The sequence below is a fragment of the Pelobates fuscus genome, chromosome 13 (genome assembly GCF_036172605.1).
Source record: "Pelobates fuscus isolate aPelFus1 chromosome 13, aPelFus1.pri, whole genome shotgun sequence".
NCBI lineage: Eukaryota > Metazoa > Chordata > Amphibia > Anura > Pelobatidae > Pelobates > Pelobates fuscus.
In genome coordinates, this window is record NC_086329.1 from 39,757,265 (window position 1) to 39,829,353 (window position 72,089).

Consider the following 72,089-nt stretch of genomic DNA (forward strand, 5'->3'; position numbering starts at 1 on the left):
GTTGGTTCTCAGGTCGGAATCTGGGTGAAAAGCTAGAACGAACACAGTACTCCGAACAGATGGATGCAATCAGCAGCAAAGACCTGTCATTTACAAAACGCACATTTCCTGTTTTTGTTCAACATATACCCTTTGGAAAATGATTGCTTTTTAAAAAAAAAAAAAAAAAAATTCTCTCACTTTGTAATTAGAGAAGATACCAGCATTTTTTTTTTTTTTTTAACAACGTTTACATGTGTTGCACAATCCCCACTGAACAACAGTTTGCGCCATTTAGAAGAAAAAAAAAAATGTATGTTGTGTTAGACCATTTTAATATGCAGAAACATAATAAATAAAACGAGCAACTTGTTTCTTGAAACCCCAATTGAGGATGCAGGCTGAGGGCGGATTGTTTTGCAGAAGCATTAAGTATTACACCAGAGGCATGATGGACATTCTCTGTTTAGGTCCAAGGTCCTTTGTGGTTCCTAGTTCTTTAGATAAGCAGATCCAGGTATTTACGCAGAGTTGAGTAATTCCAAGTCTGGAACTTTGAAAGAGCTAATAACTGGGAGAGCAGGTAAGTGACAGAGGGTCACTAACCTTTACCGCTTGCAATGACTCAGTCATGTGACCCTACGCACAGTGAAATACTCCTGGGTTTAAGATACCTCCTTTTCTCTTTGGGAACATCTACTGATCTTCATCTCTGCCAGTTGGATGTACCTAATCACATTAGTATCTAGAGAAAAAAAAAAGACAGAAAAAGTTGAGACGACAACATAAACTGTGCTAAAATGAAAACGATAAAGATGTCACATTAACAGTGGAATTTGGTAGAGTAAGATGCTAATCCAGATAGTTACGCAGTCCCTTAACATCTAAATGTACAAAGTTCACAAAAACCCACAATGTACTCCACCATCCAACTAATATTTACAAAATACATAAAGAAATGTTAATGTGGATCCTCCCTCGTCTCTACACCTGGAAATTTAGCTTTTGGATTTTTGACAGGTAGAATATAGATGTTAAAAGACAAAAATGGAGCTCTGAATTAAAGTAATTCTCCAATCACTGTTATATGGAAATAAGGGGTTAGACAGAGTAATTATATGAATGGGATGATAGAAAAACAACAAACAAATAAAATGTAAAGAAAATATCAAAACGCTAAGAACAATATTCTGTTAAAAATTTTATGTAAATTACATAATATGTAAAATCACCCCCTTAAATATATTCTCTATGCAGATTGCCAAATGCAAAGGACAGAGTTGACAAAAATAAATGACAAAACTTAGATGGAGGCGACCAGTTACTAGATAGGAGTTGGTGTCTACATTTAATTTGAATTCAAATTTTTCACACCTTCCAAAACAAACCTGTTTAAAAAAAAAAAAAAAAAAGGTGATAAGTATACCCCTACCTCAATAAATAAATAAATATTCACAATCAAACAAAACCGTATACGGTTGCTGGGCTTGTATAATTTACTACGTGAAAAAACAGTCAAGTAGACTGCTGTCCGCATTCTTGGAGTTTGAGGGCATAGCAGACATAAGGGACTGATCAAACAGTGATTACAACATCATAGGAAGTACATTGAATATTACGCTTCAAATAAAACAAACCAAAAATCTGGACCAAGAGATATCCAGCGATTTAATTTTGAGCAGCATTACCTACAATCAAGGCCTCCATCAAGGTATGAACACCCATACTCTGATCAGGGGCCCTGTTGAGCTACACAGCCCATTAATGTTAAGTAATCCTGTTGGGGAGAAGTATCACCCTAAAACCAGACTTCCTTTACCAGCTGGAACAGGTTTTATTGAGTTAAAGGGTCACACTAGGCATCATAATCACTATAGTGCACTGTATGACGTCAGTATGGAGTCAGGGTAATGAACTCTTAAAACGTGTGGGGCTTCTCAGAGCCTCCCCTTTAACATGGAAGATAAGGAGATACATTGCACTCCTTAATTCGTCAACAAACTGTCTCCACTCATAAAAAACATATACAAAATAAGCATGCTTTTAAACGCTACAATACTTCATCAGCTCAACTATGACAAGCCTGCGTAACTCAAGAGGTTCAAAAAGTTAAAAGAAATTTGTTCCAGCATTCTGATTACTGCTCGAGGGTCACATTCCTGTATCTGTCTCCACATGCACAATAAGGTGTAACTATATTATAGATAGCCAGCTGCATACTTTGGTGAGGAGATCATCCTGGACAAGCGTATTTAACCAATTACTTGTGGAACTAATGAAAATACAGTCCAGTGATACTTTGAGAGCGTGTGCTGGTTACCAAAGAGGGCAGTTGAGAATTCCGCAGCATATACTAGTTGGGTGTACTTCAGTTTCTGCATTGTACACAATACTGTAATGGCAATAGGCATTTGTAACGAGGTCAGGCTCATTGATGGACAAGTTGTGGGAGATGTCTAAAACTAAAAGTGGTTTTGTTATCAGCCCTATGGAAACAGATTACCTCTGGTCAATGCAGATAAATTTTTTTTAAGAGGATGAGGAGGGAAGGCTGAGATTTGATTCTAATATTAGAAGTGTGAGATTGTCCAAATGGGTGCAATTGATGGGTTCAAAGCTATCTTGTTGACATCCCTACAGCACAGAAAGTGCTGGCAGGATGGCGAAGACAGCACGAGATTGGAGAAGTAAAAATATATCGCATTATGAAGCGAATATTCTCACACTGGTGTTGTAGCCAACAAACGTTTTTAGAAATGACATGTGAAAGGTAAGGTAAGCTCTGAGTCGTTAACTTGGGAGGTGGTAAACCATTCTGACGGAACGGCCACTTTGAACTGCAACTCCTATTAGGCTTACACAATAAAAAAAAAAGTATACAAAAGGAGCTCAAGGAGTTGCAGTTTGCAGCGAATACATTACCAATATTAAAGGGACACTATAGTCACCTGAACAACTTCAGCTTAATGAGGTTGTTTAGGTGAGTGCTACAGCTACCCGGAGCCTTTTTCTTGTAAGCACTGTATTTTCTGAGAAAATGCAGTGTTTACATTGGAAGCTTGGAACACCTCTTGTTGCAGTCAATCAGACGGCCACCAGAGGGACTTCCGAGTTCAGAGGCCCTAAAAAGGCCTCTCGTCCGATGCATTCTGGGTGAATGCATCAGACGGGCTATCAGCACACAAAGCACTGTGAACGCTGCTGTGGGCGTGGCTTCAGCTGACAGCTGAAGCAAGCCCGAACCCACAGGGATGCTGTCTGGCCACAATAGTGGTTGAAGGGGGGGGGGAACCTACTCTCCTCCCCCCCCCGGCCCCCACCCCTGAGCGGTGGGTGGGGGCCCTAAAAATAAGGGGGGCACATACTGCCCCCCCGGCCCCCACCCCTGTGCGGCGGGTGGGGGCCCTAAAATTATCAATAAGGGGGGACCTATTGTCCCCCCCCTGGCCCCCACCCCTGTGCGGTGGGTGGGGGCCTTAAAATAAAAAATAAGGGGGGGACATACTGCCCCCCCCGGCCCCCACCCCTGTGCGGCGGGTGGGGGCCCTAAAATTCACAATAAGGGGGGGCCTACTGCCCCCTCCCCGGCCCCCACCCCTGAGCGGTGGGTGGGGGCCCTAAAATTCACAATAGGGGGGGGACCTACTGCCCCCCCCCGGCCCCCACCCCTGAGCGGTGGGTGGGGGCCCTAAAATTATCAATGGGGGGGACCTATTGTCCCCCCCCGGCCCCCACCCCTGAGCGGTGGGTGGGGGCCCTAAATACAAAGGGGGTGGGGACCCTAGTTAACCCTCTCCCCCCCCCCCCCAAAAAAAACAACTTATCTCCCTACCTACCCCCCTCACCCTAAAAATAATGAGGGGGGACCCTTTAACTAAAAACCTGTAAAGAAAAAAAAAATAAGATAAAAACAACTTACCATTCGATGTTTTCTTTCTTCTAAAATCTTCTTTCTTCAACCCCAAAAAAGGCCAAATAAAAATCCATAATAACCGACGCAATAAAAAAAAAAAAAAAAAAACCCGAGCGCAAAAAAAATAATCCATCTTCACCCATGGAGGGCTCCGCGCAGACTGAGCTCCGCAGGGCGGGGGAAGGCTTATAAAGCCTTGCCCCGCCCTGCAATTAGGCTAAGAACACTCTGATTGGTGGGTTTAAGCCAATCAGAGTGCTCTGTCATTTTACAAGCGTGGGAAAATTCCAAAGAACTTTCCCACGCTTGTAATATGACAAAGAGCACTTTGATTGGATGGCTTGAAATCCATCCAATCACAGTGCTCTGTGTCATTTTACAAGCGTGGGAAAATTCCAAAGAACTTTCCCACGCTTGTAAAATGACAAAGAGCACTGTGATTGGATGGCTTGAAATCCATCCAATCACATTGCTCTGTGTCATTTTACAAGCGTGGGAAAATTCCAAAGAACTTTCCCACGCTTGTAAAATGACAAAGAGCACTGTGATTGGATGGCTTGAAATCCATCCAATCACATTGCTCTGTGTCATTTTACAAGCGTGGGAAAATTCCAAAGAACTTTCCCACGCTTGTAAAATGACAAAGAGCACTCTGATTGGCTTAAACCCACCAATCAGAGTGTTCTTAGCCTAATTGCAGGGCGGGGCAAGGCTTTATAAGCCTTCCCCCGCCCTGCGGAGCTCAGTCTGCGCGGAGCCCTCCATGGGTGAAGATGGATTATTTTTTTTGCGCTCGGGTTTTTTTTTGTTTTTTTTTATTGCGTCGGTTATTATGGATTTTTATTTGGCTTTTTTTGGGGCTGAAGAAAGAAGATTTTAGAAGAAAGAAAACATCGAATGGTAAGTTGTTTTTATCTTATTTTTTTTTTCTTTACAGGTTTTTAGTTAAAGGGTCCCCCTCATTATTTTTAGGGTGAGGGGGGTAGGTAGGGAGATAAGTTTTTTTTTTCGGGGGGCGGGGGGGAGAGGGTTAACTAGGGTCCCCACCCCCTTTGTATTTAGGGCCCCCACCCACCGCTCAGGGGTGGGGGCCGGGGGGGGACAGTAGGTCCCCTCCCTATTGTGAATTTTAGGGCCCCCACCCACCGCACAGGGGTGGGGGCCGGGGGGGGGGGACAGTAGGCCCCCCCCCTTATTGTGAATTTTAGGGCCCCCACCCGCCGCACAGGGGTGGGGGCCGGGGGGGGGACAGTAGGTCCCCTCCCTATTGTGAATTTTAGGGCCCCCACCCACCGCTCAGGGGTGGGGGCCGGGGGGAGACAGTAGGTCCCCCCCTTATTTTTTATTTTAGGGCCCCCACCCGCCGCACAGGGGTGGGGGCCGGGGGGGGGGGACAGTAGGTCCCCCCCTATTGTGAATTTTAGGGCCCCCACCCACCGCTCAGGGGTGGGGGCCGGGGGGGGGGGGGGGGACAGTAGGTCCCCCCCTATTGTGAATTTTAGGGCCCCCACCCACCGCTCAGGGGTGGGGGCCGGGGGGGGGGACAGTAGGTCCCCCCCTTATTTTTTATTTTAGGGCCCCCACCCGCCGCACAGGGGTGGGGGCCGGGGGGGGGGACAGTAGGTCCCCCCCCTATTGTGAATTTTAGGGCCCCCACCCACCGCTCAGGGGTGGGGGCCGGGGGGGACAGTAGGTCCCCCCCTTATTTATTTTAGGGCCCCCACCCGCCGCACAGGGGTGGGGGCCGGGGGGGGGGGGGACAGTAGGTCCCCCCCGTATTGTGAATTTTAGGGCCCCCACCCACCGCTCAGGGGTGGGGGCCGGGGGGGGGACAGTAGGTCCCCCCCTTATTTTTTATTTTAGGGCCCCCACCCGCCGCACAGGGGTGGGGGCCGGGGGGGGGGGGGGGGGGACAGTAGGTCCCCCCCTATTGTGAATTTTAGGGCCCCCACCCACCGCTCAGGGGTGGGGGCCGGGGGGGGGGGGACAGTAGGTCCCCCCCTATTGTGAATTTTAGGGCCCCCACCCACCGCTCAGGGGTGGGGGCCGGGGGGGGGACAGTAGGTCCCCCCCTTATTTTTTATTTTAGGGCCCCCACCCGCCGCACAGGGGTGGGGGCCGGGGGGGGGGGGACAGTAGGTCCCCCCCCTATTGTGAATTTTAGGGCCCCCACCCACCGCTCAGGGGTGGGGGCCGGGGGGGGACAGTAGGTCCCCCCTTATTGATATAGTTTTAGAAAGCGAGCTGAGCTGTCAGTCAGACAGCTCAGCTCGCGAACGCGCATTCCGCGCACATGCGCGGTAAAGCGCTCTGGTTCTTCATAGGGCGGCTGTCAATGCCGCTCTATGAAGAACGCGATTGGTGCAGCGCGAAGCCGCGCATGCGCACCACATCGCCCTGACGCTTCTCTCAGAGAAGCGTCCTATTGGGCCCCGCGATTTCGTCATTTTGACGAAAAAGGGGGCGCGGCCTGGCTGGGAGCTCGGCGCTGGAACGGAGGTAAGTTTTTAATATAAAAACACCTCGAATTTTTTTTTAATTAAATGTAAGTTCATATAAAAGCAAGAAGGAAGGCTGGGGGACCTGTCTTTCTTGCTTTTATATGTAGACTATAGAGTCCTTTAAACGACCTCCGTACATAAGGCAAGTATTATTTGAGACTATTGGAGAGATCAGAAATACAAAAGCTCCCAACATTTCAAATGGACAAATACATTTCTCCAAATACAAATATTTTAGGTGACTTATGAACATTTTATGTAACTTAAATGTAATTTAGAACAACGTGTCTTCGTTACACAATTTGATTTCTAAGCACATTTATTGTAGTTTAAAAAGACACATCACTGTGAGTATTATTGATGTGGAGATCTGTTATACACGCAGATGTACCAACAATATAAAGGGCTCATAGAAAAGAGGGGTATTAGGATAGAAAAGAGGGACAGAGAGATTTGGGCCCAAAACAGGGACTCTCCCTCATAAATAGGGACACTTGAGAGGTATGCAAAAGGGATGGTAAACTGGATCATATTTTTATTTTAATATTTTTTATGTTTGTAGGAGAGGAGATTCACCAGTAACAGTGAGACTTCCAGTTGGCGTTTTAAAAGCTCATTTAATTTATCTTAAAAATTAATACTTTTCGAAATGTTTTAGTAGTTTTCTTAACATCCAAGCACAATAGTTTAACGAAATGAGAAGAAGTTTAACCCCTTAAGGACCAAACTTCTGGAATAAAAGGGAATCATGACATGTCACACGTCATGTGTCCTTAAGGGGTTAAGAAGCTATGAGTTATCAAGAACACTTTCTTCTTCTATAGTTCAAAAACAGGTACTTTCTTATTATGAGTTATCTACAGACAAATGACTACCACTGAAATCATTTTATGATTTTTTTTTATGCAACAATGCTGTTATTGTACCTGTTGGCTGTCTGCTCTTGGCTTCCTTCAAGTAATACAGAGCTTTGTCATAGTCTCCCAGGTGGTAAAAGGCCACTCCAGATCTGTAAAGGGCTTTAAAATTCTCGCCTTCCTTATTAAGCACCTTCAAGCAATAATCTTTCACCCGTTCATAATTCACCAACTCTGCTTGTAGAAGACATGCTGCGGGGGGAAAAAGATGAACGATCATTGACAAAAAATAAAATAAAAAATATGTAGGTTTTACAAGGATTAAAACACTTTAGTTCGAAATGTTTATGTCTAATCTAAAATATGCTGTCAAATCAATTAATTGTAACAAATGTATATGTCACATTCCAACGATGTTTGCAAAATATGAAAATTCTATACTGGCATAATTATAACAATTCCTTATTTACACGGCATACGTTTTTGTAAGGGACTTCTCATCCATACTGGAAAACTGACCCATCTGAAGCATGATTTTTTTTTTTTTTGCAAGTATTGTCAAATACAGACAAATAACCTGAACATGTAAACAAACACAAACGCAAAATAAATATATTTTTTGGAACTTGCTGAATCAATGTGACTCATATTCCTCTGAAGATTTTGATTATGTTATATCATAAAAACATGTTTTTCTTTTGTACAATAAACACCGTAATTATATATATTTGGGGGGGGGAGGGGGAATTATATTTTCTCTACAACCTTTTTTTTCCCCATTTTACCTGAAGAGCACTTATGCAAATTCATGATTATTTTGGACATTCTTACGACATATGGTTTTATTCTGTTATAATTTTTTTCCCTGCCTATACTATAATTTAAAGCAGGGATGGGGAACCGTCGGCCCTCTAGATGTTGTGGAATACATCTCCCTTGATGCTTTGCCAGCGTTATGGTTGTAACAGCATTATGAGTTATGTAGTCCAAAAAATCTGGAGGGTTAAAGGTTCCCCATCCCTAATTTAAAGGACCACCCTAGGCACCATAGCCATTACAGTTCAATTTAGTGGTTATGGTGACAACATGCCGCTGGTGAGTCTCCCAGTTATATGTTGAACCATTCTTAAAAGAAATTGTTACAAACCAAGTGTTTGTATGTTCCTCTCCGTCTAGATTGCTAATCCGAAAGGAACACCATATTAGTTTGAATGGCATTCATTGGCACATGTCAGCTGATGTGCTCAGCCAATAGGTTCCATGCAAATATTGTCAGAAGAAGTGATATTGGTAATGTGGAACTCTAACTTTGCAATAACGATATTGACATCCTGGGGCAGGGTTGTGGGCACCTGGGGGACCTGCAAATTGTGTCAATCTGTTCAAAACCATTTGACATACCCAGGGGATGGCACCACGATCATGCTTACACTATAAACACCACCGAGGGCTTTAGTAGTTATGGTGCTTAGAGTGTCCTAAGTGTCTATTTTATAAAATTTTACATAAAAAATAAATTAATCAGCACACACAAAATCCCTAACGAGACCGGCTGTCATACAGACTGAATTAAAACATACAACTTGATATATGATCTCTCCATCTATGCAGGCTGACAGTTAGGATAGCGAAAGTCTTTATAGTCTCTCTTACGAAAGTAGATTTCTGGAAGATTCCGACCACGTGTCAAGTGTAATGCACATAGAACAATCAGCGACTGTGCTGCAACGGGACAGGAACGTTTTATACCCCTATAACGTTTTATAAAATTCCAATTTAAACCCACTTAGCACATTTAGTGCCGAACAATTAAAGATACAACAACCATTTAACCAAGTCAAGCCAAGACATTGCACTAAACTAATATACCCAAGTATCATTCTTCAAACAAAAAGTGTCCACCTATATATTTGTGGAGATCAGAAGTGCTTTTCATGTTATTATTTAAAAGTTACCGGTCAACCCCCAAACAACTAATGTGCTTTTGAAACAGCATGAAATTTCATCTATACATTGTGTTTGCAGATTTACTAGAAAATGTACACTGGTCAGCCACAACCTCGGAATGTGTCCTGTAGTATCTAGCACCAGGGCATTAGTGCATTGTCCTGCTGAAAGAGGTCACTGCCATCAGGAATCACCATTGCCATGAAGGGGTTTATGTGATCAGCAACAATCTCTAGGTAGGTGGTACATGTTAAAGTAACATCCACATTAATGCCAGGACCCAAGGTTTCCTAGCAGAACATTGACCAGAGCATAACACTGCCTCTGCCGGCCGGCCTGCCTTCTTCACATAGTGCATCCTTCTGCCATCTCTTCCCCAGGTAAACAACACATATGGCCATCCACCTGATCTAAAAGAAAACGTAATTACTCAGACCAAGCAACCTTCTTCCATTTCTCCATGGTCAAGTTCTGATGCTCATGCCTCCACTGAAGACACTTTTGGTGCTTGACAAGGGTTATCACTGGCACTCTGACCGGTATGTGGCTACAAAGCCGCAAACACAGCAAACTGTGATGCACTGTGTGATCTGACACCTTCCTATAATGGCCAGCATTAAGTTTTTCAGCAATTTGACCTAAAGTAACTTTTCTGTGTGATCAGACCAGACCGGTTACACTTTGCTCACTGGTTGTCCATCCTTGCACCAGTTTTGGTAGGTGCTAACTAGTGCATACCGGGAACACCCCACATGACGTGCCAATTTTGAGATGCTCTGACCCAGTTGTCAATCCATCACTATTTTTACCCTTTTCAAAGTCCCTCGGATATTTTTGCTTGCCCATTTTTCCTGCTTCCAAGACATGAAAGTCAAGAAATTACGGTTCACTTGCTGCCTAATATATCCCACCCCTTGACAGGTGCCATTGCCACTATATTATTAATGTTATTCACTTCGCCTGTCAGTTGTTTTAATGTTGTGGCTGATTAGTATGTATATATTAGGAAAAACACCAATTTAAAATGGATCTTTCTCCAACTTCAGTCAAATCTTCTGCAATTTTACTGACAAGGGAGGGCAGAAAATATTACCCCAAGCAAGGCAAGGCAAGGCAAGTCAAAGAAGACAAGAGAAGCAGCCGAGGAAGGACCAGAGGTGTTACACAAAGAGTTTAACCCACAAAAGGTCTGTAGATGGCAACTAAGGAACAGAAGTGAGGTGAGTTTATCGCGATATTTTACATTGACTTATTGGATGACAAAGTGAGTTAATTTTTACATAAAAAGGTTCATTTTAAACAGATTCTCCATTCATCTAAAGTACTGAGGGTGCTTAAGTGCTTTATATGTTAAATGTATGTCCCCTCTATCTTATTTATAAAAGTTCTGATTTCAAGAGAAATATTCACTTTCATAAATATCCTTTATAACACATCATTGGTTTCAGTGCTTCTCTAAGACATGCAAGCCCATCTTACTGGCTCTCAAAACGCCAACCTGATTGCAAAGCCAAAGTCCTTCAATAACAAAACATGGATGAGAACTGCATAAAAATGAGCATAAAAAGAGAAACTGTGTGAAATTATGTGTAACATTAAAAGCCACCTTTCTAATCTTGTCCACTCAGACCATGTCCACCTGCCCTCCAAACTGATTGACCATTGGTCCTACCTTCTATAGCCCACCATCAGCTTCTATTGTTCCCACTACCCACTCCACAGACACACCAGGAGGTGGAATATTTTTATTACAGTGGTACCTTGATGGAGCCACTCTCTCTAGGACTCTAGATTATCCAGAGATCTCTCAACCAATTAAAAGTTCGGGATCTGACATAATGGAGGATAGAGAACAAAGCAAGGACACTTATCTTAGCGAGTTCATAAAGGGATTATGATTAGCAAAAACATAGATAAAATACATGACTTTAGAATATAAAATATTCCCACAATATATTTCTTTACATGGTCATTCCAGAATAATTAATTATTACATTGATCTTCAAAATATTTTCCACTTTCCTAGGACATATTCAAAACCATAATGCATACAAAAGTTACATGCATTAAAGTTAAACAAGGGTAGGTCACTAGAAGAGTCACTGCTGGTTTTAAGGTTCCTAACAAATTCAGCCTTGGGAAGTATATGCTAAATATTTAACACTGCAGTAATGGGATATAAAAAAAAAATGATGTGCTCAAATTTTATAGCAGGTCAAAGTGTAAATGACTAATAAAGCCATTTCTAGCTTTTCATCTGATTTCCGAGGACATATTTGAATATTAATACAGGACAGGTCACAATTACTTACTACTGGTGTTTGGGAGGGGGGGGAGGAAATATTAAATCGGTTGTAATGTAGGATTCTCATCACAAAATCTTCCATTAGATCGGGAATTAACATTTAGATTACTAGAAGTCTATAAAACTTCTCAATCATTTACAATAACGTGACTCCTTATTCCATATGGAGTATCATTAGTGACAAATGTCATAAACTCTTCAAAGTAAGCCAGTGCTGAACAATCCCATGTTAATTTCTTAAGTGGCACACACAGGGAGCCAGAGCAGAGGCCGAAAAAAATAAATCAGTCACTGGGCCCTTTAATAATAATTTTGTATCCAATATAGAGCACATATATGAAATGCATTGTGAGTATAAGTATATATATATATATATATATATATATATATCAAAGCACGATCACTTTAATTGTTTCGTTTTTTTTATTGTGTTTTAAATCACATTATATATATATATATATATATATATAGTTAAAAACCCCTTCAGTGACTTACCTGAATCCAGCGCCAATATCCCTCAGCGCTGGGTCAGGCTCCGCCCACGCTCCTCTCCAGCCGTCAGCCGGTGGGGGAGACCCAATGCGCATGCGCGGCAATGGCCGCACGCACGTTAGCCCTCCCCATAGGAAAGCGTTATTCAATGCTTTCCAATGGGGATTCCGGCGACGCTGGAGGTCCTCATGCATAGCGTGAGGATGTCCAGTGCCGTTTAAAACACTTTTCGTAGAACACGGAAGTCCCTCTAGTGGCTGTCTGATAGACAGCCACTAGAGGAGGACTTAACCCTGCAAGGTAAATATTGCAGTTTATAAATACTGCAATAATTACACTTGCAGGGTTAAGGGTGGTGGGAGTTGGAACCCAGACCGCTCCAATAGGCAGAAGTGGTCTGGGTGCCTGGATTGTCCCTTTAATTTGCTTCCCACATTGGAATTAGTGTAGGACCCAATGATATTGGGGTACTGTGGGGGTAGTGGTGGACTTAACACGATATGGCCATATGGTGGTACTGAATCCGCATATTTGTTTGCAGAGATAGGGGATTTTAGTAGCGTTATAACATTTATAACTGTATTTTTATGTGTGCACGGTTTCTCAATCTCTTTTTGAAAATTTTGCAGAGACTCCAGCACTTGGGACCCTGCAGCAAACCATTACAGTTCTAATGGTACACTTAATTCAAGCTAAAGTAAAAAAAATAAAAATAATAATAAAATAAAAAAAATTAAGTTCGACGTCCATGTGATATATTCTGTTTTCAATATGTTCTACAACTCTGGTATACAATGTCAGATTTGGAGAAATGAGCTGACTCAGCTAGAGTTCCAACTTGGCTATTTTAACCTGAATTATACAATTTGGTTTTTAATTCATCACAAGTCTATTTAGTGAATAAAGTCTGTTCCGAGAGCTCTTAATTCCAAGCTGCTTTGTAAAACACTCTGGAATTTAAGGTTGCAAAATAGGATAACTGGCATTACTTGGTAGATTAGACACTGCCGCAGGATTCTAACTACGTTATCCTATTTGCTGTATGAGAGAAGTGGACAGTGACTGATGAAGCGGGAGAGGACGTGACGGGTTCTTGTGCTTGCAGAGCTCTCCAAGGTCCTAGGAACAGAGAGTTGTGAAGGCCAAAAGTTAGACCCCTTGGATCTTATTTGCAAATCGTTTTCTCTCATTAATGATAATTATTTGATGCACAGTTATTTTTTTTTAGCTCAAATCTACACTGCACCATTACTAAATAGCCACAACTCTGTGCAAGTGTAATCTTTACGACACGCTACAAAACATAGCTATTATAGCTTAAAGGAACACTAAAGGCACCCAAATCACTTCATCTTAATGAAGGAGTCTGGGTGCAGTGACCTGTATTTTAACCTCTCAATGTAAAACACTGAAGATTTGTAAACAGCAGTGTTTACATTACAATGTTCAATACAACTCTAGTGGTGGTCTTCTTAGCCAATTGAGACGCTTTCCCCTCCAGAATGGAGTTAAACTCGGTTCTCCAATCAAGTGTTGCTCATAGAGAGCTTTTGATTGGAGGAGTGGAGTGTTTTGTATCTTGTTCCCAATGCTTCTCTGTGAGAATCATTCAAATGAACGAAATCGCAGAAGAGGTCAGATTGGTTGAAGACAAAGGTGAAACGGTTGGCTGCAGCAGAAGTGTCTTGGTTATAGAAACCAGGTGAGAAGACGTTATTTAACATAAGCTTTTAACAGCAAATGGGGGTGGGAAAGAGGTCACAACAATAGAAGATAATTTGTAGTCCCCCCCCCCCCCCCCAAAAAAAATGATTGAGTATTATTTTTGGGATTATAGGTTCTCTTTAAATAATTAATTAAGAAATAAATAAAATAGACAACACCCTCTGCAGCAATCTCTATCCAGACCAGGGAGTGGACTTCTCAGCAAATCTTGGACCGGTTATTCTTTCTGAACAATTTCTTTTTCCTTAAAGTTTACAAAAACATACCTTCCCTGACAGGTCTGTTTTTGGTTTTCTGCTAATGACACGTTGGAAAAAAATATTACACTTACGGCCAGGTTTCATCCCTACAGGCAGATGTTTCAACACTATTAGAAATGGAATGCAAGAGTCTAGAGACAATTTTTGGTCTAAAACTTGTAAATTGACAGTGACATCTGGGTAAAAGAAAAACAAAAAATGGAAAGGTTACATGCTTATTTATTTATACTAAACTGTTCCTCTCTACACTGTTACATGCAAAATGTCACTTTTCTCCACAGTAAAAGGTTGTAGAAAAGAATTTTATTAATGACACGGAGGCTCCTATTATGCTATCTCTTTCTTACTTTATTCCTCAGCAGCAAAGAAAAAATATACTGAAAGAGAAAAATATGTAGAATATGAAATATATAACCGATACAACCATATCTGCCTAGTAACAGGGCAGCCAATCAGTCTCTAGGAACAGTCCATAAATCTCCATCCTTGTACTTCCACTTCCTCTTTCTTTGCTGCTGTCCTCAGACCAGCTAAGTATTATTTTCTCTCTTGCATTTTTTGTGATTGATTTATTTGCTAGGGTTATGCACCCTGCCCTTTTGATGATTGATTATTGTTGGTATTTTTCTGTTGCATTTTCTGTATGTTTGCGTTAGTATTATTATCTGATTTTGTTGGTAATTCTGCTATTTGCCTCCCCTGCATTTTTTCCCGCTGCTTCCCCTGTCTGTGTTACTCTTTTATTCACCCAGACAGGGTTCGCGGCTTACAGGGGTGATTTGCACCGGAGCTTTAGCTCTCTAATTTTCCCTTCCCTTTCCCCTCGCGGCCGCGTGTGCGGCCGCGTTTATCTGCCGACCTGACCGTTATCTCCTTGCACCCGCTGGTGCGAGGGAGTTCCCGGCCGCGTGTATCTCACGCTCTCCTCGGCCATTGGCGGGGGAGGAGCTTGGGAGCGGCCGCGGCGCGCTCTGCACGGCGGCCATTTTCGGCATCGACACTCACGTGGCTGGGTCGGTTCAACGGGTCGGCTCCCTATACCTCTCTTTTTACTGTATTTACTGTGCAGGTATTTTTCTTAGTGGGTTACTCAACCCCTTTACCGTTTAGGTTATTTGTTCTCCCTAATTCCTGTTCAGTTTAGATATTTAACTTCGCTTACTGCCCTGTACATGTTATAAATATTTAAAGGTACAGTACTTGGATTTTATAATTTAATCTGCTTATCATGCAGGCTAGAGATGAGGGTCCTGGTAGCCCCAGTTACCCCATTATGGACCCCTCTCAGACTCCTAATGCAGGGGACTTAGGCCTTACTCCCTCCCAGGAGTTCCAGGCCCTTATGGATTCTACTATGCAGAGGGCTCTGGCTTCGGCCATGGGGACCGTGTCCTCGTCCCTCTCCCACACTATCCAACAGGCGTTAACACTGCCTTTGAACCCTGTCATGTTGCCTGCTCCCATGCCTGCAGTTCAGACTCAGGCGGGTCGCAAGGCTCAAACTAAGGCTAAACATGTCTCTCCAGATGTGACGCAGGTGTTACCTGCCCTGACTGACGTGCCCATGGCCGTCCAAGATGGCGCGTTTCCGCGCAAGAGAGCCGCTGGCCGGGCAAAATCGGCCAGAAAATGGAAACGGGCGCGTGCCCGTGATGATGGATCGGATACCGATCAGACTGGAGAGTCGGATTCGGACCCCCCTGATTACGCCTCCTATGAGGAAGGGGGCTCCGGCGATGAGGCGGAGTTTGACGCTTCGGCACTTCCTCCGGGTGAGGGGCAGGACATCTGTGATCCTCAAGGTTACCCCCTGTTCGATCCCGATGATCTCCGCCATCCTCGCTCGGCGGAATGGGACCCGCCCGCGCACATTGCCAGTTATCTGGCACTTCGTATGCGTACCCCTCTCTCCAAAGAGGGGCGCAGTAAATTGAGGGCCGAGTGCCCGAGGCCTTCCGTGCCTGATGCGGCGTGCAAGACGCCAGAGGTTGACCCTCAGATCTCCCAATTCCTGGCTAAAACAGGCTGGAAACCCAGGAAGGGGCTAGAGTTTTCATTGCATAACTGTCAGGACAAGATCCTGGACACCCTGGGCCCCGCTGCCAAGCTCTATGAGCTTTTGGAGGCAGCTAAAGCTGGGACTAAGCCCATCGACCTCGATGAGGCGATTGGGTGGGTCCAGAGATTGATTTGCCTCCTTGGCAACGCAAATACGGCCATATCGGCTGAACGCCGCAAGGCGATTTTGCTCAAGATTGAACCAAAGTTAGTGAACCTCGCTGTGAAGGAGCCGGGTGCCTCGGCCAAAGGTATGCTCTTTGGGGAGTGCTTTGTCAAGGATTTGGGCTCCTTTGTGCGTACCTTCACCGCTCTTGATAAAGCGCAGTCTAACCTAAAGCGGGTCTTTGGCCCTAAGGTTTTCCATGGGGCCGGGAGGTATAGGAGCCGTCCGCCCGGCCGTGGAGCTCGAGGTCCCTCGCGGACCCACAGAGGTTCCTTCTCCGCCCCCCGAACCTACCAGGAGTATAAGCCAGCGCCCTTCTTCCCCTCACGTGGGAGACCTTGGCAAAGTCGAGGAGGTCGTGGACAACCCTCATACAGACGCCCTTACGGTGAGTACCCAAAATCGTATGTCTTGCAGAGCGAGTGTGGGGGGCAGGTTGGCACTATTTCTAGAAAGGTGGAGTATGATCACCACAGATGTTTGGGTTCTGGAGACGGTCAGGGGTTTCCGTCTGGATCTGTTATCTCCCCCTGTCCAGACTTTTATCCCACAAGAACTGAGACTGCCGGACGATCAGTCCGAGCTAATTACCGCGGAGATCGCGGAGTTGTCTGCCAAACAGGCCATTCAAGAAATCCCTTACAACCACCCAGGCTTTCTGAGCAATCTGTTTCTTGTCGCCAAGAAAGGCGGAGGTGTCCGCCCGGTGATAAACCTCAAACACCTGAATTTTTTCCTCCGTTACCATCACTTCAAGATGGAGGGTGCCCACTGTCTCCGGGACCTGCTACGTCAAGGGGATTGGATGGTCAAGTTGGACCTCAAAGATGCCTACTTGACTATACCCATGGCAAAAGAGCACTGGGACTTATTGCACTTTACGTGGCAAGGTCGTCGATGGCGGTTTACCTGTCTGCCGTTCGGTCTATCTTCGGCTCCATGGTGTTTCACGAAGGTAATGAAGCCTGTGGTGGCTTTCCTCAGGGCCCGAGGGGTCCGCATGATTATTTACCTGGACGACATATTGATTATGTCCTCGTCCCCCGATCAACTTCTCAGACACCTGGGATGGACGGTAAACCTCCTGGAAGGCCTGGGCTTCCTCGTGAATTGGGAAAAATCCATTGTGGAACCAGTACAGAGGATAGGATTCCTGGGCTTCGAGGTCGATTCAGTCACCCAGTTTCTGTTCCTACCGGAAAGCAAACTTCGGTCGATGAAGAAGGAGATACGGCGTGCACTACGGGCCTCCTCCCTCTCCGTCCGACAACTGGCGAGAGTGATCGGCCTCTTGGCCTCTTCAATTCAAGCGATTTTCCCAGGCCCATTACATTACCGGGCCCTACAACGTTTGAAAGGTTCCCATCTTCGGGCCGGGGGCTCGTACGAGAGCATCTTGACCCTGGACGCCGACTCCAGAGACGAGCTACGATGGTGGTTGGACCACATGGAGGCTTGGAACGGCCGGGCCATCTTCGGCTCCGCGCCGGACATGGTTATAGAGTCGGACGCGAGCCTGCACGATTGGGGCGCTCGCTGTGGCAGTATCTCCACCGGTGGAAGATGGTCCGAGGTCGAGTCGACCTTACACATAAATTGCCTGGAGCTTCTGGCAGGTTCGTTCGCCATTCGGAGCCTATCCCCGACTCAAGGGAATTGCTGCGTACTACTGCGCATGGACAATGTGTCCGCAGTCAGGTACATAAACCACCTGGGTGGTACGAAATCGAAACAGCTGGCGAACCTGGCAAGGGACTTCTGGCAGTTTTGCCTCCACAACGCTATATCGGTTACGGCCGAACATATTCCGGGACTGGACAACGAGTGGGCGGATTGGAATTCGCGTTACCTGAAAGATTCAGGAGACTGGCATTTACTATCCTCAACCTTCCAAAGGATGGACCGGCTATGGGGTCCTCTACACCTGGACTTGTTCGCGTCCAGACTGAACTCCCAACTGCCCCAGTACTTCAGTTGGAGACCGGACCCGACAGCCGCTGCGGTGGACGCGTTCTTACAGACGTGGCCGCTAGGGCGCCACTTTGCGTTCCCACCGTTCAATCTGATATCCCGGACGCTGACGTACGCGACCAGACAGGATTGCACGCTGGTAATGGTGGTCCCCCTGTGGCAATCTCAACCGTGGTTCCCCCGTCTCCTGGAAATGGCCATAGACTTCCCACGGATGATCGAAATGAGGCCGGATGTGCTTCTAGACCCGGATGGGAACTCGCACGAATTGGTGGATCAGAACTTGCTCCAACTCACGGTTTGGCTGATCTCAGGGGACCCTGGTGTGTCACGGACGTTTCGCAGGCAACTGCTCGACTCTTGGAAAATGCCTGGGCGCCAGGTACCAGACAGGCCTACAAGTCCGCATGGCGCGTGTGGTCTAGCTGGTGCTTGGGAAGATTGCTGGATCCACTTTCTGCCCCTCTAACTGCTCTGCTCAGTTTCCTGACTGAACGTTTCGATTCGGGTTTGGCCTATCGTACCCTTAATGTTTATAGATCGGCTATTTCGGCCGGACACAAAGGGCTAGATGGATCTCCGATTGGTCAACATCCTGTTGTGTGTCGACTGTTGAAGGGTATCCGTTTCGCTAGGCCTCCAAGCTCTAGATACTCATCATTTTGGGACGTTAATGTTGTCCTTGGTTTCTTGGACTCCTGGCCCTGTAATGAGGACCTGACTCTCAAACAGTTGTCATGGAAACTGGTCATGCTTCTGTGCTTACTTTCATGCAAAAGAGTATCGGACGTCAGGGCTCTGGATTGGAACGCGATTTCGTTCACTCCGGAAGGTGTGTCGTTTAATATCTCAAGGAGGACTAAGTCGGCTTCCAAGTCGGTGGAATACCCTAGGTGCTCCGTCAGACCGACTTTATGTCCTGTGGCTTGTCTCCAGGTCTATTTGGCTCATACTCGACAGTTGAGGTCAACGGACTTGCCTCCACTATTTATTTCCTTTAAGGCTCCGTTTCTACCTGTCTCCTCGACTACGTTAGCCCGCTGGGTTAAGGGTCTGCTTTCCGCTGCAGGAATTGATACTTCGATTTTTACGGCACATTCGGTTAGGGGTGCCATGGCATCGAAGGCTTCTACGATGGGATGTCGTCTGGACGATATCTTGAGAGCGGCGGACTGGTCTAAAGAATCGACGTTCCGTAATTTCTATTTCCGCCCGATTGAACATGTTTCTTCATTGGTGGTGGCTCAGCTTTAAACTAGCATAATAGGAGCCTCCGTGTCATTAATAAAATTCCCAGATTTTACTAACAACATGACGTAAAGTCATGATTTTATTAATGACACGGAGGCGAGTATTATTCCCACCCACCCGCCCATGGATCTGGGGTAAGTTTATGTTTATGGTTCAATCGGGGTGATTTTTTCACTCATGGTAAGTGCACTTGGTTTACTTGTTTTGAATGCATATTCTTGTCGGGTGTGACATACATCTTTATTAATCTAACTAGGATTCTCGTGATGTACAGGTATTATGTATACGATATGTTACACTCAGGTCCTAAGTTTGGAGTTTACCACATATTTCTTTGTTTTACAGCTTGATTTCGTTTTGTGGAAGTTACCAGTTGGAAAGTTACTCGTTACTAATATGGATGTTTTGGTTTGGGTCTTCGGTTCAGAAGGCAAAGAAGAGGAAGTGGAAGTACAAGGATGGAGATTTATGGACTGTTCCTAGAGACTGATTGGCTGCCCTGTTACTAGGCAGATATGGTTGTATCGGTTATATATTTCATATTCTACATATTTTTCTCTTTCAGTATATTTTTTCTTTGCTGCTGAGGAATAAAGTAAGAAAGAGATAGCATAATACTCGCCTCCGTGTCATTAATAAAATCATGACTTTACGTCATGTTATTAGTAAAATCTGGGAATTATTTATAAATAAATGCATTAAAAAAATAATAATACAACAAACACTCAGAATAACAAACAAAACGAACAAATTGCATTCAACATGTGATTGCCTGGGGACACTTTCATTATTTCTGTTTTGGGTTAAACCCCATGTTACCATATACTTCCTGAGAGCCAGTCTTACTTCCAGGTAAATATTGCTCGTAAGGGTCTGCTGCACTGTATATTCCAAGTGCTTTAATCACAGATGCTGCGGTGTGAAAGTGGATCTCCCACTAACAGAAATGTGAGTCCCCCTTTAAAATATTTGAAAAAACAAACCGCTATGGAATCTTCTCAAAATTGCAATTTATTATATATTAGAATTTGCATTTATTATAACCGCCAAGGGATATCGTGGCAAACAGAGATGGGTTTTTGACAAAGATTAATCTTTGAGTGGAAACGTTGCCCGGTCATCGCTTGGCCGTAGCTGTCGTAGGGCTATTGGAGTGGTGATACCTCAAACTTAGCCAGTTGTTGCTTCTCTGCACATCTTTTAAAAACTGTTTGTTTTTTTTCTTGACAAACAGATATCATCTGTCGTAGGTTGTTTTTGACAGCAGAGTCACACTGCTCACAGTATATATTACCACAATGTCTGTTGGAAAACCGCAAGACATAGGAACTCTGAATACTTTAGCAAGGGGAATTGGCAGCCAAATTAAGTGTGACTATCACCTATATAAAAACAAAGTGGCACTTCAATCTGCATCTTTTGAAGAACTGGTGTCTCAGCGACTCGGCAAGAAAAGTACAAGCCACTTCTAATCCCACGCCTAATATTAAACAATTAATGCAGAAAAAAAACAAAAACCGAAAAATAATAAAATAAAAATGAATAAATATTACAAAAACAGTTTAAATGATGTTTGGCTTTCGTTATGGTAATGTTATGTTGTTACTGTATGTATTCTTCCTTTTTTTTTTGAAGAACTGTTGTCTCAGCAACTCAAAGAAAATTATGAAGCACTTCTAATCCCCCACCCATTATCAACCAACCAACCCAGCAAATAAACAAAAAAACAGAACTAAACAGTTTGGGTGGTGTTTGGTTTCAGTTTGGGTGATATTTCTTTTTACTGTAGGAGTTATCTTACTTAATTTATTTGTAAGAAAATACTTTCCTCACACATAGGCCAGAGAGTTCTGCAAGTGGCCTAGATTGTCATGTACCATGTTTCCATGGTTGCATTGAAATGAATGAAATATTTGTAATCTGAGAGCAAAAGGACTGTATATAGATGCTCACGCCCAAACCATACACAAGAAACACGAAGGCACTACTTCGATGGGCACACTCCAAGTTATTCACCAAGAGAGAATTGTTGGGAATTCAGAGTGAATATGAACTGAATTTCAAACGTCAGGCTAAAATATCTGAACTGCAACCAGAGTTCAGAAATATTCTGGTTTGGCTATTTTGGCCTAAATCTGAAATTCACTTTGAATGGTCAACAATTCTCTCTTTACGAAATAAACCCTGATTGTATCCATCCTTAAAACCAGCAGGTGTATGCTAAAACGTACACATCTGGTTTTAATAATACATTTTAAACATACAAGTCATGGGACATGTATCATTATAAAAGGCATTTTAGGCACAAATCCAAACCTCCTGACACTAGTCACTAAAACATAAAAATATAAACCGAGTAACTTATATACAAAAAAGTGGTGTAGAAAAAAATATTGCAAATGTGATTTTTAAAAATGAATGCAGGGCTGTACCGTTCCTATGGAACTCCCTTCCTAGCTCCATTAGAATCACCCAGTCTCCACTCATTTTAACAATCATTGAAAACTCACTTATTTCGGATTATATCAAATAAATTGTTAACCCCTTCAGGACCGGCCTGTTTTTGCGATGTTTGTACGTTAAGGACCAGAGCAGTTTTAACACTTTTGTGGTGTTTGTGTTTAGCTGTAATTTTCCGCTTTCTCATTTACGGTTCCCATACAAGTTATATACTGTTTTTTTCACGACAAGAAGGGCTTTCTTTACATACCAGTATATATATTATGTCATATATTGTATTTAAAAAAAATAATAAAATATGGTGAAAAATAAAAAAAAAAAACATGTTTTTGGACTTTTACTTGAAAAATCTTTTACTTATCTACAAAAGCTAATGAAAAAAACTGCTAAATAGATTCAAAATTTTGTCCCGAGTTTAAAAACACCCAGTGTTTACATGCTTTATTGCTTTTTTTTGCAAGTTATAGGCCTATAAATACAAGTAGGAAATTGCTGTTTCAATATATATATATTTTAAATGTATCAATAGTGACATTGTTACACCGTTATCTGTCATAAATCCCCGAAACACACCTAACATGTACATATTTTTTAAAGTAGACAACCCAGGGTATTCAAAATGGGGTATGTCCAGTTTTTTTTAGTAGCCACCTAGTCACAAACACTGGCCAAAGTTAGCATTTATATTTGTTTGTGTGTTAAAAATGCAAAAAACGCTAACTTTGGCCGGTGTTTGTGACTAAGTGGCTACTAAAAAAAGCTGAACATACCCCATTTGCAATACCTTGGGTTGTCTTCTTTCGCAAATGGTATGCCATCATGGGGCTAATTCTCATTCCTTGGCTACCATACGCTCTCAAAGGCAACCTAACCAATCTGACAAATTTCAATAAAAAAAAAAAAGTAAAATCAAGCCTTATATTTGACCCTGTAACTTTCACAAACACTATAAAACCTCTACATGTGGGGTACTGTTATACTCAGGAGACTTCGCTGAACACAAATATTAGTGTATCAGAACAGTAAAATATATCACAGCAATAATATCCTCAGTGAAAGAGCTGTTTGTGTGTGAAAAATGCAAAAAACTTCACTTTCACTGACAATATCATCGCTGTGATATGTTTTACTGTTTTGAAACACTAATATTTGTGTTCAGCGAAGTCTCCCGAGTAAAACAGTACCCCCATGTACAGGATTTAGGGTGTCATAGAAAGTTACAGGGTTAAACACAGTGCTAGCAAATTAAATTATCTGGACTTTTGGCCTGGGTTGGCAGGCAGGTCCCTCAAATTGCAATCATTAAAATTACTTAATTAGGTAAAAATATTACATAAATATGCACGTAGAATTTTAATATATATACATATTTATATATTTGACGTCTACGTGTATATTTATGAAATTATTTATGTAATTATGTATGTGGACATATGTATATTTCGTATTATTTTTATTTATTTATTTATACATAGATATATATATCATTACATTCTAAGTATATTTTGATATAAATATATATATATCAATATCAAAATACTGTTAGAATAAAACTGAATATATATATATAATTTTTTTTTAATTATTAAAAAATATTTTTATTTTTTGTTATTTATTTTTATTAACATATTATTTGTATTTTATAATAATATATATATACCATATATATAGTTATTATATATATTGTATATATTCGTGTGTAATTTAAATATAAGTGTATTTTTATAATTATATACGTATATATAAATATAAAAATACACTTAGTGTGACATTATATATATGATATATATACATATATTATATATAGGTATATATAGATATAATACATGTATATATAGCATATATATATACACATATTTTTTTTTTTTTTTACACAGATTTTTTTTTTACACTTTATTTTGGATTTTTCACTTGCAGGGAGACTGCCTGTCAGCACAGACAGTCCCCCTGCAGGCAGACACATGGACACCTATTGCGGTCATGTGATCGAGTGATCACATGGCCGTGGGGTCCTGATCTGCCGAAGGGGGACTGCCTGGGCAGACAGGCAACCCCCCTGGACCGGGTGGAGCACTGATCGCCGCCGTGGGACCGACGGCGATCAGGTAAGTAGCCCAAAACCGTTATGACGGTTCAGGACCGTCAGCGGTCCAAACGCACGTTTTACCGCTGACGGTCCTGAACCGTCAGCGGTCGTTAAGGGGTTAAAGGTAAACTATAGTGCTAGGAATACAAAATTGTATTTGTAGCACTATAGTACCCCCCTCGCCACACCCCCTACCATAGAACCTGCCTCTGCTCTTCCTCCCCCGATGACAGTGCACCCAGACCATTTTAATGAGCTGAAGTGGTCTGGGTGCCTATAGTGTCCTTTTAAGGCAGAAATGTGTGCAGTATGTTACAGTCACTGGGAAATATGCAGACATAGTGCAGTATGTTACAGTCACTGGGAAAAAGAACACTATGAGGTGCCATAGTGTAGGTCCTTCTTATGTGCTTGAGTGATATAATCCTGGTATGTAAATCTGGATGTACCTCTTGCTCCAAAAGTGATTATTCCATACAATATGCAATTAAAATGTGGGACTGGAGAACAGGTACCAAATAGTATAGTAATACTTCTGCACACTATGTGATCTGCAGAAAGCATGGTTGGTTGTAATATGAAGCTTTATTACCTGTAACCACATTTACAGGCCTATATTTAGATAATCTCATTAAAACTTTACTGCACTTTGGGCCATCCGGCTTGGGATATTCAATTGAGAAATACTCCCAGTACGAGTAATATATAAGCCAAGCTATAAATGGGCTTTCAACCACACGTCAATCCATTCATCTTCAGAGAAACTGCTAGACTTACTGATAGATTCTAAACTGGGGATTCATGCCAGACTTATTAACCCAAAAGACGTCTGGGAAAAACAGAATGTTTCAAGTAATTTCTTCACTTTTAGAATTTTGCTTTAGAGCTGCTCTTTGTAAAGAACCCCCAATGTTTACCCGAGGATGATACAAAAAATAAAATAAAGTCTAAAAGTTTAACGAATAAAAAATGCACAACAGTCAACATGTGTTGGTTCCACCTTACCCAACATCTGCTTGTATTTTCTCTTTACCATCCTCTGATCACATACTGAATGCAGTAGTCAGTAAATCTATACTTGGCTAGGCTACCACAATGGCACTGAAAGAATTTAGCAAGGAGTGATTGGTGATCAATAATTCATAGCTCATATCCATCCTGCTAGGTTTTTGCTGAAAAGTATCATCAGGCTCAACAACTCTAAACGCTGTTCTTTTGCCTACATTAAAGAGGACTACAAAAAGCAAAAGTATAGGCTGCATTCTAAATGCAAGGAAAAGGGGGATATGTGGCTCTGTTTACACTGTTATGGCTGAGTGTAAGCTGCAAAATAGCCTACACTACATTTATATAGTACAGATGACTGGTTGTAGTCAGACACCTGTACTTACTGTATATAGGTATAATGCCCACATAAAATACATTTTGACATTCATGTCGGTTAGAGATGTCTTGAGAGAGTTCCTTGTTTGGATATCAATTTTATTGGGTTTATCGCCTCTCATTTTGCAATTTGAAGAGATTTACCTTTATCCTGACCTGTACGGTCTACATTGGAGCAGTACATTACAAAAAAAAATGGAAGACATAGTGAGACATAGCTAATACATCGGACGGGAGAGACCGCTGATCTCACATTCTGAGGAGGTCTGGACCCATATAGAATCATGTTCCCCCTCCCCCTCTAGACCAGCAGGGGTTATACCCATCTACATCTTGGAGGACCTATGGACAATAACCAGAGTCAGTGTGTCACCCCTATGGTGGACACAACATGCTCTAAGGTCCACTACAGTGAACAATCTGACACCCTAACTGAAACTACACAAAATCTTTGCAGATTTCTGGAGAAAGTTGAACGATCGCATACAGACTCCTAATCAACAAGAGATGAAAGGTGAACCATCTCATTGGTTACCACATGGAATCCTGTGGAAGTCGGCAACTCCAGCTCAAGAGCAAACCTAAAAATGGTGGCTGAAGCAGCAGTACCCCAGACAGAAGAGGCTGAATCTAGCCCATCATGAGACCTAGGTCCCTGAAGGCCATATGTAGGACTTTTCCTGGAATTTGGAATATTGGAACATTTATAATACCAACAGGTCTAGCACACCAACCTAAATGGTCATCGCAACAGATTTATCCCATGCTGCTAAACACGAGGAATATATTGTCAAAGCGGGACTGATATGCCCTTGGAGGTTATAGAAACATAGAATATGACGGCAGATAAGAACCATTCGGCCCATCTAGTCTGCCCAATTTTCTAAATACTTTCATTTGTCCCTGGCCTTATCTTATGGTTAGGATAGCCTTATGCCTGTCCCACGCATGCTTAAACTCACTCACTATGTTAACCTCTACCACTTTGGCTGGAAGGCTATTTCATGCATCCACTACCCTCTCAGTAAAGTAATACTTCCTGATATTTTTAAACCTTTGTCCCTCTAATTTAAGACTATGTCCTCTTGTTGTGGTATACATGTTAAGTTCCTTTAACCCCTTAAGGACCAAACTTCTGGAATAAAAGGGAATCATGACATGTCACACGTCATGTGTCCTTAAGGGGTTAACCTTTCCTTGTAAGTTTTATCCTGCAATCCATGAATCAGTTTAGTATCCCTTCTCTGAACTCTCTCTAAAGTATCAATATCCATCTGGAGATACGGTCTCCAGTACTGTGTACAATACTCAAAGTGAGGTCTCACCAGTGTTCTGTACAATGGCATGAGCACTTCCCTCTTTCTACTGCCAATACCTCTCCCTATACAACCAAGCATTCTGCTAGCATTTCCTGCTGCTCTATTACATTGTCTGCCTACCTTTAAGTCATCAGAAATAATCACCCCTAAATCCCTTTCCTCAAAAGTTGAGGTTAGGACTCAATATCAAATATTTAGTACTCTGCCCTTGGGTTTTTACGTCCAAGATGCATTATCTTGCACTTATCCACATTAAATGTCAGTTGCCACAACTCTGACCATTTTCTAGTTTACTGTCAGGGTACCTGAGGCCTCTACCTCTAAGGGAGGTAGAGACTTGGTGGTGTATCCGTCCAGGCGAGCTGTTTCCTCCGTTCCTCGCGGTTCATCCAGTCACTTAAACACCGGCCGCGAGGAATCCACGTCCTTTTCTAGCAGGACGCTCAATACGTGACGTCATGACGCTAGCACGAGCAATCTGTCACTCAAGTGTCTGATATCCAATCGGTACTTGTCAGAGGCGTGATTTCCATCCAGAGCCAGGGTATTTAAGCTTACTCCTTACTTCAGCTCATTGCCCTGTCGTGGTTCTAGCTTGTCTAGTCACTCAGTGCTCTGGTATTCTAGTTTGCTCTTTTGGTTTTGACTCGGCTCGTTGTACTACCCTGTTTCTCTGTTATCCCTTGACCCGGCTTGTCTCACGCTTATCTGTCTTCTCGTTCCCTCGACCTCGGCTTGTCTCTGACTATTCTTTACTCTCGGTACGTTAGTCCGGCCATTCTAAGGCCCGGTATACGTACCTTTCCACTCTTTGTACTCTGCGTGTTGGATCCCTGTCCCGATCCTGACATTACGACAGGGCCAATGGATCCTGCAGGTACAAACAGTCAACTTGGTTCTTCGGATCCCAGGTTTGACGCCATGGAACATAGGATGGATCAGATGGCTTTGGCACTACAGGCACTTTTGTCTCGTGCTAGTAATCCACCTGAGGAGACACGTACTCCTTCTATCTCTCCTGCAGTCTCAGGTCTAGAGGTAGCCACTGTAGGTGCTTCTTCCCGTATTACCCCACCAGTACGTTATGGCGGGTCACCGGAGAAGTGTCGTGGCTTTCTAAACCAGATTAGCATCCATTTCGAATTACAACCCCGCTCTTATCCTACAGATAGAGCAAAGGTTGGATTTATTATTACTCTGCTCATTGAAAAAGCTTTGAGATGGGCCAATCCTTTATGGGAGAATGATAACCCACTAGTCTATAATTATAATGCCTTTGTAGCTGCGTTTAGAAGAACTTTTGACCCTCCTGGCAGAAAGGTCAATGCAGCTAGATTAATGTTGCGCCTTAAACAGGACAATCGAACACTTGTGGATTATGCACTAGAGTTCAGATCCCTGGCGGCAGAAGTTAAGTGGAACGAACAGGCTTATATAGATGTGTTTTTGAATGGGTTATCAGATGTAATTCTTGACGAGGTCGCTACTAGAGAACTCCCTGAAAATTTGGAGGATTTAATTTCTTTTATATCTCGTATTGATGAACGCTTAAGAGAGAGGCAGAACACTCGAGATAGGACCCGTAGACCCTCCTTTAAACTAGCGCCTACCTTTCAAATCTCTGAGTTCGAAGACTTACGTATTCCTGAACCTATGCAGATAGGCAGTACTCATCTCACTGAAAGGGAGAGACAGTACAGGAGAAGGGAGGGTTTATGTATGTATTGTGGAGTCAGGGGTCATTTACGCCTAAATTGTCCCAATCGTTCGGGAAACGCTCGCACCTAAGTTCCTCTAGAGGACAGGCCTTGGGTGTTTCTACTTTGTCCTCTATTCACAACTACAAGGAGCTCAGGCTTGTGTTACCCGTTTCTTTAAAGTGGGAGAAGGGAGTAGTTAAGACTATGGCACTAATCGATTCTGGAGCTGCTGAGAGCTTTATAGATCAGGGTTTTGCTGCCAAGCATGCTATTCCATCTCAGTTAAAAGAGACACCTCTGGCTGTCGAGGCCATCGATGGTAGACCGTTACTTGAGCCTGTTATTTTCCATGAGACCATACCGATTAACTTGACTGTTGGCATCCTGCATAAAGAGGATATATCCTTAATGCTCATTTCTTCTCCGTCTATTCCCATAGTCCTGGGGTACTCCTGGCTGAGGAGACACAACCCTATTATTAATTGGGAATCAGGGGAGATAGTTTCGTGGGGAGAGAATTGTCAAGAAAAATGCTTGCGGAAGGTCTTACCTCTTGGATTAACTAATACATCGAATACCTCTGACAATCCTACAGAGACACAAATTCCGCCTCAGTATCTAGATTTAAAGGCAGTATTTGACAAAAAGAAAGCCGATACCTTACCCCCACACAGGTCCTTTGATTGCAAAATTAACCTACTCCCTGGTACCATGCCTCCCAGAGGTCATGTATACCCATTATCTATAAAGGAGAACTCAGTCCTAGAGGAATATATTCACGAGAACTTAGACAAGGGATTCATCAGGAGGTCCTCCTCCCCTGCCGGGGCTGGATTTTTTTTTGTTAAAAAGAAAGATGGTTCTTTGAGACCTTGTATTGATTATCGAGGCTTGAATAAGATAACCATTAAAAATGCCTACCCGATTCCCTTGATCACCGAACTCTTCGATCGTTTGAAGGGCTCTACAATTTTCACCAAGTTAGACCTCAGAGGGGCATATAACTTGGTGAGAATCCAGCAGGGACATGAGTGGATGACGGCATTCAATACTCGATATGGCCACTATGAATATACTGTCATGCCTTTTGGGTTATGCAATGCGCCAGCGGTATTCCAAGATCTGATTAATGAGGTTCTTAGGGAATTTCAGCAAGAGTGCGTCATTGTATACCTAGATGATATACTCATTCATTCTAGTGACATTGAGATTCATCACAAGCAAGTCAGGAGGGTTTTGCACAAGCTTCTCCAGCATGGCTTGTACTGCAAGTTGGAGAAATGTAGCTTTGATCAAACCCAGGTAACCTTTCTCGGCTATGTGATCTCTGGGGAGGGATTTAAGATGGATCCGGATAAGCTCCAATCCATTCTAGAGTGGCCTTTACCCACAGGTCTTAAAGCCATACAGAGATTTATTGGTTTTTCCAATTATTATAGGCGCTTTATTAAGGGCTATTCTTCCATTATTGCACCTATCACTAACATGACCAAACAGGGGGCTGACACTAAGAATTGGACTACTGAAGCTCTCCTTGCGTTCAAGACTCTCAAGGAACTTTTCGCTTCCGCTCCAATTTTAGTTCACCCTGACACTTCTCTGCCTTTTTTGCTCGAGGTAGACGCATCAGAGACTGGTTTAGGTGCTGTTCTATCTCAAAGGTTGGGTGTTGATAAACCATTACATCCATGTGGATTTTTCTCTAAAAAATTGACCGGTACTGAAAGCAGGTATGACATTGGTGACAGAGAATTACTAGCGGTTATCAAGGCTTTGAAAGAATGGAGACATTTATTGGAAGGTACATTACATCCTGTTACCATCCTGACAGACCACAAGAACTTGTCCTATATCGGAGAGGCCAAGCGTCTGTCCTCCAGGCAGGCTCGTTGGTCGTTGTTTCTTACCCATTTCAATTACGTTCTGACTTACAGACCTGGGTCAAAGAATTCTAAAGCCGATGCGCTATCTCGCCAATATGAACCCTCTGTTTCAGTTGAACCACTTTTGTCTTCCATTGTACCCAAATGCAATATTATTGCTAATACCAGTCTCAAAATTCATTCTCCGCTACTTGACCAGATCTTGAAGTCACAACATCTAGCTCCCGGAAACACTCCTGAGGGAAGAAACTTTGTTCCTCCTGAACTTCAACTGGAGCTCTTACAATGTTTTCATGAAAGTAAAATAGCTGGTCATCCTGGTATTCGCAAGACATACTCTCTGATATCCAAGGATTTCTGGTGGCCTTCACTTCGAAAGGATATTGAGGAGTTCGTCGCAGCTTGTGAGACTTGTGCCAAGACTAAACTACCTCATGCATCCCCATGTGGCCTATTACACCCCTTGGACATTCCTGAGAAACCTTGGTCCTGTTTGTCCATAGACTTTATCGTTGATTTGCCTGCTTCCAAAAGACAGACTGTTATTCTCACGGTGGTGGATAGATTTACTAAGATGGCCCATTTCGTGCCATTACCTAAACTTCCGACTTCTCCTGAATTGGCGGAGATTTTTGCGAGAGAAGTTTTTCGCCTACATGGGATTCCTTCAGAGATTGTTTCTGATAGAGGTTCTCAATTTGTCTCACGTTTCTGGAGATCCTTTTGTTCTCAAATGGGCATCAAATTGAACTTTTCCTCTGCCTATCACCCTCAGTCTAACGGAGCTGCTGAACGTACTAATCAAAAGATCGAACAGTATCTGCGTTGCTTTGTTTCCGAACACCAGGACGATTGGGTCGGTCTGATTCCTTGGGCGGAGTTCGCACACAATAACCTTGTTTGCGATTCAACTCGCTCTAGCCCTTTCTTCATGAACTATGGCTTTCATCCTTCGATTTTTCCTTCGGTTTCCTCTTCTCAGGGGATACCGTCGGTTGATGATCATGTCGCCAACCTGAAGAAATTATGGGATCAGACTCGACAAATTCTATTACATAGTTCCTCGCTGTTCAAGAAACACGCTGACAAACATAGAAGAGCGGCTCCTGTTTTTGTTCCTGGGGATAGGGTATGGTTGAGTACTAAGAATATTCGCCTAAAAGTTCCGTCCATGAAATTTGCTCCTCGCTACATAGGCCCTTACAGGGTTCTCACTCGTATCAATCCGGTTGCGTATCGCCTTGCTCTGCCACCTGCCTTACGCATTCCTAACTCTTTTCATGTCTCCTTGTTGAAACCCCTCATTTGCAACAAATTCTCCTCTAAGGTCCCCTCGCCTCGTCCTGTTCAGGTGGAGGGTCGGGAGGAGTACGAGGTCAGCTCCATCATTGACTCCAGAATTTCAAGGGGAAAATTGCAATATCTGGTCAACTGGAGGGGATATGGTCCTGAGGAGAGGAGTTGGGTACCTCAGGAGGACGTCCATGCTTCTCGCCTTCGCAGAGCATTTCACCTCCGCTTCCCATCTCGCCCCGGTTCATTCCGCCCGGTGGGCGTATCTGAGAGGGGGGGTACTGTCAGGGTACCTGAGGCCTCTACCTCTAAGGGAGGTAGAGACTTGGTGGTGTATCCGTCCAGGCGAGCTGTTTCCTCCGTTCCTCGCGGTTCATCCAGTCACTTAAACACCGGCCGCGAGGAATCCACGTCCTTTTCTAGCAGGACGCTCAATACGTGACGTCATGACGCTAGCACGAGCAATCTGTCACTCAAGTGTCTGATATCCAATCGGTACTTGTCAGAGGCGTGATTTCCATCCAGAGCCAGGGTATTTAAGCTTACTCCTTACTTCAGCTCATTGCCCTGTCGTGGTTCTAGCTTGTCTAGTCACTCAGTGCTCTGGTATTCTAGTTTGCTCTTTTGGTTTTGACTCGGCTCGTTGTACTACCCTGTTTCTCTGTTATCCCTTGACCCGGCTTGTCTCACGCTTATCTGTCTTCTCGTTCCCTCGACCTCGGCTTGTCTCTGACTATTCTTTACTCTCGGTACGTTAGTCCGGCCATTCTAAGGCCCGGTATACGTACCTTTCCACTCTTTGTACTCTGCGTGTTGGATCCCTGTCCCGATCCTGACATTTACCTAAATCATTTGCCATTTGGCTTATCCCTCCTGGAACATCAACCCTGTTACATATCTTGGTATCATCAGCAAAAAGACATACCTTACCATCAAGACCTTCTGCAATATCACTAATAAAAATATTGAAGAGTTGGGGTCTAGGAATAAGACACTAGCTAATATTGTCTAACTACTGAATAGCAACTGTTTATTTTCCTTAATATTGTTTTAGTACTATATTATCGCATTACCTGCTAAATTTGATATATTTCTTAGTGACCCTCTGGGTGCTGGTTCGCCACTAGACAGTCACAGTCTCTTTAGTGGACAGAAGTCTTACTATATAAGATTGACTACTAGCCTGAATTACACTGGTCTATTTTATCTTCCTTTTCCTTTGCATATCTGTGGCGGTACTTACCTTATATGGGGGCCGGCCGGGGTCCTCAGCTAGACCCGCGCGTGCAGCTTGGTCTCCTCTTCTGAGCGGGCTACATGCGCTGACCGCCAGTGAGCGGTCACACGACCCGCCTCGCACTAGGAGGGCAGCTTGCGTCACAAGCGTGCTCTTAAAGGGGTAGTGGGAGCCACAAGTGGGTTCAGGCTCCCATTGGCCAACCTCATCTGGCATCCCAACACACGCATGTTTTGGGGGCGTAGGCATGATGTTGGCCTTCAGTTATACTAAGTTTTTGTAGTAAACAATTGCTCCACCATTGCCATAATTCACAGAGGAAAAAGTGGGATGAAATTCAATTATTATTACAAATGCTCTATTGATGAGGGAGATAATCTACCTTAAAGGACCACTCTAGGCACCCAGACCACTTCAGCTTAATGAAGTGGTCTGGGTGCCAGGTCCATCTAGGGTTAACCCTGCCTGCTGTAAACTTCAGAGAAACTGCTATGTTTACCTATGGGTTAATCCAGCCTCTAGTGGCTGTCTCATTGACAGCAGATAGAGGCGCTTCCGCGCTTCTCACTGTGATTTTCACAGTGAGAAGACGCCAGCGTCCATAGGAAAGCATTTAGAATGTCGGTGACGTCCAAAGGAGGAGGAGAGTCCCCAGCGCCGAGGGAGCCCGGCGCTGGAGAAAGGTGAGTGTTTAACCCCCTTCCTCCAACTTCAGCCTGGCGGGAGGGGGGCCATGAGGGTGGGGCACCCTCAGGGCACTATAGTGCCAGGAAAACAAGTTTTTTTTTCCTGGCACTATAGTGGTCCTTTAAGAGGTTTGCCAAATCATTATTTCTGTCAACATGCCTTATATGTAATGAACTATAACTGGCAAAAAGTGACACCCTGAATCACAAAGATTATAAGGTAATATGACAGCTAATGTTCTTTAACAACTATAACTAATCTAGATTACAATTTGAGGTGAGGCTTGATATAGTCACAGCCGCCTAGAACACTCATTGTTAAGAAAAATAAAAAAAACAAAGTGCCAAAAATGTTCTGGTTCCTTCATTGCAATCCATAGTGATTTAAACTTGGCAACAACCTAGTCACCTTTGAAAAACACGTCTTCAGAATGAAACACTTCCCTCCCAGCACATAACAAATATCAAATGTTTTGTTTCCCTCCCCTCTCTATTCAGCACACACGCCTCAAAAAGTATCTGTCTCATACCAAATGTCATTAGCATCTGAAACCAAACAGGTACTGAACATTAAATCCGGTCACTTATTAAAGAGTGACATACTTTGACTTAGAAAACTTGTAAGGCAGGTATAGTCATAATCATTCTCTTTACAAATCAAGACAAAATATAATCTTGGGGAATGTAACAGACTAAAAAGCTCTCTGTGCCTGATTGAAACATCATTTTGTAGCAATAAATCTTCTTAATTATATTTTGACTTGGGTTGTGGTCTTTTTTTTTTCAGATGAGTACACTGCTGTGTTATTTGTCCTGAGGGCATCACAACGACAGGAAGTCTGAAGGCGGTATGAGTTGTATGATGTGAAAATAAAGGCAGGATGTGTGTCCTCTCGATTTCCACATATTGTTCTCAATACCAGATGGCAACGTGTAAAATGAATACTACAAACATAACACGTCCTTCTGAGGTCTCTGCTATACAAAACACATAAAATCATCGCAGTCTGCATATAAACCAGATTGTTACAGGACTGCTATCCCCTGGGCAGGCTGCAAGGTGTGCTGCCCTCTTGGATGGACGTTGAACCTCCAAGGACAGGCACAAGCCACAGGTTGAGCACTGCAGGTCAAAAATATTTGAAATCTATGAACACTGCCATGACTGAAGAATTATTTTAGTAATAGGAGAAAGCAATACAGACTTCTAAGGTGCCACTAGAAGCAACTACAAATGGTTTTTTTTTTTTTTAATTACAAAAATTTAAAAGAAGTTGATTTATTGTGGAGGTTGATGAACCTTAGACGTCCCTTTGAAAATGCTACAGAATCACTTTTAGAGCTTCCTAATGACCTAACTTAGTGAGCCGACAATGCTGACAAAGAGCAGGACCACTCGGGGGTTAGGTTCTCCTCCCACCACAAAATGTATTGACAGTAAGAGGCCTTATCATGATGTGTGTGTGGGTACGTACCCTATAGAATTACACGGGGGATCTGCAAACTCTGGTATACCACTATTGGTTGTACTTTGCATACCAATGTACCAAGCATAAATCAACTTTAGAGGAAAAGGATTGCAATCATGTATTAGAATGCCCAAGATTTCAATCTAAGCTGGAATAAGTCTCAGATTTTAATACAGATTATTAATGGAATTGTTGTTAGGAGAAAGAATCTGCATCTGAGCTGATGAGACAACACAGCAAGCACTGATAGTATAAACAGACTAAAAAGATTTATCTTATTGCATAGAGCTTATCTACAGCAGACCGATTTATTCAGTTAAAAATGGGAAAAAGGCAGAAATATCCAACTAGATTTACCTTTGGAATTTCTGGCAACACAACAAGTATTTAATCATGGTAAACAGAGATGAACAGTACACAGAACATCTGCAACTCACGTGTTGTCAAACGATCAAAAAACACAAATTCAAAGATAAGTGAGAGGTGGGAAGCTTTAAAGGGACACTATAGCTACCAGGACCACATTGAAGTGGTCTGGGTGCAGTGCCCCTGTCCCTTTAACCCTGCAATTGTAATTATTGTAGTAATTGAGAAATACATTGTAGGGTTAACTCCATCTCTAGTGGCTGTCTACCAGGCAGCCACTAGAGGTGCTTCTGGGTCGTTAGGTGACTTTTGGTGGCCTGACGCTGGATGTCCTCACATTCTGCATGAGCACATCCAGTGTCAGCTAAACCCAATAGGAAAGCAGTGATTCAATGCTTTCCTATGGGGTAATCCTAATGAGAGTGCATGTACATTAGGTCCATAGGCGTGCGCAGCCTGTTGCATTAGGGTGTGCACCCTAAAGCACAAACACACACGCCGCGTGTATATGTATTTTTATATACACATATACACACACACATACATACATACATACACACATATATATATATATATATATATATATACACAAATATACATAGGTGCAGTGTGTGATTGTGAGCGGTGCAGCGTGTAAGGGGTGCAGTGTGTGATTGCGAGGAGTACAGTGTGGTGTAATTGTGAAGGGTGCAGTGTGTGATTGTGAGGGGTACAGTGTGTGTAATTGTGAGGGATTCAGTGTGTGTGGGGTACAGTGTGTATGATTGTGAGGGGTGCACTGTGTGGGCGACAGGGGTTAGGAGGGGCAAAGACAGGGGTTGGGGGTAGAGGGACAGGAGGTAGGGGGGTGGAGGGGCAGTGACAGGAGGTAGCGGGAGTAGACAGGGGTTAGGGGGTAGAGGGGGAGTAACGGGTTAGGGGGATAGAGGAGTAGTGACAGGGGTTAGGGGGATAGAGGGGTAGTGAAAGGGCAGTAACAGGGGTTAAGGGGGTGGAGAGGCAGTTACATGGGTTAGGGAGGTAGAGGGGCAGTGACAGGTGTTAGGGGTAGAGGGGTAGTGACAGGGGATATAGGGGTAGTGACAGGGGTTAGGGGGGTAGTGACAGGGGTTAGGGTGGTAGAGGGGCAGTGACATGGGGTGGGGGGAGTGGAGAGGCAGTGACAGGGGTTGGGGGTGGAGAGGCAGTGACATGGGTTAGGGGGTAGAGGGGCAGTGAGAGGGGTTAGGGGGGTTGAGGGGTAGTGACAGAGGTTAGGGGGGTAGTGACAGGGGTTAGGGGGTTAGAGGGGTAGTGACAGAGGTTAGGGGGGTAGTGACAGGGGTTAGGGGGTTAGAGGGGTAGTGACAGGGGTTAGGGGGTAGTGACAGGGGTTAGAGGGGTTAGAGGGGTAGTGACAGGGGTTAGGGGGGTAGTGACAGGGGTTAGGGGGGTAGTGACAGGGGTTAGGGGGGTAGTGACAGGGGTTAGGGGGGTAGTGACAGGGGTTAGGGGGGTAGTGACAGGGGTTAGGGGGGTAGTGACAGGGGTTAGGGGGGTAGTGACAGGGGTTAGGGGGGTAGTGACAGGGGTTAGGGGGTAGTGACAGGGGTTAGGGGGGTAGTGACAGGGGTTAGAGGGGTAGTGACAGGGGTTAGAGGGGTAGTGACAGGGGTTAGAGGGGTAGTGACAGGGGTTAGAGGGGTAGTGACAGGGGTTGGGGGGTAGAGGGGTAGTGACAGGGGTTAGAGGGGTATGGGGGCAGAGGCAGGGTGTGGGGGTAGTGAGTGACAGGGGACAGAGGGGGGTGGAGGGGCAGTGATTAGAAGGGCATGAGTGAATGGGATGGGGGGGCAGTGAGTAGAAGGGGGAGGGGGAGCAGTAAGTGACAGGGGGTAGAAGGGGGGTTTCTAAATACCTGCCCTGGTGGTCCAGTGGGCGCCCTCTCTCTTCAGTCTGCAGCTCCGCCGGGAGTGAGCTGCAGACCACATGGTGAGTCTCGCGATCTCCAGTCAGAGCGTTGCCCGGCGGAGCTGCAGACTGAGGCTGGGTCTCCATCAGGGCAGACGGACAGGAGGGGCCTCTCACCCGGCGGCATTGTGGGCAAGCCGCCGGGCCCCCTCCTGTGTCGGGTCCTCGGTCAAAGAAAGGGGCCGGGGTAAGAATGAAACACAGAAAGGGGCTGGAGGTAAGAGACACACAAAGGGGCTGGGGGTAGCTAAAAAAAATCCTTGCACCGGCCCTGGGTGGAACTTATGCCAGCGCTGATGTCAGGTAAGTGACAGAAGGGTTTCTGCACTGCGTGGGGAGGGGGAAAACAACTTAACTGAAGTCAACGTTTGGGCTTAGGAAAGCATTTATCAAGTCATGACAAAGCCATGACTTGATAAAGGATCCCCTGAGTCACATGTTGCCATTCAAATCCATGGAATACAGCAAGGCTCAAAATTCCCACTTGCCTACTAGCCATTGGTAAATGAAAATTCAGCTCTGGAGAGTAAAAATGACTCCCTGGTGACCATTGAATGCAGAGCTTTCAGTGGAGAGTAATTTTTAGGTCTGCCCAGTGCCATAGGATATGAAATGTTGAGCCATGAAATACACTTTTATCAATCACTTTAACAGAGCCAGTCACCAATTTCAACACTTTAGTAGTATTCTTAATAATGCACCAACATTTTCTGCAGGGCTGTACAACAAGTGGACCAACATACAAGTATGTAAAGCAGGAACACGTTGATATAGAGGAACAATTAGTGGTGATGGTTTTACTCATACAAGCTCACAGTCTAAAGCACAAAACAGAGAGATTAATAATATTTAATTCATATTATTTTATGCTCACGTTCCACTGAGCTACTGGTAAGAACAATGCAGGGTTTGTCTGGACATCTATATTCAGACAGTCAGGAATTCTGTACATAAACACTTATACCCTTGAAAGGATAGTTATCAGATACTATGGCTAGTGATTTGTACTCTGGTCACGGAGTTTCAGAATATATCAAATAAGGGTCTGGAAGTGGAGTTATAAAATCTGTAAATACTAAAAATGCAAACAAAAAAAATATATTTTTTTTTTAATTACCTACATAGAAGAATTTTTATTTTTAATCAAGGATCAGTAAATTGTTAATTAGATGTAGTGACAGTCATGACTAGTTCTGAAGGAGATGGAATCCATAAGATAATTACAATACCAGACAAATCGACAAACAGTAACATTTTGGTTTGCTTAAAGGAACACTCCAAGCACCACAACCACTGCAGTGCACTGCAGTGATTGTGGTGCCTAAGAGTGTCTTGAGCTCCGCCCCCCTTTTTTTTAAGTAGTTAAATAGTTTTAGAACAGGCTGACATCTCACCTGGGGTCTGCTGGACCATATTTTCAACCTCCACTATAGCTGATTGAGAGCATAGTTGAGATGGTTATAGTTTCTACAGTGTCCCTTTAATTAATTGCACTACACTACAGTGTTAATTGAATAAATCTCACAGAAAAATTATGATGTTTTTATATCAGAAAAATCTGATTATGCGTCTTTGGAAGAAAATAAAATATTGGAATAAACGTCTCCCTTATCCTCCTGGGCGACCTATAATTAGTGGCATCAATTCACTGACGGCTAATTTGTCGGCTTATGTCGATTCTCGATTACAGAAATATGCCCAAGGGGCACCTTCATATGTGAAAGATACCAAGTCTTTTCTCCAAGAAATGGAGAATATCGAATGGGACCCAGAGTACAATTGGGCCACACTAGATGTGACCTCTCTGTACTCGGTGATTAGCCACAGATTGGGTCTGGAGGCAGTTGATTACTTTATGGAGCAAGACTTGGAACTACCAATAGATATGAAGGATTTTGTTTTTTCTTCTGTTCAATTTATTTTGTATCACAATTATTTTTTCTTTAATGGTGATTATTTTCTGCAAATCACGGGGAACGCTATGGGGACCAAGTTCGCCCCCAGCTATGCCAATACATACATGGGGAGATGGGAAGAGTTATTTGTGTGGTCAGGGCATGACTGGAGGGCGAACTTGGTCCTATGGCGGCGTTATATTGACGACATTATTATTTGGAAGGGGTCTTCTGTTTTGTTTCAAGATTACGTCAACTTTCTGAATGATAATGAGTACAATTTGGTATTCACTCCCTCCTGGAACAAGGATGAGATCAATTTTCTTGATCTATGTTTGTTCCATGATTTGAGACAGATTAAGAGTAAATTTTTTTTAAACCCACTGATGGTAATGGGTTTGTTCATCGCAGGAGTGGTCATCATGAACCCTGGCTCAGGGGGATAGCCAAAAGCCAGTTTACCCGTCTTAGGCGGAATTGTTCAGATAAACAAGATTTTTTCGCCCAATCACTACATGTTAAAAAGAAGCTTATAGATAGAGGATATAATGGAAAGAGATTAGAGAAAGAGATTTGTCGAATTGGTGATATAGAGAGGAAGACATTTTTGGAGAATAGATTATGTGCCCCAAGAACTGGGGATAGTTTCCGTTCAGCATTTATTACTCATTACAATACTGATTATAACTAAATTAAGAGGAGTCTTCAAAGTTCTTGGCCTATTCTGTTGCAAGACCCCATTTTGGGGGCACACCTATCTCAAAAGTCAGTCCTGAAGGCCTTTTAACTATAAAAAGAATTGTTTACGTTTAAAGTATAATATTTGGTGCGGATGACAATGTTGTATTCCAGAAAGGTTTTTTGTCATATTTTTTCCCTGTAAATTCACAACAAATTTTAATTTCTCAAGAATTAATGCTTTAGTGACGGTCTATTAAACTAACTTGTATGTTTTGTACTTAAGACTTTATTTAGTTTCTTCTAAATGTAGAAAGAGAAAGTCTCTACACTATGTGTTTTTATCATTAATAAAGTATTATTACCTTTTGACTACCTCCCTACCTTTGTTTGTATATATACACACCTATCCTCTCTTCTTCTTCTAAATGTATGTTTATATCCCATGTATTTCAGGAGCCAAGCAAGATCACAAAAATAAATGATTAAATGGTTTATTTTTTACTTTTCAAAAATTGACTCTTACAGATTCTAAACTAGAGACTACTGGAAGGCTATTTTGGCAGGTTTTAGAGCAGAGAGGAGATTTTATTAGCATATCAATAGGGCTTATGACAGGTGATAATACACATGTCATAAAACAAACGTATAAATCTCAGCTATTTTTGGGATGTTATTCCGAGTTCCGTTCCATAAGGATGACGAATTAAGGTAATGGGGTGTATTCGCTAAATATCAAACTGTATGTGATTACAGTTAAGTTGGAGAATTTCCAAAATCACCTATTTTAGCCTATATTTTGAGATGAAAATTACAGTTCACCACAATTCTAAAACCACGTTGATCTTTTCACTTGTGGCTTCTTCATTACATAGGAAATTGAAAATGCAAATGTTGATGTTGTGGTTGTGCTATGCTTAAGCAGCTAGAAAGGTAAACGCGATACCATTTTGTATCACTATGATTAATGTACCAGGCTTCAAAAAACACATATAGAGGGTTTTTTGTTGTTTTATGAAATGGCTTTGTGATAATTTGCCTGTTTTCCCATGATAATGAACTGTCTCCATTTGGGAAAACTTGCTGTTTTTTCCAGTTACCGAGCGTGGGGGAAAAAGCATGTTTTTCCAGTTTTGCTGTCTGGGCTTAAAATACAGAATTCCTTTCTTAAATCCCAGCAATTTGCAATTTAGCAAATTAACATATTGTTGCTTCACATCCTTCCAATTCATAGTACTGACCTAACCAGACTGGAATACAATGCTGAACATGTTATACTGCACTATTTTAGCGTTGTCCAGTCGTAGAAATTATTGAGAGGTACAGTTACATCATTTAAATGGGAGAGGACATAATTTAAAACATACCAGGTTTAAAATACAGGAATAGAATAGCACAATATACCATACCGGGTTTAAAATACAGGAATAGAATAGCACAATATACCATACCGGGTTTAAAATACAGGAATAGAATAGCACAATATACCATACCGGGTTTAAAATACAGGAATAGAATAGCACAATATACCATACCGGGTTTAAAATACAGGAATAGAATAGCACAATATACCATACCGGGTTTAAAATACAGGAATAGAATAGCACAATATACCATACCGGGTTTAAAATACAGGAATAGAATAGCACAATATACCATACCGGGTTTAAAATACAGGAATAGAGACCGGGAGCCGACTAGACGCAAATCTGTGAGCTCCCGAGCCCGGTCCTGATTTACAGTGGAAAACGGGGGGAAAATCCCAGACCCTGAACCCCAACTTTCCTTACTCGACGACACCAAAGCTGGGGAGCAGCATGATATCCCACATACCCGGAAAGACCGTTGGATCGGTAGATCAGAGGCTTGGGGCCTACACGACGCAGTGCAGGGGAGAGGCGGCCGCTCTCCCAGCTCATCAAAACGTGTGGCACCTGAAGTATCGGGCCTACCCTCCCCCCTCAGGACCGGTGGGGGTTAACCCGGTCCAATCACCCGCAACCTGTGAACCCACACAGCTATCCGGCGACCTAGAAACCCGCTTGAAGGAAGCACTGGACGGGGACGAAGCCAAGATGGCCGCCCATCGTAGGCCCACGAGGCGGAGCACACGTGCCCGACATGCAACAGACCCTTTACTGACACTCGATCGGCTCTGCGCGAGCCTCTGGGCAATGCTGCACGATCGCGGAATGGCTCACAGATTGGCTGCCAAGCTGGTGGCCACATGGCTCCGTCCGAAAACCCGTCGCGCCTCCACTACAGGTACCCACCGCAGGCACCCAGAAAGGCCGCCACGATCCGCAACGGCAAGCGACCCCACAGACCTGAAAAGACGCCTGGCTATCCGGGCAAACGCACGAACCCACATATGCATGAGAGATACAACGCCAAACACGGCCCCCACACAAGTCACTCACCTGATCCGGGAACCGGGAACCCATACCATCCCCTTAACGCCACTGCCACTAAGCGAGGAGCCGCAGAGGTGCACACCCTATGGAATGCTGAAGGAGGCAGCCCCAGGCCCAGAGGAGCCCCTGAAATAAGGATGAGCCACCGAATCCGTGGAGCAGAGATGCGAACGCTCATCAGAGCCTGGGGCTGGAGGGACACTGATCTTTGCACCTACTTCCCACCGCACCACAACAGTTGCAACAGGCCCCCGAGCGCCGGCATCGGTTGACGCTAGACTCGCGCTGCAGGACTGGTCCCCAGCCACCCTAGGCTGTTTTCCATGTGGCCACCATCAACCACCTGCATCACTGTGCCACTAACCCGTGGGTATAAATGGTGCAAGACCTACTTCAAGCGGCAGCCTCAGTTACACATGGATACGAGGGGACTCAGTGACTTATATGCCCTCTGACTTTATGGGTTTGTCCCTCTAAGTGAGGCATTTATTTCTCCAGCGCTCACCATACATATTGGACAGTAACTAACATCGGCACCTTGGATCGTAAGATAATCTTGTCCCTTATAATATATGTCTTATCTCCTCACTGTCTGTTTCTCCTGTTACGATAAACTAAAAGGTGCAGTGTCCGTTTATATGCGATATCAAGCTTATAATGTCTGCTATTGTGGTTCAGCATGTTTACCCTACTATATGTTCTCCGTGCAAAGCTCAGATTGAGGATACACTACCTACTCTCACACAAAAGTTAAACCTAGCATGTTTTACTCAGCGCTAAAGCTATTTCACAATACTTGCATGTACCTAACCGAGTTGCTGAGTCTGAGGGACACTGTTGTCATAGAGGAGGCGACCTAAGCCCACATGGGCCTGTTCAATGTATATTTTATTTTATTTCCTTTTAAATGTATAAGTAAACATTCTTAGCGCGAGACTGTGCACCACCTAACTTACCTACTTGCCCGCGCATGTTTAGCTACTAGCAATACGGGGCAGGGGAGCCTCAGTGGAATATGCATAGCAGAAGCTAGCTACTAGAATTCAGCCTGTTTACATTCATCCTAATGTACCACAGTTTACCTTGCATTTAAATAATAGTTACTCTATAATACTCGACTGAACGAGATGTTATCGTTAACCAACACATAAAAACAAAAATTAGGCATTGTTTAGCAGGAAATGTAATTAACGCTGTACAAACCCTAACCTGTATACCTCTATTGCATTTCCCCTCTCTTTGTTCTGTACCCCATTGCACATGCCTAAATAAAAGAAAGATTGACAAAAAAAAAATACAGGAATAGAATAGCACAATATACCATACCAGGTTTAAAATACAGGAATAGAATAGCACAATATACCATACTGGGTTTAAAATACAGGAATAGAATAGCACAATATACCATACCGGGTTTAAAATACAGGAATAGAATAGCACAATATACAGTAGTTATTGATGTACATAATGGAGTGTCATTTGACAACATGATACCCAATTTTGTCCAGTAATGTTACCAGTATCCAAGTCAGTATCCCATAATATAGCCAAAGTAAATTTCTCAGAGGTGTAACATCTAATACTTGTATACGACAGTCATAGAAACTGTATGCTTTAAAAGGCTAAAATATCAATTGCGTTGCTTTTAAATAAGATTATCATCGCTAAGTGAAAAATCTTTCATAGTAATCAGCCTTTCAGAAAAGCTCTAGGATATGGTAATGAAATTACCCATTAGGTGCCTATTTAATAAAAATGTCATTACTAACAATTGTTATATAGTGTGCGGAATATTGGCAATAAATGTATACTAAGCACCATAACTGCAACAGCTTAGTTTAGTGGTTATGGTGCGTGGAGATTTGAGTGCAGTTTGTTTAATGCGGTTAATTGAATTGGTGAAGGTTCAATTCTGTGTTATCCACAGTCACCTGGAGTTATACTGCCATAGAACTCACAGTAATGTGGATTTGTGCCGGTGTGTGTGTATCACAGAGCTCCAGAGCATTAGAACTCACAGTAATGTGGATTTGTGCCTATGTGTGTATCACAGAGCTCCAGAGCAATAGAACTCACAGTAATGTGGATTTGTGCCTATGTGTGTATCACAGAGCTCCAGAGCAATAGAACTCACAGTAATGTGGATTTGTGCCTATGTGTGTATCACAGAGCTCCAGAGCAATAGAACTCACAGTAATGTGGATTTGTGCCTATGTGTGTATCACAGAGCTCCAGAGCAATAGAACTCACAGTAATGTGGATTTGTGCCTATGTGTGTCACAAAGCTCCAGAGCAATAGAACTCACACTAATGTGGATTTGTGCCAATGTATGTATCACAGAGCTCCAGGGCATTAGAACTCACAGTAATGTGGATTTGGGCATATGTATGTATCACAGAGCTCCAGAGCAATAGAACTCACAGTAATGTGGATTTGTGCGTATGCATATATCACAGAGCTCCACAGCAATAAAACTCACAGTAATGTTCAGCATGTATATAAATGCATCACTGAGTTACAAAGCAATAAAACTTAGTAGTGTTTTACTGTCAGGGGCTCTGTAATGCTCACATATTTTCCACAATATCGAAGACCCCCCAACTGCTTTCCTACCAAAACACCCCTGGTATAGCTTCCCCTGTATCCCTAGCATCTCTGTGTGTTGGCTCTGTTGTGTGGGGTGTACAAATCGCAAGCTTATGCCTGACCTCCAATAAACGCAGTTGTGTGTGTGGGAACTAAGTTCCCATGTGACCTGATTACACTTAAAACCCATGGGCTGGTTACAGGATCCTAGTGGGCCCAATCCATCCCGTGGGGCGCCTGCTTGATTCTTCTACTGTTGTGGTTACAGTGTTTATAGTGTCTCGTTAAATCTATTATAATAAGCAAAACAAACATGAATGGATTTAATAACAGGAAAAGTAGACTCATATGGAGTTGTTTTATATTTAACATTTAATTTGGAATTTCTCTATAAAATATTCACCACTACATTCTGCTCTATCCTAACAAAGTGGTGAGCGGTTAGCAGACGAGCCTACAAACAGAACACAGTAATACTGTTTAAACAGAGAAGTACCCAGTATTTTGCAAATACGTCTGGCATTTGGAGGCCTGCTAACATTGTTTATGATGTGTTCTTGGTCAGGAAGCATCAAGTGTCTCATGTGTGGCACTCAGAAGGCATGCAGTTAATTGCTATGTAGCCTGCAGATGCAAATAGTGCCAACGTATGCCTGCAGAGACAGGAGCAGCTGACAGTCTTAAAAGCAGAGGTAATGCTACAACTGGAAAAATTCATAGCTATTCTCAGATGAAAACCCAGAATGACAAAATGGCACATATTTCATGCTGAATTAAAGCCGTCGAATGCCCAGCTGTCTGACTGGTAATAAAAACGGTTCCTGTGCCAGTTATATCAAAATGTTTATTAGCCAGCTGCTTACACAATACTGGCAATAAATGGGGAAGTCTGATGTCCATTTAGCTTGAACCTGAATAGCTGCTTAATTGTAAGCGATGGGCTTTATGCAATGTTATTGGCAAAGCGATAGGAAAACTTTAAATAAAGCAATTCACATATTAGAAGAGGGTTGAGGGGAAATGTTAAATATTTCATCCAAACAGGATTATTGATGATACTGTGAATTGGCGAGACTTCACCAGGCCATTGCAAATCCAAGGGCAAAATAGCTGACTTGAAGAACTCTTCCAATTGGGCTGTTTTGGCCTATAACTTCACACTTCCTGGCTTAGTGGATAGCCGTACAGTTGCCCATCACACAGAGAATCCCAGTAGACAGACATTTGCCTTCTAAAGATTGTAAGCGCATGGGCAGGGTCCTCTACCGGTTGTATCGGACTGTTCTTATTGTATGGTCTTTTTCCCAATTGTACAGCGTTGCGGAATATGTTGACTCTTTATAAATACCAGTAAATAATAAATAAAGATAATGTATACTCTATATGGTTCAAAGTCCCCAATAAAAGCCAAAGTATATAGACCAGGATTGCCCAAACGGTAGATCCCCAAATGTTTTAGTACTACATTTTCCATGATGCATTACAATTGTCAAGGCAGAATCATGGAGGTTGTAACCGTAATTGAGATTTACATATTGGGCACCAATTGAGGGTTGAGGGTTGAGGGTGAACGTTACTTTGGTACTAGAAAGGTAAGTGAGTTTTAGTTGCCAGGATAAGAATGGTTATTCTAACCAAAATCAGAGTTTTCTTAAGGCAGTTTTTTGTTTGGAGTATCCAATTAATGTTTAATGCATCGTTTATGCACTGCGTATTCACCGAATACAATGCTATACAAGCATTTCTATATTCAGGCTGCTCAGACAATGATAGAAGTTATTCTAAACGCTGTATGTCTCGAAATATAAAAAGCCGGTACCATTACTGGGAAGGTGGTTTATTAATTAACACGGTGGGGCTTATTCACTAAACACCGAATTGTAGAGCAATTATATCTAAACTGCAACATTCAGGCTAAAATATCCAATATGTGACAATAGCTCTGTTTATTGTGCAATTCAGTTTCCAATACACTATAATCCAGGGTTTTATAAATAACCCAATCCGTATAAAATCGAATGGCCTTCGGATCACAGTTAGGAAATATGTGTCAGTGGTTCTAATTATCAATGTATAGTGCCATCCCTCTCGGACCAGTCTGTATACTAAAGGGGCAGTAAAATAGGATTCTGATGCCCCATATCTAGTTACGGTAAAAGGTATATATATATATATATATATATATATATATTCAAAGCAGTGGTACCTAACCATTCTAAAAACAGGCAAAATTATACATATATCCCTTAGTGCTGTGACTGTCTTTAACCGAAATTAGCTTGGTGACTTGATTTTCACATTCTAACACATTGTAGAATAAATTCTATGAATTCGGTTGATTTTGTTCCAGTATAAAAAGGAGGTCTCCATACTCCATTGCATTGTTACAGGCAATGCCAACAACTGCAGGTAGTTGTTGTTGCCGGGGGATTGAGTAATAGGACATGCCTGTTAGAGCCAATGGGGAGCCTGTTTTATATACTGGACCAGGGATAACGAGCAGCTGATGTAAAACATATATAATCCCTTTTGGGGCTTATTTACTAAACGGTAAATTAAACAAGAAACCTGAGCTGGAATAAAAATATACATGTCTGGAATTTGTCAGAATCTCATTGCATTGCTTCTATTTTGGATAATAATTTAGTACAATTCACATAGTGGTATATTTACTATATGGGTCATTAAAAACTGAATATTAAAATTTAAGGCCAACACACACACACACACACACAAGCCAAAATGGAGGGAGGGTTCCCCTCTCAGAAATCAGATACCTTGGATTTAATTTTACTTTTCTATATTCCATTTGACACAGTCCTGTAATTTGTATTCATTGACTGGTAATTGTAAATAACTGACTAATAAATTGGACATTTTAAAGGAAAAACATGGAAAAATGCTTCAGCTCAGCTATTTTGGGCTAAAATGTACAAATCCCTTGGCGCCTGTCTGTCATATCGATTGGAGATGAAAACCCAATCTTTGTTAACCTCACTGTTTAGTAAATAAGCCAGTCGGTCAGTTTATTTGAAAAGGAAAACAAAAGTATCAGTTTTCTCAACGACTTAGAACGTTCTGTATTCTAGCAATGGGTTGTTAATGACTGAACAGTATTGCTCATAATTGAACACACAACATACACAAAGTATCGATTAAGAGATTTAATCTGCAGCTCTCTGGAACTCCTGGGGTTAATGATGATGATGGCGGTGGGGGTGATCTTTTACTGTGGGAAATCACGCCACTTTGTGTCCAATACCAGGGATAATGACAAGCTCCCCATTGCCATCAGACACCAGCTGCTGTGGCACAGTGGGCATCAACCCCTGAAGCCCAGGCTGATGGGCATCTCACACAGAGAGCATCATACAGTACCCAGACCTGATTCCTAAGGCTATGGGCGTCCCTGCCTCAGGAGGTGCCAGGCAGAGAGTGACCCCCAAGCTGGTGGCACTGTGCCCATCATCACCCACCTGCCAGGCTGTTGTAGCAATCCACCTCGATGCTCTCCACCGCCCTGCGCTGCTCCTCCGTTAGGTGCCCCTGTCCGGGTAGGGGGGCCGGTGTCTGGGTGCCCCCAGGGCAGTCCCTGTCCCCTGGTAACCCTTTCAGTTCCAGCAGTGCCCGGTGGTACTTGCCGATGGCCTCCCGGTACTTCTTGTCCTTGTAGCACTGCGACCCCTGGCTCTTGAAGTCCAGGGACCGGACGATGAGTTGCCCAGGGTCCCCCCTATTCCCTCCGGCCAGGCTGGCCCGGTCCATGGCTCTGTAGACAGGAACTGGTTACATGCTCTGCGGGGTCTCCAGTTCGGTAAATGGGATCCGGGAGGAGAACGTACAGGGAGATATTCAGGACTGTGATAGAATGCCCAGGATACAGCAGATCCGTCTGCAAACAAGCCAGACAGCAGCGGCCCCTCCTTCACTCCTCCCACCAAGCGCAGCCCCTGCCCTCAATATCTCCTCCCCTCCAGTACAGCCCCTACCCTCAGTCCACCCTCCCACCCAGTACTATCCTCCTCCACAAAGTGCAACCCCTCCTCCCATCCTCCCACCCAAGGGAGCCCCTGCCCTCAATCTCTCCTCCCACCCAGTGCTATCCCTCCTTCCCTCCAGTGCGGCCCATTCACTCCTTCTACCCAATGGACCCCCTGCCTACCAATCTCTCCTCACATCTAGTGCAGCCCTTTCCTACCTTTCTTCTTCCCACTCAGTGCTGGCCACTCCATCCCTCCAGTGCTATCCCTCCTTTATCCAGTGCTATCCCTCCTCCAACCAGTGCTACCTCTCCTTCCCTCCTCTATCTAGTGCTACCCACTCCTACCCTCCTTTATCCAGAGTTATCCCTCCTTCACTCCTCCACCCAGTGCTACCTTTCCTTCCATCCAGTGCAGTCCATTCACTCCTTCAACCTAATGCAGCCCTTGCCCTCCATCCCTCCACCCAGCCAGTGCTACCCCTCCTTCCAATCAGTGCAGCCCATTCACTCCTCCTACCCAGTGCACCCCCTGCCCTCCTTCCCTCCTCCAACCTAGTGCAGCCCTTGCCCTCCATCCCTCCACACAGCCAGTGCTACCCCTCCTTCATCTAGTGCTACCCCTCCTTCCCTCCAGTGCTATCCCTCCTCCACCTGGTGCCACTCCTTCCTTCCCTCTTCTACCCAGTGCTAACTCTCCTTCCCTCCAGTGCTACTCCTCGTTACCTTGCCTACCCAATGCTACTCCCTCCTTCCCTCCAATGTAACTCCTCCTTCCCTACTCTACCCCGTGCTACCTCTCCTTCCCTCCAGTGCTACCTCTCCTTCCCTCCAGTGCTACCTCTCCTTCCCTCCAGTGCTAACTCTCCTTCCCTCTTCTACCCAGTGCTACCTCTCCTTCCCTCCAGTGCTAATCCTCCTAACCTACTCTACCTAGTGCTACCCAGGGCTGCCATCAGAAATTTTAGGGCCCCTGACAAAGCACAAGGTCTGGGCCCCCCCCGACCCCTCCCTCCCGGGCCCGCCCACGCCCTACCTAGTCCGCTGACAATGATGCGGTGTGTATAGTGTAAGTGAATTAGAATGTGTGTAATGGATGTAGTGTTTGTGTGTATTAGATACTGTTTGTGCAGTGAATGCAGAGTGTGTTAGTGTAGCGGATGCAGTGTGTATAGTGAACGCAGAGTGTGTTTGAGTAGTGGATGTAGTGTGTGTACAGTGATGTAGTGTGTGTTTGTGTAGTGGATGTAGTGTTTGTATGTACTAGATGAAATGTGTTTAGTGGATGCAGTGTCTGTAGTTGATGTAGTGTGTGTATTAGACGCAGTGTCTGTGTATAGTGAATGCAGAGTGTTTCAATTTGTGGTGGATGTAGTGTGTGTACTGTGAATACAGGATGTTTGTGTAGTGGATGCTGTGTGTACAGTTAATGCAGAGTGTGTGTCAGTATAGTGAATCCAGAGTGTGTGCATAGTTTAGTGAATGCAGAGTGTGTGTTAGTGTGTAATGAATGCAGAGTGTGTGTTAGTGTGTAGTGAATGCAGAGTGTGTCAGTGTAATGAATGTAGTGTGTGTGTTAGTGCAGTGAATGCAGAGTGTTTGTAAATGTGTAGTGAATGCAGAGTGTGTGTTAATGTGTAGTGAATGCAGAGGGTGTGTTAGTGTGTAGCGGATGCAGAGTGTGTGTTAGTGTAGTGAATGCAGAGTGTTTGAGTAGTGGATGTACAGTGATGTAGTGTGTGTTTGTGTAGTGGATGTAGTGTTTGTATATACTAGATGAAATGTGTTTAGTGGATGCAGTGTCTGTAGTGGATGTAGTGTGTGTATTAGACACAGTGTATGTGTATAGTGAATGCAGAATGTTTCAATTTGTGGTGGATGTAGTGTGTGTACTGTGAATACAGGATTTTTGTGTAGTGGATGCTGTGTGTACAGGTGATGCAGAGTGTATGTTAGTGTAGTGAATGCAGAGTGTGTGTCAGTATAGTGAATCCAGAGTGTGTGCATAGTTTAGTGAATGCAGAGTGTGTGTTAGTGTGTAATAAATGCAGAGTGTGTGTTAGGGTGTAGTGAATGCAGAGTGTGTCAGTGTAATGAATGTAGTGTGTGTGTAAATTTGTAGTGAATGTAGAGTGTGTGTTAATGTGTAGTGAATGCAGAGAGTGTGTTAGTGTAGTGAATGCAGAGAGTGTGTTAATGTGTAGTGAATGCAGAGAGTGTGTTAGTGTGTAGCGGATGCAGAGTGTGTGTTAGTGTAGTGAATGCAGAGTGTGTTAGTGTGTAGCGGATGCAGAGTGTGTGTTAGTGTAGTGAATGCAGTGAGTGTGTTAGTGTGTAGTGTATGCAGAGTGCATGTTGTATTAGTGAATGCAGTGCGTGTATTGTATTAGTGTATGCACTGTGTGTGTTAGTGTATGCAGTGTGTGTTGTATTAGTGTATGCACTGTGTGTGTTAGTGTATGCAGTGTGTGTTGTATTAGTGTATGCAGTGTGTGTGTTTGTGTATGCAGTGTGTGTTGTATTAGTGTATGCAGTGTGTGTTGTGTCAGTGTATGCAGAGTGTGTTGTGTTAGTGTATGCAGTGTGTGTGTTGTCAGTGTATGCAGTGTGTGTGTTGTCAGTGTATGCAGTGTGTGTGTTGTGTTAGTGTATGCAGTGTGTGTTGTGTTAGTGTATGCAGTGTGTGTTGTGTTGGTATATGCAGTGTGTGTTGTGTCAGTGTATGTAGTGTGTGTGTTGTGTCAGTGTATGTGTGTGTGTGTTGTGTCAGTGTATGTAGTGTGTGTGTTGTGTCAGTGTATGTAGTGTGTGTAAATGTCCAATGAGGAGGGGGAGGGGGGGCATTTTAACATTATTAAAAAAAAAAAAATAATGTAATTAATTAAATTGTTTCTCCCCCCTCCCTGCTTACCTGTGTCTAGGGAGGGGGGAGATTCCAACCCCGGTGGTCCGGTGGCATGGTGGGGCCCCCCGGCTTCCTGTTACCGCTGAGGGGGCCCAGGCAGCACACAGCTTCTCCTCTTCTCTCCTCCAATAACTCTTGCGAGACCCGCGGAGTGTTGCCATGGCAACCAGGTCTTGCGAGAGTTATTAGCAGGGAGGAGAAGAGAAGAGGCTGTGTGCTGCCTGGGCCCCCTCTGCGGTAACTGGGAAGCCGGGGGCCCGGGGCTGCACACATAGATAGCGATATTCGCTATCTATGTGTGCAGGGAGGGAAAGTGGGGCCCAGGACTGCCAGAGCAGTCCGGGCCCCCCAGGGCCGCCGGGCCCGTGACAACTGTCACGGTTGTCACCCCCTGATGGCGGCCCTGGTGCTACCTCTCCTTCCCTCCAGTGCAGCCCATTTACTCCTCCAGACCGGTGCACCCCTTGCCCTCCATCCCTCCACACAGCCAGTGCTACCCCTCCTTCATCTAGTGCTATCCCTCCTCCACCTGGTGCCACTCCTTCCTTCCCTCTTCTACCCAGTGCTACCTCTCCTTCCCTCCAGTGCTAACTCTCCTTCCCTCCAGTGCTACTCCTCGTTACCTTGTCTACGCAATGCTACTCCCTCTTTCCCTCCAATGTAACTCCTCCTTCCCTACTCTGCCCAGTGCTACCTCTCCTTCCCTCCAGTGCTAACTCTCCTTCCCTCTTCTACCCAGTGCTACCTCTCCTTCCCTCCAGTGCTAATCCTCCTAACCTACTCTACCTAGTGCTACCTCTCCTTCCCTCCAGTGCAGCCCATTTACTCCTCCAAACCGGTGCACGCCTTGCCCTCCATCCCTCCTCCCACCCAGTGCAGCCCCTACTATCTATCTTTCCTCCCACCTAGTACAGCCCCTTCCTGGGCCATTAAAGGGACCGCATGATTCAATCTGAAAGGGCTGATTCTCAGTCATTATCACTAACCAAGAGCAAAGACGGGGAGGCAGATCTCAATGTGATGACTATTAGCTCACCACGAGCTATAATCTGTAATAAGAGATAAACTCATAAGCTCAAATGCTAATTATCATTCACTTGCTTTTTGCAAGGGAACAATAGTTTTAAGTACTATTCCCAGAAAGTTTGGAGAAAAGTAAGGTATGCTTGACAGAGTGCTCTAATTGGTTGACTTTCAAACACTGGGAAGCCTGTAACCGTCTTTTCCCACCTTGAAGCTTATTCTGCAGGGGAGCAGTCCCCGGGAAGATGGATCAATTTTTTGTTTTGTTGTGTTGTTCTTTTTTTTAAATCACATACATATATCTATATATATTCTACCTGTGTCCTACTCTTAGCACTAATAACATTGTGGGCTGGTATAGATGCTTACAATGTACTTACCTGTTCCACTAGGTAAGTACACTGGCAAAAAATATAGGACCGGGGGGGCGGGGCCTGGCCGCCGAGCTGGCCGGTCGCACGGCACAACAGCTCTAGCAAACCTCACTTAATAATCACAAAATATGGACCTATTGGATCCACTTGTCGACCTACCGCGGTGGACCGGCACCTATGGAGACACTGGACCCGGGGAGAGGCTTGCAGCTGCTGTTTTAGTCCCCCTGGGGGGTACGCATCGTTCCCTCTGGATGAAGCCTGCTGGCTCACACGAGCACTTCAGGCCTCCAAGGGGATGTAACCCTCCAGAATTCTACGCAGGCACTGAACGCCTGCATGAAACAACCCAGTAACCAGGGCCAGATTAACATAGGGGCTGATGGAGCTGCAGCTCCAGGCCCAGGCCCATGGAATAGGCCCATTTTTTTGAGGCTACCTGGCCGTGCTGGTATTGCAGTAATACCGGCAATACAAATACAGGTAATTTTCTCAGAATAAATGGAGATTACTCTGCAATACCAGCACCGGCCAGTAGGGTGTCACTGTGTGTGGAGAGAGGCAGGGATAGGAAGTTACAGCATATCCCTGCCTCTCTCTACTACTCACTGATCTGTGGTCCAGACAGTCCAGACAGCAGCTCTACAGCTTGGGTAAGTGAGGAATGGGGGGAAAGGCAGCAGGGACATATGGGGACACTGATACACTAGGACACAGACACTGGGAGACCTGGGAACACTGAGGCACTTGGGGACACTGGAAAACATGGGGACACTGAGACCCTAGGGGACACATGGGGACACTGAGGCACTAGGGGCACTGAGACACTAGGACACATGGGGAAACAGACACTGGGAGACCTGGGGACACTGAGACACTTGAGGACACTGGAAAACATGGGGACACTGGGACACATGGGGATGCTGAGACACATGGGGATGCTGTGAGACATAGTGACATTGGGAGACATTGGGACACGGAGACACTATGTTCCCATGTCCCCTAGCCAGTGTCCCTATTGTCTCAGTGTCCCCAAGTCTCCCAGTGTTTGTGTCCCATGTCTCTCAGTGTGCCTAGTGTCCCTATATGTCCCAGTGTCCCCATGTCTATGTCCCCATGTCTCCCCAAGTGTCTGTCTCCCAGCCAGTGTCCCCTAGTCTCCCAGTGTCCCCTAGTGTCTTAGTGTCCCCAAATGTTTCAGTGTCCCCATGTCTCCCAGTGTCTGTGTTCCTAGTGTCTCAGTGTGCCTGGTGTTCCCATGTCTCCCAGTGTCCCTATATGTCCCAGTGTCCCCATGTCTATGTCCACAACTGTCCCCATGTCTCCCAGTGTCCCCAAGTGTCTGTCTCCCAGCCAGTGTCCCCTAGTCTCCCAGTGTCTGTGTTCCCATGTCTTAGTGTCCCCAAATGTTTCAGTGTCCCCATGTCTCCCAGTGTCTGTGTCCTAGTGTCTGAGTGTCCCTGTTTCTCCCAGTTTCCCTAAATATCTGTGTCCCCATGTCTCCCAGTGTCCCCGGGTCTCTCAGTGTCCCCAGTATCCTAGTGACATGGGGACACACTGAGACATTGGGACATTGGGAGAAATGGGGACACAGACACTGGGAGACTAGGGGACTGGGCAACATGGGGACACTGACACTGTGATACATAGAGACACTGAGACACTGGGTGACTTGCGAGACTGAGACACTGGGAGACAGGGAGACACTGGGAGCAACCCATCTATACAGCAGAATCAAACTGTGAGTAGTTTGTTGGTGATTTTACTGGATTTTCTCTGATGTCACTCCTTGTGATTTACATCATGTGATGTCACGCATAACTAATTAATTATACAAATGATTAAGGCTGGTATTTTTTTTCCAAGATAGGTGGCAACCTTAACTACTCTTCACATACTCTTGCTTAACCCCTTAAGGACCAAACTTCTGGAATAAAAGGTAATCATGACATGTCACACATGTCATGTGTCCTTAATGGGTTAACCCCTTAAGGACAAAACTTCTGGAATAAAAGGGAATCATGACATGTCACACATGTCATGTGTCCTTAAGGGGTTAAAGGAGCACTATAGGGTCAGGAACACAATCATGTATTTCTGACCCTATTATGTTAAAACCACCACCCTGGCCCCTTCTTGCCTCCCTAAATATTGTAAAATATTACTTGTATTCAAGTCTGCAGCTGCTGGTTCAGAATGGTGGTCTGAGCAAATTACAATACTTCCCCATAGGATTGGCTGAGACTGTCAACTAGGCAGATCAGGGGCAGAGCCAGCACAAGTCCAACATAGCCCTGGCCAATCAGCATCTCCTCATAAAGATAAATTGAATCAATGCATCTCTATGAGGAAAGTTCAGTGTCTGCATGCAGAGGGTGGAGACACTGAATGGAAGTGCTGCACACTAGGCAGTACTGCCCCAGGAAGCACCTCTAGCAGCCATCTAAGGAGCAGCCAGTGGAGTTATTTTCTCTGAAAAGAAATAGTTTACTGCAAAATTCCTGAATGGAATGATTCTACATACCCGAACAAATACAATAAGCTGTAGTTGTTCTGGTGACTATAGTGTCCCTTTAAGTTTGGAAGCTTAAGAGGGATGTATGGGAACAAAATTTGTGTGGACTGGCTGACATTAAAATTAGTTTAGGTAATGCAGACGTTGGTCTCTGTAACACTGTGGCATGTCCCCTTTCTTCTACACTCACTACATACACATTCTCTCTGTCTCAGACTATATACCAGGAACTTCTGCCTGCTAGTAAGAAGGTAAGGAGACAAGTGGACCAGCAGGTGCTAGGGGACAGTCCTAGGAAAGCATGGAGTGAGCGCATCATTAGACACATTTATGTCAAGCTCAAGGTGCTGCCTGCATAGTATGCCCTTAGTTGGACAGCCTGCAGGATTGGCAGGCAGCCTGATATGAATTCATGCCAGACTGACCTTTCAATTCTTTGGACAAACATGACCCCTTTTTGGGCATGTTAACCACATTTGGCAGGTCTTGTCACGTGATTCGCACCAGTGGCACACCCTTTTACCCCGCCCATTGACTTCCTGCTTCACTGGACACTGCTGTTAGGGGTTATGGATTTACTTGAAAGATGAAAGCAGAAATTAGAGAGAAATTAGCATAGAGTATGTGTTTGTTTCCCTCCAGCACCATCTCCATCAGATACATGACGCTTGGGAGGTATGACTGTTTTAGTGTTTTTAGTTGATAAGATTACGTAATTAGGCCCATCATAATTGTCAGCACCAGGCCCGCTGTGCTCTTAATCCGGCCCTGCCAGTAACCACTAACCCTCAGCAACCGCCGGACAAGCGCTACCAAGGCCCGGAGCCCACCCTCGACAAAAAGGCAGGAGCGGTTGCCTACTGACCAGCGAGGCACAGACCCATCAACCTAGACCCAGCAATCGACCCCTCGGGCCTGCCCAGACGACTAGCGCAGAGTGCACACCCTAACTCCGTTCCGAGGATCTGGCAGGCACTGCCTCCACAACGGCAGATTGACACTTACCAGCCAGACTGCAGAGAAGAGGCACCAAACAGCCAGAAGAAAGCGGCGGAAGAGTGCTCCACATCACAAGGGGACTCACAAGCCTTCAGCACCAAAGTTACGACCCAAGGCAGCAACAACGGAATGAAATGGCTCTGGACTCACTGGGGGCACAGAACCTGCATAACATCCCTCCTTGGAGTACAGGTGCCTGGCAGCCTGCCACTGGGGTGTCGGGGTGCTTTTATAGCATAAGCGAGTGAACTCAGAACTCTTATTGTATTTCATGCTTACATGTCTGCATCTACTGCCTGTTTAGTTTTGCACCTCACAGCTACGACACCTACCTTTAACATATTTGAGCAGGCATACATGCTTAATGACACAAACCTGATACACTAATGTGCCTCACCGCTTTAGACACAATAATTCAGCCTGTACAACATCTAGTTGTTTAGCACATAGCTTGATTAATCTGTTATATTGTGCACACGACAAATACTGTTTGAGCAATCTTTAACTATTCCTCGCAGACACACTGCATGAACCACGCTTGACTCATTGACTTTCACCTTAGCCTGTTGACAATACGCTATCGTTCATCGGCACATACAAATATAAAATGAGGCATTAATGTTCTGGAAATGTATGTGACCACTGTTAGCACTGTTTTGACCCTACTTTGTAAAACACTTATGCATTTCCCACTCTTTATTCTGTACCCCTCAAATATGCCTTAATAAAAGAAAGAGTAGATGGTGGGAACCGCACTCAATCCCAGCAGCCAAGGGTGCTCCGGATCAGGACCAGCAATCCCAGAATTATACACGAAAGAAGAAAGGACCACAGGCACTCCAAATTGAAACCGTATGCAGATTTATTAGGAAAAAATGCAACACCAAGCAACGTTTCGACCTTGAAAAAGACCTTTGTTGGTCGAAACGTTGCTTGGCGTTGCATTTTTTCCTAATAAATCTGCATATGGTTTCAATTTGGAGTGCCTGTGGTCCTTTCTTCTTTCGTTAATAAAAGAAAGATTGACAAAAAAAAAAATAGGACCTGCCACCGCATAGTTTGTACTATAGATTTTGTGGTTAACAAAATTGTGTGCCTACGTTGACTTTCTTACATGGTTAAGCCTAAAAATAATTTGAGTGAACGTTTGCGCAACCATCGATCGTCTATCAGATCATCTATCATGAAGCCAAAGACCCAACCAATTCCCCTCCAATACTTAGACATTTCTTGGAAGCTGTGCACCAGTTTAAGAGAGAGACTTTCTGGATTTTCACAGTTGGCACAGTTTCGCCTAATGAGTTAAATGTGAGAAATTCTCTCACTATTTCTATCTAAAAGATGAGGACTGTGTTCTTACTTGGCTTTTTTGATAACTGCTTGTGGAAGTAGGAAATTTGCTATGACAAATATATTCTTCTCAGAGGCGTACACATAATCCATGGGGACCTGGTGCAAAACTGATCAGTGCCCCACCCCCTCCCTTTTCCCCCCACTTCTCCCCCCGACAGACACACACACACACATATAGAGAGACACACATAGACACATACAGACAGATACATACAGACACATACACACAGACACACACATACATACAAACAGATAGGCACACATATATACATACAGACCGACAGACAGGCACACACACAGACACATACATACAAACAGACAGGCACACATACAGACACAGACAGACAGACACACACACACATACAGGCAGACATACATACAGACAGACACACACACACATACAAAGACACATATATACATACAAACAGACAGGCACACAGACAGACACATACAGACAGACTCACAGACAGACAGACACACACACACATACAGGCATACAGACAGGCACACTGTCAGGATATTTATATCGGCAGACATTTTGTGCTATGATAGAAATTAAAAGTGTATATTGCCTGAATCACTCAGAACAGAGCAGACTCCATTTTGTATTTTAAGCTAACAAAGACACACATTTCTATCCTCTTTGTAACTAAATACTAGCCTGAACTAAGGAATGCTTTGTATAAACAAACCAAGTGATACAATGAGTCTAACAGAGAAGGGAGATGGAATACTCTTCTTAATGTTAGCTTCACACAAGAAAGCCAGACACCAGTGACCAGATAAGACTTAGTAATTCATTTTACTTTCTAAATTTCACAAGGTCTCATTGTAAGTAAAAGTTGAAATTGAGTTTAAACTGTCAGTTTTAGAAATTACGACAGAAATTGCAGACACAAAGACTGAAGAAACTCTTTGAACTGACAAGTAACCTTAAAATTATGGCAGCCATATAGATAAGCCAAATTACGTCAAAATCGTCACCAGGAAAAGTTAACTCTTTCCTGGATAGGAATGTTTAGTGGGACGAGACTGCCCTCTATAGACCAAATACTTAAATTGCTATCTGGAAGGTAACCACACCTCCAGTTTTCTATTGGTCTATCACCTAGTGACGAACAGAGAATTTTTCCCTTTAAAAAGTTAAGACAAAGGGAAGAGAGGGGCTAAGTCAAAGAGTCGGGGGAAGTGAGCAGTGGAGGCGATCGTAAGAAGTCAGGATCGCAGGCTAAGAAAGAAAAGCAGAGTCAGAGCGAGAAATCCAAACAAGTTCCTGAGACTACCTACTCATATGATGAGAATATCTACCTAACTGGTTATTATACTGGTTTCATTTAACTAATCTAAATTAATTAAAATTTTCTAATAGCATGATATATGACTGGATAAATCACGATCAGATTTCGATATTTAGAAATCTTAGTTACCAAAGAATATATATATTATGTTATAGCATCCCATTCTACAGGTGGGGAAAGAATAATTATATATTAATGTGGTTACAATCACATGTCAGCATATCGGGATATTTATCCAGGTGTATTGATTTGCTCTAAAATAAGATAAAATATCTGTTTAGGCAAGTTAAAATTCTGCTTATAGAACATGGTAGATTACTCTTATTGAATGGTTCCAGGAAATGACTAATGAGCTGGTTTAGGTGTTATTTTATTTAAAATTACATGAGAATAGGTCTTAATTACCTAGGAGGTCTAGCCAGCATTGAAAGGGTTATTCTAACTGTTAGCTAAAGTTTTATGGCCTTACGCTGCGCTGTGTGAAAGGAGACTTTCTTTCTCTCTGAAGCCCATCATAAATCTTGTCTTGACAGCTAATGTTGTAGATTCTATACTTTGTCAGCCATTGGAATGTATTGCCATTGTATGCATACTGATGTTATACTAAATATTCATTGATTATTATCACGCATGTTACATATTATTATTATTTAATTTGTCACAATAAATTGTATCTATTTTTATAACAAATTGTGATTTTTTTTTTTGTAAATATAATTTTTTATTTGGGTTGTTCACATTTTCAAACAAGTTATTTTCGTGTCATGAAATAAGCAACAGGGACACGCAGGTCCCAACATTTCGTCCATCAACTCGTACGGCATGCTTACAAGTATGCATGTTTAAATAAGACGTGTAACACAGTATTGTGACACGCAGGTCACTGTACATCAGAGCTATTATGTGTATGGAGGACTCGCAGGTCCCGCTGGAAGCAAACAGTAGGTGGTATTCCCAGGTGGTGCGTTCGAGTGATTTGGAGGACCCTAAGGTCTCTAGACACCTAAGGTTCTTGCCCATGGTATGTAAGTCCTGGCTCTGTTGCCCGCTTGCCCTGTATCTGGTATGATGTTAGGTGTCTTATGTCGGTGCGTGTAGGTGGGAGACCAATCGGTCGTTCGTGTCCGTTTCTTAGGGTAAGCTATACCTATTGGTCAGCAGCCTAGTCTGATGCGTTGGCATGTCCTCGGCCTCGTCAGGGCCTATGTGTCTCTCGCGTTGTTCCTAGTGTAGGTTGTGTGTGTGGTGGTATTTCGTGTGGGAATGTGTGTGTGTTAGGGGAGGATCCCGTAGCAGCCGAGGTCCCGGTGTCCTCCGAGCTATCTCTTAATGAGGTGGTTTGGACTGGACGTTTTCGTATAGTTAGCTGGAGAGTGTATCTTGTAGTATGGTGGTGAAGTCAGGTTTGGAAGTCTGGAGAATCCAGTGTGTCCATGTGTTTAAGTATTTTTGGAATGTGTCATTAGCAGTATGGTGGAGTTCTTCGAGGGATCTTAGTTCCTCCATTTGTGTGAACCATGTTTTTAGGGGAGGGGTGTCTCGCTGTTTCCAGAACTGTGGTATCAGTGATTTGGCTGTGTTCAATATGCGTGAGTGATTTTTTTGTATGCAGTTCTGGGGGCCGTGGTGTGGTGTAGCAGCATGGCCGCTGGGCTGAATGGCGGTGGGTCGTCTGTGAACCGTTGGAGTATCTTGTGTATGTCAGTCCAGTATGGGGCTATCTTTTTGCATTCCCACCATATGTGTAGGAGAGTGCCTTTGTCCTCCTCGCATCGCCAACACTGAGGGGAGTGCGACGGGATTCGGGCGTGCAGGGTCTCGGGGGTGTAGTACCATTGTGTTAACAGCTTGTAGGCCATCTCTTGTGTTTTGCTATAGCTGGAGCAGTGGTGTGTGAGATAACAGATTTTCTCCCAATCTTCCTGTTCCAGCGTGTGGCCTAGTGCCGCCTCCCATTTCCCATAGAATCCACGTTGTTCTGTTGGTGTGAGTGTTAGTAGTAGGGTGTATAGGGTGGAAACCCCGTGCGTGATTGGGTTCGGGTCTAAGCAGAGATTCTCAAAGGCTGTGGTCGTCCGTTTTAGTATCGGTCCCTGAGGGAGTGTGGCAATGTAGCTGCGGATTTGTTTGTATTTTAGTTGCGTCAGAAGGGTGTGTTCCGCTGTTCCCCGTAGGTCCTCTAGTGTCTTGATGCCATCTGTCGTGTGTAGGTGCTTAAGTCTGGGTATTGGGTCTTGTATTAGGTCCTTGAATGCTCTGGGGTCTAGGCCTGGTAGGAAGGTCGAGTTGTGTGTGAGTGGTAAGAGGGGGGTCAGGTATGTGGTAAGGCCGTGTCTCCCTTTTGTGCGGTTCCAGACCTGTAGGGTGGCTCTAGTGTAGGGGGAGTGTTTCGCTTCACCCCCTGAGGCCTCCGGGGGCAACCACGGTAGGGCTGCGACCGGTATACCCGCCACATGTTCCTCAGCTTGTTTCCACAGTTTGTGGGTCCCTGCCTTAGTCCATTCCACTATCCGCAGGAAGTGGCATGCTTTATAGTAGAGGGTGAAGTCCGGCAGTGCCAGTCCGCCCCTGTCTTTTGGTTGCGTCAACAGTGCATGGCGAAGCCGAGGTTGTTTACCGTTCCACACATATTGTCCCAGGGCCGTGCGCATTGAGGTGAAGAAAGGGCGGGGTACTGTTATGGGGATGGTTTGGAACAGGTAGAGTAGGCGTGGGAGAAAATTCATTTTCACCACCTGTATCCTACCCAGCCAGGAGATGTGTGGATATGCCCATTCTTGCATGTCTGTGCGTATCTTCGTCTGCATGGTGGCAACATTTTCCCTGAACATATCCCCTTCTCTTTTTGTTAGCCAGATCCCCAGGTATTTAATTTTTTGGTTCGCCCATTGGAAGGTGTAGTGTTGGCGTAATGGTTCTGCCCTGCGCTCCGGGATGGACACGTTAAGTATGAAGGATTTGCTCAGGTTTATTTTGAGGTTGGAGATGTTCCCGAAGTCATGGAATGCTTTTAGTATATAAGGGAGGGAGATTTCTGGGTTGGTTACATAAAATAATAGGTCATCCGCGTACGCCGCGATTTTGTGGTGTGTTGTCCCTAGTTGCATCCCTTGTATGTCTGGGTTGCTCCTGATGGCTACCAGTAGTGGCTCCAGGGCCGGGACGAAGAGGATCGGGGATAGGGGGCATCCATGGCGCGTGCCGTTTAGGATTTCAAATGACTACGACAGGGCGCCGTTTACGATTACCTGTTCTGTGGGTTGTGTATATAACGCTTCTATCCACCCCCGAAGCCCTGGTCCCAGGCCCATGTGCGTGAGTGTGTGGAATAGGTACTTCCACCCCACCCGATCGAAGGCCTTCTCCGCGTCCGTGGATAGCAGGAGAAGGCCTCCCGCGGCTCGTCTACCACTGTGCATCACTGTAAGCGTGCGCATGGTGTTTTCCCATGCCTCTCGTCCCATCACGAATCCCACCTGGTCTGGGTGAACTAACATGGGAACATGTGTTTGTAGTCTGTTTGCAAGAATTTTAGCTAGCAGTTTGAGATCACAGTTTATGAGCGATATGGGGCGGTAGCTACCGCACTGGTCCCCGTCTTTACCGTCCTTGGGAATAGTCGTAATGTGTGCCGCCAGGGATTGTTTGGGGAATTGGTGGCCCTCCTTTATGGCGTTAAATGTTGAGACTAGTGGGGCGTATAGAATGTCCGCGTACGCTTTATAGTAGCAGAGCGGCAGGCCGTCTGGGCCCGGACTCTTGCCCGGTTTCGTCTGCTTCACCACTGTGGTTAGTTCCCCTAGAGTTATCTCCTCGTCTAGGAGCTCTGCTACAGCCTTGTCCAGTGTGGGCGTCGAGTGTGAGTGTAGGTATTTGTTGATCGAGTCCGTGAGGCGTTCGTCCGCTTGTCGTGTGTGTGGTCGTGGGAGCGAGTAGAGTTTGGCGTAGTAAGCCCTGATTGTTTCCTGTATCTTTTGGGGTAGTCTGTGTAGTGTGTTTGTACTGTCCCTAATGCGGTCTATGTATGTCAGTTGTCGTCGCTTGGCTAGCATTCTCGCCAGTAACTTGCCACTTTTGTTGCCGTGTAAGGCGAAGAACGCTTTATGTCTCAGCGCATCCCTATGGTATCGCGTCTGGAGAAGTTTGGTAAGGTCTCTGCGCAGTGAGAGCAGTCGACTTTGCAGTTCGGGTGTCTGATTGGTTTTATTTTGGTTGTCTATCTCCTGTATTTTCGGCAGTATGTCTGCCATGGCTGCCTCTCGTTGTCGTTTGAGTATGGAGAATTTTTGTAGGAAATGTCCCCTGATCACACTCTTGTGTGCCTCCCACCTAATCGTCGGGGACGTTTGGGATGATGTGTTGAGGTTGAAGTATTCCCGGAGGGTAGCTCCGATGTCTGAGCTTACTTCTGGTACGGTGAGTAGGTGTTCATTGAGCCGCCACTTGGCTACTCTTGGTCTGTATAGTGGGGACGTTATTGTGAGCGTCACGGGGGCGTGGTCCGACCAGGTGGCTGTGCCGTGTTCCACTTGTAAGACGAGGGGGAGGTGTTAGTGTGTTAGCAGAAAGTAGTCAATTCTGGTGTATGAAAAACGTATAGTCCCTCTCGTCTGGGTGGTGGTGGGCCCTCCAACTGTCTACCACCTTGTGTCTGGATAGGAGGTTTTTGAGTGCGGTTAGATGTTGAGCAGGATGTGGGTGTTGCCCGTGGATGTGTCCCATTTCGGGTCCAGGGCTAGGTTGAAGTCTCCCCCTAATATCAGTATGCCCTCCATAAACCCCTGTATCTTACGGAGGATTCCCGTCAGGAATCTATAGTGTCTCTGATTGGGAGCGTAAATGTTAGCGAAGGTGTACATTTGGCCGGCTATCGTGCCCTTTAAGAGTACATATCTGCCTTCCCGGTCCACCTGTATCCCTTGTTCCCGGAAGAGGACCCCCCCTGTGTATGAGAATCGCTGTGCCTCGTGCTTTGCCTCCATGATAATCGCTGTAATAGCCCGTAGGGTAGTGGTGGTTATGTAGTTTCGGTCTAGCTCCTTCCTTAAAGTGTGTCTCCTGAATAAAGACTATTGACGCCCTAGCGGCGTGGAAGTCTTTCAGGGCTGATGATCTTTTTTCGGGTTTGTTCAGACCCCGAGCGTTGATGGTGATAAACGTAAGGTTGGCTGGTGTTAGTGTCATGACGGGGTCTGCCTCAGTGAGTCCAGTACCCCGGCTGCTACGGGTTGGGGGGGTGGGGGGGGTAGTGACTGGGGTGTGTGTGTGTGTGTTGGTTGTGTCGTCCGCCGGCTCTGCGGCGTTAGGCAATTTGCGTCTAGGTGGTCGTGTAGACCCTAGCCTTCTCCTAGGTCCCAGGAATCGTTCACCTAAAATTGGCGCTTATCCCGAGTGCCGAGGTGTCCGGCTACGTCAGCGTGTATGTGGCAGATTTTGGGATATTCCCTACAGGTTGTCCTCTTACCTTGGTCTGTGTCCCTCATTGTCCCCCTCGGGGCTCCATGTGATTGTGTATGTGCTTTGTGTCCTCGTCTCGGACTTGTGTTGTGACATTGGGTCAGTTGAGACTCAAGCAGTGTAGTAGCATATGAAACAGAAAACATAATAAAACTTCCCGATTAACATAGTATAACAGTAGAACAGTAACTTTAGCATCTCTCCCCTTCGGCCCCACCAAGTTCAGGGATGGGCCCGTCTATGTAACCCCTTTACCTCCAGTTAGCCAGCTCGTCTTCACTCAGTTTCGTGCCCCTGGGTCCGCTCTCCCTCCCCCCTGCGTCTGTAGTCCTGTTAGTCCGTCAGTCCCCGGGGGGTGTTCGTGTGTGATGGTGGGTGTGCTGGTGTGTGTCCTCTGTCACCTATACCAGCTTAGAGTAAGGGCTGGTATTCTCATCCCCCTGATCTTCCCCCCTATATCTCCCCACGTCTGCGTATGCGTCCGCTGGTTTAATACCTTCCGCTTCTTGTTGTAGGGGGTAGGGGTGTCTGTCCGTCTCTTCCCTGTGGTCGCCCAGTATCTCGGGTTCCGCAGTGAGCCTGTAGCACGGTGATTGTACCTGGTCCCCCTCCCTTCCTCCTTCCCTCTCCCTCGAGTGTCCGAGCGGCGCGGGCCCCTGTCCCCCCGGCCTGCTCCTGGGTAGGTCATCGCTAGGCCCTCCCAGGGGGGTGCGGTCGCCCGCGCCGGTCTTCTACCCGTCACACGTCCCTTGCCCCGTACATGAAATCACATAGTTTGCAAGTTTACCTCCCCATGTCCCTCCCTCCCACCTCCCTGCGGTATATATAAGTAACAGTCCTCATTGTAATGTGGTCGTGTTAAGGTACCAATAGTCTCTCCGACCTTTCGGCCAGTTTTGTCGAATACTTGCGGTTGTCCTCGTCTGTCCCGGAGCCTCCGGTTCTAGGGTCCCGGGCCGTATGTTGTTCAGGAGACCTGGGGCCTGTGTTTTGCGCTTTCGGGAATGTTTGTGGAATGGTGGTGTCATGGTCTTGTTAGTCCCGGGATAGGGGGTGTCCGTTCCCTGGCCCGTAATTCGGCCCTTTTGGTCTGAGTTGTGTCCACTTGTGATATGGCTGTGTCTGTTTGTGGGGTGTCGTCTCGTCTTTTCGTGTCCGGCTTGGGGCAGTTGGGTGGGGGAGGGATCCCCGCGGGTGCATCGTTGTCTCGATTGGTCTGTTTGCATGATCGGTGCTGGCTGTCTCCTCTGCTCCTCACAGGTCCCTCGGGCCTGTTGCTTGTTGGCGGGAAGTGCGCGGGATCTGGCTACCTGCACCTTGTGGCCTTGGTTGTTGAGCAGGTGTATATAGGGTGAGGGGGTCCGGCCATTGTAGAAGGGTCGGTGTGATCTGCAGTTCCCTTCCCAGGCAGTGGCGTACATACCGGGGTCGCAGGGGTCGCGGCTGCGACCGGGCCCGGCCCACCAGGGGGCCCGGACGCCCTGCGACCCAGGTATGTACCCACAGGGCCAGCCTCTTCTGCTGGGGGGCCCCGGAGCCGGCCACCTCCGGGCCCCCCGAGGCTGGCCCTGCTGTCACCCGGCTGGCTGGCGGGCGCGCGAGGGAGCACTGTCCCCTGGGTGCTCCCTCTTCAGCTCCCTCTTCAGCTCCCTCGCGCACCGCACTGAAACCGGAGCCGGAAGATGACGTCATCTTCCGGCTCCGGTATCAGTACGCGGCGCGCGAGGGAGCTGAAGAGGGAGCACCCAGGGGACAGTGCTCCCTCGCGCGCCCGCCAGCCGGGTGACAGCAGGGCCAGCAACACCACTGGACCACAGGGAATCCCCCCAGCTCTCCCACAGGTAAGGAGGCTGGGGGGATTAAATTTAAAAAAACAAAAACAAAACGTGTGATTGTGTTAGTGTGAGTGAGTGTGTTAGTGAGTGTGTTAGTGATTGTGTTAGTGTGAGTGATTGTGTTAGTGAGTGTGTTAGTGTGAGTGATTGTGTTAGTGAGTGCGTGAGTGTGTTAGTGTGAGTGATTGTGTTAGTGTGAGTGATTGTGTTAGTGAGTGTGTTAGTGTGAGTGTGTTAGTGTGAGTGATTGTGTTAGTGTGAGTGATTGTGTTAGTGAGTCTGTTAGTGTTAGTGAGTGTGTTAGTGTGAGTGATTGTGTTAGTGTGAGTGTTAGTGAGTGTGTTAGTGTGAGTGTGTGTGTGTTAGTGAGTGTGTTAGTGTTAGTGAGTGTGTTAGTGTGAGTGTTAGTGAGTGTGTTAGTGTGAGTGTGTGTGTGTTAGTGAGTGTGTTAGTGTTAGTGAGTGTGTTAGTGTGAGAGTGTTAGTGAGTGTGTTAGTGTGAGTGTGTGTGTGTTAGTGAGTGTGTTAGTGTTAGTGAGTGTGTTAGTGTGAGTGTGTGTGTGTGTGTTAGTGAGTGTGTTAGTGTTAGTGAGTGTGTGTGAGTGTCTTAGTGAGTGTGTTAGTGAGTGTGTTAGTGTGTGTGTTAGTGTGTGTGTGTGTTAGTGTGAGTGTGTGTTAGTGAGTGTGTGTTAGTGAGTGTGTGTTAGTGTGTGTGTCTGTTACTGAGTATGTTTGTGTGCGTCTGTCTGTCAGTAAATGTGTGAGTCTGTTCATGAGAGTGTGTGTTTGTGTGTGTGTCTAAAGCACTTACCTTTCTCCAGCGCCGGGCTCCCTTGGCGCTGGGGATCTCTCCGTCCCGATCCGCCTCTCAGCTCCGAATGCACATGTGTGGCAAGAGCCACGCGCGCATTCAAACCGCCCATAGGAAAGCATTACTCAATGCTTTCCTATGGACGTTCAGCGTCTTCTCACTGTGATTTTCACAGTGAGAATCGCAGAAAATCCTCTAGCGGCTGTCAATGAGACAGCCACTAGAGGCTGGATTAACCCTCAGTGAAACATAGCAGTTTCTCTGAACTGCTATGTTTTCAGCTGCAGGGTTAAAACTAGAGAGACCTGGCACCCAGACCACTTCATTGAGCTGATTTGATCTGGGTGTCTGTAGTGGTCCTTTAAGTGTATGTGTTTATGCATGCACTGGCGTACATACCGCGGTCGCACGGGTCGCAGCCCTGCTACCAGGTGCCCGCCGCCATGTGTTGCGGCCCCAGCCCGCGCAGAGTAAGCGCGGGGGGGGGGGGGGGGGCCCACGGATCAGTTTTCGCACCGGGGCCCCATGGGTTGTGTGTATGCCACTGTTCCCAGGGTCTCCATGTCCGCCTTTTCCTTTACCATGTACGGGCCCTTTGGTGTGTGTACCTGTAGTCCATTCGGGAAACACCATCGGTATTTAATTCTGTTAGCCTGGAGTTGTCTGGTGAATGGGCGCAAAACCCTGCGGTAGGCCAGGGTGGTGGGGGAAAGGTCTGGGAACAATTGGATCACTGTGCCGCCCAGCAATACTTTGTCTGCGTCTCTGGCTCTACGTAGTATCTCCTCTTTCGTTTGGTAGCTTGCCAAGCAGCAAATTGTGTCTCTGGGTAGGCTTCCTGGGGGGGCCTTTCGGTCTAAGCGCCCTATGTGCTCTCACCAGGTCTATTGGTGACTGAGGTGTACGGCCCAGTAAGTTGTTAAAGATCTCCAGAAGGGTAGATTGCATCGGTGTAGTTTCGTCTGTCTCTTCGGGGATCCCGCGGATCCTGGTATTTTGCCTCCTCCCTCTATTGTCAAGATCTTCCAGGTGGTACGCCATTTGTTGTATCCGTTGTACCGTTAGCTTCAGGGTCTCGGTATTGGCAGACTGTGCCGTTTGCACGTGGTCGCAGTCCGCCTCGAGTTGGGAGACCCTCTGGCTTAGGCCGCAGAATTCCTCCCTCATGGCCTGTATTTCCACTGTGATGGAGGCGCGGAGGTCGTTGTTCGCCACCGCCAGGTCCGCCTTAGTAGATAGGCTACGGAGAATGCGCATCCATTCCGGGTGTGTTTCTTCGGGGTGCAATGCTGGTGTCTCAGCTAGAGTCTCCTCTCCACAGAGGGAGGGCGATGACGGTGCGTCGTTAGAGGCCTGTGCCTCGCGGTCCGCCGAGGCCGACAGGTACCGCCGCATGGATGGGTTCGCGGCGCCCCTCGGGGTGTCCGCGGGCTTTGAGGTGTGCCCTGTTCTTTGTGATTTGCCCATTTTCAGGGCAATAGGGTGCTGTAGGCGAGTTTGTGCTGGGAGCCTTGCGGGGAGCTCCGGATTCACGCGGCCATCTTCCTCGGCTTCCAAGCCACGCCCTCGTGATTTTATTTATATGGAATACATTTCACTTACATGATAACGATCTTTGGGATCTGAGAATTCAAATAGTGGGCAATTCTCAACTGTTTACTATTATCATCCCATAAATATCCCCACAATACATACAGACACACACAGATAGGCACACAGACACACACATACATACAAACACACACACACAAAATGTTTAAGTCACCCTCCTGTTTCCTACCTTTTAGGTGCAAGAGGGTGACTTTTCCTGGGGTCCAGTGGTGGCTCAGGTGGATGGGAGTCAGAGTTCCCTCTATGACTCCCTCTCCTTCCTCCCGCGCGGGCTCTCTGTATGCTGGGAGGAGTGACGTTCAGTGACGGCCCTGGTTGCAGCTGCAACCACGGTATGTACGCCTCAAGATTTCCGTTGAAGTTGCTTTAACAGTGATGCACATCAGGGCAGGACCATAAAATATGTATTTATTAATTTATTACTGGCGTTTATAAAGCGCCAACATGGTCTGCAGTGCTGGACAATTGGGGACAAAAAAAACCCCCAACAATTAAACAGTACAATATACACAGACAAAAAGTAAAGAGAGCCCTGCCGTGAGCTGAGATCTAGCCACATTTATACAAAGTGAAAAAAGTGATAAGTGCTCTCTATCCAATAAAGCAGCTATTCACCAACAAGGAGTTCCTTTTACCTTGTGAACAATAGAACAAAACAAGCAAGTAAATTAGGTGGACAGCGCTAAGAATTATTATAATAAAATCATACATACACAGGTAGCAGCAGATTTCGCAATTATGTGTCTTACTCTTAAAAAAAAGGGAAATAAAACTACAATGATAGTGCAGTATGTTATGAATAATATGGTTATAAAGATATATTCCAAAGGGGCACTCATGTTTTCCAGAGCTTAAAAAGCTCTATTTTAGGAGCCTGGACGGAACAATCCCCGTCTAAGGATTTCTTTTTGCTGGTATCAGATTCCCAAGGTAGTGCGATTCATCATATGAAAAAAATAAGGATGTATACCAATGGTACAGTACGTATGTGAAAGTAGGATAAGTAAATAATATTTGACCTACTTACATTTGCTAGAGCAATGACCTGCTCTAGTGTATGGAGCTTTAGGTGGAACAATCCCCACCTAGGGATATATGTAGATCAGGAACAGCAGAGTGATGGTGAGAGTATAAGGAGCTCAAGAATGACTGGGTATTAAAACAGAATCTTTATTAGTAAACAGATTAAATAAAACTATTTAAAAGTGAACTATATAGTAAAAAGAAGTATAAATAAAACCAGTCCTTGTAGGCAATCCTTAATCTCCACTTGACATGTTTCGCTTACAGCTTTCTCAAAAGTGAATGTCATTGTCCACTTGGAATATATCTTTATAACCATATTATTCATAACATACTGCACTATCATTGTACTTTTATTTCCCTTTTTTTTAAGAGTAAGACACATAATTGCAAAATCTGCTGCTACCTGTGTATGTATGATTTTATTATAATAATTCTTAGCGCTGTCCACCTAATTTACTTGCACATTTATACAAAGTGCCTAGGTAGATAGCCCATGAGCTTACAATCATGTATGAGCTGCTCTGGAGATGTCTCCACATCTCCAGCCCAGTGGTGATCTGGAGGGGAAGATCCTGTGTAACATTTCTGGTTTTTGGTATCAAGGTGGTTGATGCTGCGACAAAGGAATTGTTATTCATTATTATTTATCCTGATGAAAGTCCAGAAATTGGACTGAAACGTTGATGTACCATGCATAAGTAAGCAATAAAGAATATTTTTGCACATATTTGCAAGTCCATTGAGTGCTCTATATCAAGAAATTGTGTACATTTAGGTGGAGTTTATATACAGTATTTATATACTTTATAAAAAATAAAAATTAATTATATATACATTTTTGAAGGTTTTGTTTGAAATTTTGAAGAGCTATTGATCAAAATAAAGTATAGCGTAAGCAATGCAGTTTTAGTTTACATTTACATTAATTTTGTAACACAGCAAACACTGATACGTATCTGCAGAATATGTTGTGCAGTTAGGAACGAGCCTCAAGCTGTCATCTGTGAGATGCAGAAGATTAAATGTTCTATATCATTTATCTTGCATTCTCTTGTGAAATCTGCTCTTTCTGCATCTCATAGATTTAGACCTAAATAATTATTAGCATTTTTACAGAATCAATTGAGATAGTAAGCAAGTATACAGTACCCAACCCAGTGAGTATATGTTTGTGTAGAGGATGGCTGGCTTACAAATATAAAAAATGATAAAAAAAAATAAACATTGATGCTAAAAGCAGCAAAGATAACTAAACGTTCCGACATAGTCCATCATGTCCATGACAAGCTAATCCGTGGGGAATTCTAATCAATGCCCATTGACATGAAACCAACTTCCCAGAATGAGAAGCTGTTTGTAAGGATCTCTTAGAAAGCTTCTGCATCCAAGAACCATGTAGGTCGATGTACGGAGCAGGTATAATCCACAAGTAAGAATCAGGGAGATCTCCAGTGGTATGTGTAACCTTTATACTGAAGAGCAAGGTAAGGCTCAAAGTTATTTTCTCTCTTAGACCCCATAGTGTCCTTCAGTCAACATTTAGGTAGATAAGACAAAGATGCATTGGACGTCAACCAGTCAAATAGGCCAGTCTGGGCAAATTGCCTTGTCCTTTTTGTTACTCAAACAGACTTCTCAGTAGATGTGAAGTTGATAAGCATCTATGGTATCTGCAATATCATGGAACTTGAGGAATCTGTTTTGGCACTTAGGAGAAGGTTGGCAGCATTTGACCATGTGACCAAATTAATTTGTTTGGGCGTGCTGACTACTCACAGATCTCAGTGTAGATGGCCCCACTCATGAAGAGCATGCAATATATGAATCTGACACATGGAGGCTGTTGGAGTTGTAAGGTGTAACATCATATATCGTTACACCTAGGGGAGGACTGGCAAGGGCGGCAGATGGGTATTTGCCCCTGGGGGCCCCTACTATTGAGAGGTTTGTGAGCTGCAGCCTCATAAAACAATAATGAATATATTATGAAACAAATATTCTTTCATTATTATTGTATTCCAGTTACTGCAGTATTAGTGTAATATATTTATGATAAGATGAAGATTGGAGGTG

The 72,089-nt window shown here is 44.7% G+C and overlaps 1 protein-coding gene across 1 annotated transcript; it reads right to left on the reverse strand.

Moving 5' to 3' along the window:
* Positions 1-297: 297 nt before the first annotated feature.
* TTC9 (tetratricopeptide repeat domain 9) lies at positions 298-48,807 on the reverse strand. The gene is made up of 3 exons (XM_063440343.1): positions 48,308-48,807; positions 7,320-7,502; positions 298-724 (listed from the first exon to the last, which is right to left on the reverse strand). The coding sequence occupies exons 1-3, from the start codon at positions 48,594-48,596 to the stop codon at positions 645-647; spliced, it is 552 nt and encodes a 183-aa protein (XP_063296413.1). The 5' UTR covers positions 48,597-48,807; the 3' UTR covers positions 298-644.
* Positions 48,808-72,089: the final 23,282 nt, after the last annotated feature.

Coding starts and splice junctions, on each gene's coding strand:
- TTC9 (XM_063440343.1), bottom strand. CDS start 48,596: ATGGACCGGGCCAGCCTGGCCGGAGGGAATAGGGGGGACCCTGGGCAA. Junction 7,503..48,307: donor TTGCTACAACAGCCTGGCAG/GTGGGTGATGAT, acceptor TTCCCCCCGCAG/CATGTCTTCTACAAGCAGAG. Junction 725..7,319: donor CAAGAGCAGACAGCCAACAG/GTACAATAACAG, acceptor TTTTTTCTCTAG/ATACTAATGTGATTAGGTAC.